We start from the raw sequence: 72,089 nt of genomic DNA on the forward strand, positions 1-72,089 counted from the left end.
AATCATGGTACTGTTGTTGAATGGAATCTCAAATCGAAACTTGGTGTGCCCGGTAATATTTTTGATTTTGTGTTTTGGGCATTCAAACCATGCATTGATGGTTTTGCTCATTGTTGGCCTGTAATATCAATTGATGGAACACATGTGTACGGGAAGTATGACATAAAGCTACTAATAGCAGTTGGAATGGATGCAAATAGAGTTATATTCCCTCTAGCTTTTGCAATTGCAGCTAATGAGAGCATTAGTACGTGGGGTATGTTTTCGGACTACTTAAGGCAACACGTTATTAAGGATCGCATGGGAATCTGTGTGATATCAGATAGAAATGCTGGCATATTGCACAATATGTTCAATTTGCAGGGGTGACAGCCACTGTTTGCCTACCATCGTTATTGTTTAAGGCATTTGAAGGCAAACTTCCAAAAGGCATATCGAATCCCAGCACTTTGCAATTGGATGTGGGCGGCTGGAACAGAGCATCAGGAGAAGAAGTTTAACCTGCAGATGGACATTAGTAGGCGGGTGAATGAGGAAGCCTTCCACTGGTTGAATGCAATTGTTAAAGACAATGGACATTACACCAGGATGAAGGTAGGCGATGGGGTATGCTGACAACAAATAGCTCTGAGTCATTCAATGGCTTGTTGAAATCTGCACGCGGACTACCCGTCACCGCAATGGTGAGAATGACATTTAAGCAGGTTGTGGAGCGGTTCGTCACTAGATCAAAAGAGGCCAAAGCATATGCAGCAGAAGGTCTAAGGTGGATGCCAAAACCGTCAAAACTGTTCGAGTACCACAAATATAAGGCTCATAAACATGACCGGATGGAGTACAACCCTGCAGAGCGCATAATTGAACTCACAACAAGTGTGCACCAAGGTAAAGGAGGTAACGTCCACACAATTTGTGAGATTCCAAGAACATGCACATGCGGCAAGTGGCAATCATATCACATGTCATGTTCTCATGCCTTCAAGTGTTTTATCACAATGGGAAAAAACGCCTCCTCGTACATGGCTGAGGAATATACAGTTGAAAATTATACAAGAACGTATGCTGGAAGGTTCTACCCACTTGGCAGTGAGAGTTATTGGCCACCGGATCCATTTTCAATGGTTGCAAATAACGCATTTATCCGTAAATTCAGAAAGAATGCATACTCGCGCATTCGTTAAGTGCTTTAGCGCAGTAATTTACTGCGCTAAAGGCATTTTGATAACTTTTTTTTAATTGGGGTATTTTGGCTCAAAATGTTTTTTTGGGAGGCATTTTGGTTCCGGACTCGTTTTTACTTTGGGGTTGCATTTATATTTGACTAATTCCAGTCCTATTGTGGGGTTTTAGTTGTGTTCAATTATTTTCTCTCGTGTGCTTGTTATTCTCACGAAGTCCTAGAAAGAAAAAAGGTAAAAACATGAAGAACAAACAAAGGATATATAGGTAATAAAGGAAAAAAAAACAAATATAACTTTTTAAAAATTGCAAGCTTAATTGGCATCCCACTTGTGGAAACATACCGGGCATGTTGTTGTAAGCTTAATTAGCTGTTAAGAGCAGCTACACCCAAATATTTTATCACATATTGGGTGATAAAATACTAATTTTGGGTGATTTTAACCTATTTACTCTTTTTTATTTGATTTTTTTAATTAAACCAAATATCTATACTAAAACTAGTAGCAGTGAAGGATATACTCTCTCCGTCTCAATTAAGTGTCTTACTTTTTTTTTATCTGTTCCAAAAAGAGTGTCTTCTTCTATATTTAGTAAGTTGACAAATCAAACATCCTACGTGACAAGTTTATAATCACTAGATTCTCAAGACATTTTAGTACATTACACATCTTTAATTTAGAACCATAAGATTCAAAATTTTCTTTTTATTTTTTAACCTCTATGCCTAGTCAAATTAAAACACTTAAATTGGGACAGAGGGAGTAGCATATAGTCAACTAATTCATACTGATCCTGACATTTTTAGTAGTATCTTATAAGTAAATGGAGAAATTTCTAATTTTTGGAGTGGCAAAGAGACGAAACGGAGTAGCTAATTTGCATTCCATGTATCCACTAATAGAATCTATGGTTTTCAGACCAGGTAAATGTGTGGTTCAAGAGAAATAATAAGAATTCTCCATATATAAGAACTCTATCCTCAAGGGTCATTGGCAAACGGTTCAAAACACGATGGATAATAAACTTGTCTCTCTACCCTTCTCAATTTAAAAACAAAGTTTTTGTTTGCTGCGTGGTTCAAGCTTGTGACACGCATCTAATGTTTCATGTTGCGTTCACTACTAGCAGGAACTCTATTTCTTTTCCTTTTTCCTGGTTTGATTACAACAGGCAAGAATCCAAAAGGCTACCATAATTTAATTACTATTCATGGATTAGAGGATATTTTCAAAACAGAAAGTACAACACATCATACAGCTGAAAGTAGTTTTTTTTTTTTTCGGATTTAACAAAATGTAGTAGATCCAAAAACATTACATCCACTGGCTTCAGTGCTACCCATCACCAACTGCTTCATATTATCTTGTGATAGTTTCAAAATACCTACATTTTTTTGAAAAGCAAAACATACCTCAGTTATGAATCTATATTTTGGAGACTGAATTATATAAAGCACTATATAATCGTCCCATCACCAATAGTTGTGGTAGGATGCATAGGATCCTTCCATGCACCTTAACCAGAAGTCTCGAGTTCGAATGCACCTTAACCAGAAGTTTCGAGTTCGAATTCTCGAGTTCCAATATGGATACTAGACACCAGGTGAGTAACCTCCGAAAAGAAGACTAATCAAAATATTATAGACACAAAATCAAATGAGAAAGTCGTTGTGTCCCTTTAATCACTCTCTCACCAGTGAGGGTCAGCTCATACAGGCAAGTAAATTTTGATCAATTCAAAAATTTAACTAACAACGAGATTTTCCCCAACTTCTAAAGTTACAAACATTTTCAAAATTCTCAGTGAAAATTTTCTTTTGGTTCCAAAACGTCTCCCGCATTCTTACTGCCTAAGGGACAAAGAAGAAAAACGACATACATTAACACAGGATGGTCATGAAACAAAGGGAAACAAAGAAATACTCACAATGGAAAAATGCTATAGGTATCTGGCCGTTGTGGATGAGTTCAAACATGTAAGTATCTCCTACTTGGAAACCATTTGCTTTTCTGAACTTTGTCCATCCCCTTCTAATTCCAAATTGCTTATTTGCCATTTGCCCTAGACACATTGACCATGATCTATGTTCTTCATCAATGAGAATCATCTCACGACGTCCATTCATCAGGCCAGTTGATTTTGCAAAAGCCAAAGGGAAATACTGCTCAAATTATATTTCAATACAGAGATCAAAAAGGGAACTAGTAGTTAATATCTTAACTGCTATTTATTTAAATCACTTACCAAAGAAGAAATGGTCATGGAATAAGATTTAATAGTAGATATAAAATAAGGGTTGGCATCAGCAGATGTTGAAGCAGGTACTTGTAATTTCGGAGCATTCACGTCCAAGGTCTTAATCCCACGGCCTGTGGTTGCAAGTAGAAGAAAGAAGAAACATTACAATCAAGACTGTATAGAGAATACAAGGGTTATAAACACAAGTAAAAGGGTTTGCTCTTGAAAAGCGGGTAAAGGTCGACTTTCAAACTTTAACACCCTAGAGAGAAGCGTTTTATTTGGATTCACTTTTCACGTGAATATATCCACGTGTTTCTTTCACATCCAAAATGGTAAAAGAAGATACATATTGAGAATATCATTCAAACTATAGTTAACTGCCCACTACCAAAATGGTCGTAAGGAAAATGTAGACGAAGCATGCACAAGATGACTACACAGTGAGGAACTGTATGTGTTGGAGTTTAAAAAAGATTTAGTATGAAGAGGATGGAAGGTTGGAGTTCAATGATAATTATGAGTAGCAAAGGATAAAAACGAATAATATGTTGACCGAAGCAAGTAATATGAAATACAAATAGAGACAGTACTTTACGCGCCACACCTTCTTGTTTCTATTAGGTGAAAAATGTATGTATTACACACTTTAGAAAAAAGTCCATGCAAGTTCTCTCAATCAGTTACTGCGAATCAGCTTAGTAGTATATCTTAGCACAATATTTTTCATCACGTAACACCTGTAGCGTATTAGATATATGGAAAAACTCAAACAAGTCCCTATTAGCTCTGCTCTACTATCACAAATTCAGTAGAAGTGAACTCTATTTACCATGAGACCATTAACCTTGATATTAGAAATGAAAAGGAAAAAAATTATTCGATTCAACAAGGAATTTCTCTTGAAATTCGGACCTTGAGTGGAAACTCTTTCAGTATCCAAATTAGTCTTCTTTCCTTTGGGCTGGAGTGACGCCTCTCCTCTTAGATCTAGTTTTTAAGTCGACATAAACAATCAAGAATGTTAGAATCAAAAGCAAAGATGAATCTAAAACCAATAAAGTAGAAAATAACTGTTATTGTCACAATATAGAAAGAAAATAAAAATTGAGGGGAAAAGGAGAGATGAAAAGTATTTCGGAAGGGCTAATTCAACCCTCAGAAACATAGAACTTTTTTTTCAGGCTATTGTATCTCACAGTGTACTACACAGTAAAGTGCCTGAATAAGCCTAATATTAAACTAGAGAAAGAACTTTCTGATGAGCTAGCTCGAGAAGGCCTTGGACAAACTCAAAAGCGTTTCTCAGTAACAGTTACTCTCAAAAAATGGGAAAAGCTTTCGTAAAGACTCTTTCAAATTTACTAAATTTAAGACTCTTTATAAATAAAACCTCCACGTGATAAGCTCTAGATTTTGGTGTTTGATTGGACAGTATCAGTTTTTATGATGGAGCAGTTATCCAAGATAAATCAGTTCCGTTTCAATTTGTTTGTCTGGTTTTGACTTGGCACGGAATTTCTTATTTAAGAAAGTAAAGAAGACTTTTGAATCTTGAAGTCTTAAATTAAAGATATGTAGAATGTACCAAAATGTCTTTTAATCTTTTGGTCTTAACATACCATGTGGAAAGTTGGAATAAAAGAGTTGCCAAAATAGGAAAGAGACATTCTTTTTTAAACAGACTAAAAAGGAAAGTAAGACAAACAAATTAATATAACAACAGTTACAAAGAGAAGCTTTAATACCTAGAAAGGATCCTTATAAATAAACAGAATGTCATTTCATTGTAATCATGATTTGTAAGAAAGAAGTAGATAAATAACGGATAAGTGGATGAACTATAAGAAAAGGGCTAAGATGCAAAACTTGCCGTAGAATTTCAATATAGGTGTCTCTCCCTTGGAAAATATCTCAAACATTATGCGATCTCCTTCCTTTAAAGAATTAGCAGCGCAAAATTCACGCCATCCACCTCCAATGAAAGTTCCGCTTGCACTGTAATATAGCTTAAACTCCCATGACCTTTGCTCATCTCTTATCATTATCCTACATCTCCTGTTGATGAGGCCACTTTCGCGTGCAAATAGTTTTGGAACATGCTGAAACAATTTTTAACCAGCTAATCATAAATAGCTAATATTGTACTTCACACTTTCAAAATATTTAAGAAAAAGTATTTCTCGCAACAAAATGAGTTCATTTTTTTTCCTTTATTAAAGTAGAATTTAGCTTTGCACTTACCATCACAAACTTTGAAATCCAATGGGATTTGACGGTAGAAAATAAATGGGGGCGATCCAAAAGAATGTCCTTAGCTGCTTCTATATCGGGGAGAGCCTTGTGTGATGACATGATGTTGGGCTTTGGTTTTTCTGTAGCATTTGTTAGTTACATAAAAGGTCACATCAAAAATTTGAAAAAAGTACCTCATGAACAAGAGGACATATCAATAGCTCAACGTGATACAATCTGGCCGAAGGGCTAACTTGCCTACTATATGCACATTTTTTGAATAGTAAAACTACTTTCAAGTCTACAAAGTTTAATAATCTACTAATTTCAAATTCTCTTGTACTATCAGTAGGTCTTAACTAAAATTAATTTGAACTTCTTACCAAAACAGAGCCGCTAATAGAATAAGGTTAGTAAAAGTAGAAAAGATGTGAGGGTTACCATTAGGAGATGTTAAGGCCTTAACTATTAAGTTCTTAATCCTAATGCCTGTTATTACAAAAGGTGATAGAAAAGAAAATAAAGAAGAATCATTAGAATCGAAGAAATAAACAGAAAAGACACAGATACATCAACAAGGATTTGCTCTTGAAATTCAGACCTTCAAGGGAAACTCTTTTAGCATGAATTCACTTGGGATTGAGGTTTAGTTGTTTGTATCTTCAAAATTAAATATGACAACTTACACTTAAAAAAATAGGAACAACATTTATGTGTCCTAACGGAAAATGGAAAAATAAACAATTCATACAGTATGTAATTGTTTATTTTCCGTTAGGACATATAAACTACTGTACTATACATATGCTTCAATATTTTATACTGTACTAGTTATAAGTTTTGTTCTGTCATGATTATTGTATAATAATGTTCAAATTAATAACTGTCCACTAAATTAAGTACTATAAATTGTTTATTTATGATAACTTCCAGATTAATATTTTTTGCACAACTCAGTACTGTACTCAACATTTTTCAACTTTGTTTCCTTCGTATTAATTTACTTTATAGTATCATAATTTATCATGATATTCAAATTATCTTGTTATATGCTCATAAGCCTTATAATGTCAAATTATGTTTATGTAGTCACTATATATACACTTTTGCTACAAGAAACTCATTAAACCAATTAAATTATGTTTTCTTCATTTATTTTAGTCTTTAATGTTATTTTATCTTTCTATGCTACATTTTCTTATAATATAAGCATCATTCTGTCTAAGCATCCAGTAGATGTTAAAGAAATATAGTACATCACAAATGTGCCCTGAAGAACTTCACCTTTGAATTCACGTTTCTTTGAAGTTTCTTCAGGAGTATGCTCTTTTTCTTCAGCTCCGTATTCTCTGTCCAAGTGACTGGAATCAAAGATGGAAACCTCAAACTCCATGTCTCCTTCATGTCTGAAAATCAACAAATCTCCCAATTGCAAATTAAGCTCCTCAACAAACTTTTTCCAACCATCTTCTAGTTGTCGCCCGTTCAGCTTCACCAGCCACTTCTTACCATCACTTTTTAGTACTGCACGTTTAATATGCTCGTGTCCCTTCAGATACTTCAAGAAACCTGTGGGAATTTTCTGCAGTATAACAAATATGTATAATTAGAATAGCCTTGTCCCAAACTGACTGGCATCTTCTCTCAAAACATGACAATCAGAGGCGGTTTCGACACAACCAGAGGCGGAGCCAGAATTTCAACTTTATGGGTTGTGGATGTTAGGACGACTTTAAGTGCTAATAATTGAATTCTAAATTTAAAATGGGTACATATTTAATGAATTTTTCCCAAGCTACTGGATTTGACCAAACCCGTGGAGTACAAGGCTTTCTCTGGTTCGGTATGTAGGCTGGTCCTGCAGCTTGTGAAGGTAGCTCCGCGATTTCTTATGGGCACACGCATCCCACGTAATTCAGTCTCAGGGTTTTTCATTATCTGCATATGGCTTTTTTTTCCTAGGTGCTCATTTTGTCTAGGCTTTTAGTTTAATGTTTCTATTCAGCAGATGTGGTTATTGGCAGGGCTTCTACCTCCGCCACTGGACACAATAAACAGATATGCATGTGAAAATTACTAAATATTACTAACAAAAATTAAACCTGAACTCATAATTTCAAGAGTTTAATGGGCTCAGTCAAGCAGTGGCGGATGGGGCATGCATTTAATGGGTTTGAATTTAACCTATCATTTTTGACAGAGTGCAAACCATGCATGTGAAATTTCCTAAAATGTTGATAAATATTAGATTCTGGACCCATAATTTCAAAAGTGTAGTGCGCTCAGCAGTAAAAATCTCCAAGGTTGACCCTAGGGGTGTCAAATGGGCGGGTTGGACTGAAATTGACCCAATTAAAATCGGCTGAGGTGATAAATGAGTTAGGCTAATATTGACCCAAAAATTACTTGGGCTGAAATGGGTTGGGTCGGGTTGAAATGGGCTAAAAATGGGTTGGGTCGGGTTGAAATGGGCTAAAAATGGGTTGGGTCATGACCCGCTCAACTTGACCCAGTTTTTTTGATGGGTCTATTTTCTAGAAAAACATTTTTCGCCAAAAATATTTTCGTCGATTTTTCAAAAATATTTTTGAGGAAAACTTTTTCAGTGGTAAATATGTTCGAGCAAAACTTTTTTCGTGAAAAATATTTCCCTTCATATCAAACACATTACAAACTTATAAGATACATGATACAAGAAAAGTGTATGCATAAAAAAAAACTAAAGTAAACTCAAGCAATAAACTCAAATTTAAGTAAATCTTAAAAAAGGGCTAGAATTGGGTAATATTGGGCTAAGTTGGAGATCACATTAAAATGAGTTATGTTGGGTTGGGCTAAAATCAGCCCAATGTGAAATTATCTTAAGCCCAACCCATAAAATTTTGGGGCGGGTTGGGCGGGCAATCACCTTTTGAGCTAAATTTGACACCCCTAGTTGACCCCATCAAAATTAAACCCTGAATCCTTCTACTATGACAATACAATTTTCAACCTAAATAATCAATAAAAAGGAGATTCATTAATTATTTTATGCTTTTGATCTCAGCTTTTCTCTAATAAACTCCCTTACCACTATAGTTATGGGTTTAGCCGAACCTAGTAGCTTTGGTCCAAGTCCAAACCTTGTAGTATTAGTATTTAAAAAAAACATTGAATATGTATAAATTATTACTTTAGAACCCTGTAACTTTAGCAGATTAGAATCCCGAATCCATAAACTTCAAATTCTAGCTCCGTCTCTGCCCTCCTCAACCTCTATACCAAACATGCAACAAACAAATTGAAGGAAATATGAAAGAATTGAAAACATTACTTACAAGTCCATTTTTGAAGCCTGGAAGAATTGGTTTAAAAAAACGAGGTTTCTTTGGAGGGACTTTCATGGAGGCTCAAGAAATGTAATTACTAATTTTTACTGTAGACAAATAATGGTTCACCGTTTGTTTCCCAGTACATGCAAAATGAAAGAACTGAGGGGAAATTATAGAGTTGTATCAAAATTTGGAAGTTACAAATGGCATGAAAAACAAGGGGCTTTTCATGTCAGTGGACTCTGTGCAGGGGCGTATCTATCATCTACGTGGAGGAGCATGCATGGATTTACGTGATCTTAGTCTCAATTCAAGTGATACAATTTTCTTTTTTAATCTGTCTAAAAATATGGTACTTCCTCCTTTTCAAGTTATGTTAATCTATTTCTTTTTTAGTCCGTGCCAAAAAGAATGAACCCTTTCTATATCTGAAACTATTTATTTTTATGCAATGATTTATAGCCACACAAAATATGTGTGCTCATTTTACCTCCCAAGTTCAAAAGTCTTTTGTTTTTTTTTAAACTCTGTGCCCAGTCAGATGGGTTCACATAAAATTGAAACGGCAGGATTACATTTTTATATTTAGAAATAATTTAACTTAAAACTTTCCCTTACACCCTTGATTTACAATCATGTAAATATTTATGACTTGTTTTAGACCATAAATTTCAAAAGTATTTCCTTTTTTGGTTAAACTCTGTGCCGACGGAGGGAGTACCTGTGAAAGAGGGTGAGCCAAAAGAATTTGGCTACATGTATCATATAGTCAACGTGTGCAATTTATTCCGATTTTACACAAAGTATAGGTATATATGTAAAAAGTCACTAAAATTATTTTATAAAAAATTGACATAACGTGAAAAGGATAAAAAGTTTACAGTAAGAACCTAAAGGTTGCCTTCAAATATAATCTTGAATCCACCTCTTTGTCATAGGTCTTTCCTAAAGTATGACATGATTTAGCTTTATTTACATGTACTAGCTTTAATCCATTGTATATGACATTATTTTTTATTGATCCGTTAAAAAAACACGTCTATATTTAAATATACTTTAAGTTTCTCATTTTATCCTTAATAAAAAACTTTAATAACCACATAAATGTTATAGCATGTATATATAATCACAAATTTCAAAAGTCTTTTTTCTCTTTTTCTTAAACTTCGTACATGTCAAACTACTTCGCATAAATTAATAGGCAAGGAGAACAAAATGTTTACCAAATAAAGTCATTTAGAAGTCAACAACAAATCTACAATAAGCTTGAGTTGGTTAATTTACCACCACGATCATTGAATACAACTAAAATTTGAAACTAACATGTACATGTCATGTAATCAAATGAAGGGTAATTGAATACAGATCTAGAATACAACATATAAAAGCAGGTTTGGCTTTTGAAGAATAAAAAATCTAAGGTACATCTTATCCCGCACTTTGGTCTAGTTGTAAGAGTGCAACACCTGATATGTGGATTTGGCGCACGCTCCGACTTCGAACCCTGTTGCAAACAAAAGCCTGGTAGTTAAGTGGAGAAGGGAAGAGGGACGGATCCATTATCCACCGAGTTTTGAACCGTGCGTCATTGGCCCTCAAGAATTTCTCACTTAGTAAAGAAGGAAAAATCTAAAGTACATCTTCTGTTGAGATTAGGCAACATGTAGTATATCCAAAGCAACACTTGCCCATCACCAACTGCTTCACTACCTTGTCAAGGGCTTTGCTTGGCATCCTTCCCAGAATATTTACCTGAAAAACTTCTTTTATCATAACGTAGACTCTTCGCAATGAATCTAAATTTTGGAGACTTGATTCCATAAGATCACTATATAATAATAGAAGTCTAAGCTAGATTTTCTTTTAGGGGGTTGCAGTTTGTAGGGGAGTTTGCACAAATGGCCTTTTTTGAGGCCAATATAATAACGTGGACATAATATGAAGAGTGACCTCAAAAATGTTTATACAGTGCAAATAATCTGATTTTTGCAAAGCAGTACATCCAGACTATTTAAAACCTTTCGCAGACGATTAACATCAAAAGTAAAGTTGTTTAACATTCAAAAATTCATCTCTTTCAAAGAGTGGCATAATAGTTTCATATCACTACCATAGAAAAAATTTGCTTATGATTCCATGCTCTCCAACATTTAAATACTGAGGAGAAAGAAGTTTAAAAGCATGTATTGCACAGAGGAAGATCATGAAAATAGGTAGATACTTACCCGCACCTGGCGTTTACACTAAATCAAGATATTTTAGCACTTAAGAGTTAAAGAGTAAGAATGCATATCACCAAACCATGGTTAAGTGATAAATATGTGTATGAACAACATTTGTCATGCATTTATTGGTTTGGTGTAAACACTAAACAGTAGGTGCGGGTAAATTAAGATCATGAAAAGTACAGGGCAGTAAAGAAATACTCACGATGAAAATAAGCTACAGGTATTTCTTCGTTTTTGATGAGTTCAAACCTATAAATATCTCCTACTTGGACATCATTTGCTTCTTTGAACTTTTGCCATCCCCTGTGAATTCCGATTTGCTGATCTGAGACTGGCCCTAGTCGAACTGACCATGATCTCCCTTGTTCATCCATGAGAATCATCTTACAACGTCTATTCATCCAGCCATTTGATTTTGCAAAAGCCAATGGAATATACTGCTCAAGTTTTATCCCATTGTAAAGACCAATATCGTGTTATCACGAAAAAGAACTCTTACTGAAGATCTTAACTATTGAGGCCTCAACTATAATTGATTCAAAATAACTTACCAGAAAATTATTGCTGATGGAATAAGGTTTAATAATAGAAATAAAATGAGGGTTAGTCTCATTAGCAGATGTTGAAGCAGGTATTTGTGCTTTAGGAGCAGTCACGTCCGAGGTCTTAATATTAAGGCCTGTTGTTCCTTTTAAGATACATGAAAGAAAGATAGAATCAGAGAAATGAAAGAAAAAAATGTATTAGATACAGCAAGAAGGGTTTACTTTTGAAATCCAGACCTTGAGTGGAAACACTTTTAGCATCCAATTTGATCTTCTTTCTTGTAGGCTGAAGTGATGCATTTCCTCTCAAATCTATTTTTTAAATTGACACAATAATGTTAGAACTGAAACAGAATATGAATTTAAAACCAAACAATAAACATTAAGTTGAAGAAACAAAAAGAATTGTTATTTGTCACAATTAGGAAAGAAAAGAATTTTTTGAGGGGAAAAGAATCTCATAAGGGCTAATTCAACTCTCAGTAACATAGAGCTTATATATACTCGGTAAAGTGCTTAACGGCTATTGTAAGTAGCTCAAAAAGATCTTCTACAAAACTCGAAAGCTTTTCTCACTAACTGTTACTCTCAAGAAATGGAAAAGGCTTGCATAAATAATTTTACTTAAAACATTCACTAAAAAGAATGTAAGTAAGACACTTTATAAATAAGAACCTTCCAATAAGAGCTCAGGATGTTGTTCAGTTGATTGAAGACTTCATCAGTACTTGAGAAAACATAAAAGAAATAATAATAAATGAATAAACATGGTTGGTTTCACCAAGACACTATAATATTTCACTAACAAAATTCATGTCCAGTATATTAAAATTCAAGATATAGAAACTATGAGGTCACAACAAATAGAAAGAGAAGCTTTAATCACTAGTAAGGACCCTTATAAAAAAAGTAAAGTTTGGTGTTATGTATTTATGATTTGAAGAAAGAAATAGGTAAACATAAAGAGAGGAAAACAGGATAAAATTTAAAAGGGCTCAGATGAGAAATTTGCCGTGAAACTTCAATATTGGCTTCTCCCCTTTGGCGAGTATCTCAAACACTAAGTAATCTCCTTCCTTTAAGCAATTCACAATGCAGAACTTGCGCCATTCGCCTCCAATATAGGTGTTTACTCCACCGTCATATAGACTAAATGTCCATGACCATTGCTTGTCTCTTATCATTATCGTACATTTCCGGTTTCTGAGACCGTGTAACCGTGCAAATGAGACTGGAACTCGCTGAAACAGCTAATAATCAGTTTCACAAAAACAGGTCATAGGTAGGGCTAATTACATTTTTCGACCGGTTAAAAGAATAATAGCAAGAAAATGTATAGATTTTGTATATTAAGTATAAATATACATATTGTATACACGAAATATACACGAAATATACATATAATATATGTAATCCGTGTATAGGTTTTGGATATTTTGGCTAGCCCCCATAATTAATTTCATCCAACGGGCCAAAAATGAAAAAGCCCTCATACGTATGCTTCACACTTCCAAAAATAATTCTCATAACGGAATAAGTTCATCTATTTTTTCCTTTTAACTATTTATAACAATGGAAGTACAATTTAGTTTCGATAACTTACCAGAGAACACTTCAAAAGGTAATATGGTTTCATGGTACAAATGAAATGAGGGTGAGAGAGAGGCATGTCCTTAGCAGCTTCTACATTGGGCAAAGCCTCGTATGATGACATGAATTTGTGTTCTGGTTTTTCTCTTCCATTTGCTAATTACACATAAAGTCATGTAAGATATACTTATAGAACGGATACTTAGAATATACAAAGAAAAGAACATCTAAATAGTTAATAGTAAACTACTACATGACAAGAGATTAAATATGACAAATAGATAACAACTAAAGTATGAATAGCATGTAAACAGGCACCTCATTTTTTGGTTAATTGTTTATCTAAAAATAAATTGAAACTTCTTTTAAGGTTAACAGAATCAACTTGCAAATGATCAAGTATAAACTAATTGTACTATAATACGTAGCAATTGATTAATACCATTTCGTTTCAGTGATTAAAGTATGTAGGGGAATACTGTTTTAAAGTTCTAATTTCCTTTAGGAGATCATAAACTACTGGGTTATACTCATGTCATCAATATATCTCCGGAAAGGTTGAGGACTAAACTGCATCTCTATTGCGACTCTAAAAACCTTAACCACTGAAATCAAATTCCCAACTGTTTGGTTGGGTAAATTTTTAAAACTGCAGTTGTTATGAAGAACAAATTTTACAGTTTGGACAACCAAACACTAAATAATTTGATCAAAGATGTAATGTAGTCTTTTGGTATGGTGTATATAACAAACTAAAAAGATTGCTCAAAAAATAAGAGGTTGCTTAAACGAGAAAACTTACCATGGAATTTCCATATTGGTCTTTTTCCATTAGAACAAACCACGAACGCTATATGATCTCCCTCCTTTATGTCATTTGCATCACGGAATTCAGCCCATTTACCTCCAATATAGACTTGAGAAGAGGAGGTATAGAGCTTTAAATTCCATGACCTTCGTTTTTCATCTCTAAGAATCAGGCGACATTTCTTGTTGATGAGACCGTTTGCCCTTGAAAATTCTCCAGGAAGGCGCTGAAATCGTGTAGAAAAATTTGCACATTTCATCAAACACATCATATGCTTCATATTTTCGCGGAAACGCCAGTAAACAAAGAAGAAAAAAAAATGGTGCACATGTCTCCTTTAGCCCGAAGATTGTTGAAGGGTATTTTGAGACTTACAAAGTAACTTTTTGAGAGGCAATAGGATCGAACTATGCATACAACATGAGATTGGCCAATAGGGTCGTCAGTAGCAGCTTCTGCACGGGGAAAAAGCCTCGCATTTTTAATTGTACACAAATCCAAATCAAAAAATCAAATGTGAGAAAGAGATTACAATCAGCACACATCGTGCGGGTTCGCAGGAACCAATAACTTTTTTACATACATATACAACAACATACCTACTGTAATCCCACCTACAAGTGCGGTTTGGGGAGGGTGTACGCAGACCTTACCCCTACCTTTGTGGGGTAGAGAGGTTGTTTCCGATAGACCCTTGACTCAAAAAGTGCAATCAAAGTAGGATAACAAGGAAAATAACAACAGCAAAATAGCAAGATAAACAAAGCAATCGAAATGACAAGTAGTAGTAAATATGAAGAACAAATACGATGTGACTACTAGGTAGACTACTAAATAAGGAGAAGATGAGAGGAAACAAGCTCCCTGCTTCTCCCTCTTAAAAGTACTACACCACACGGCTACCTACTATTTTTCTACTCTAATCTTCGACCTCCAAACCTTCCTATCTAAGTTCATGTCCTCAGTAAGCTAAAGATGTGTCATGTCCTATCTGATCACCTCCTCCAGTTTTTCTTTGGCCTACCTCTACCTCTCCTTCAACTTGCTATCGCCAAACTCTCACACCTCCTTATTGGTGCCTCCGCGCACCTCCTCTTCACATGCCCGAAGCATCTCAGCCTTACTTCCCTCATCTTAATGAATTAACTAAATATCTACAAATTATTTGATTGCGAACTCAATTAGGAGTATTATTGTATATATATTAATTTGAGATCATTGTAGTAACTCATAAACTTCAAATCCTAGACCCGCCTCTGCATCCACCCCACCTTTTTGCTAATATTTAATCTAAACATGTTGAAACTTAAGCTAAGATTAAGGGAATTAACTTGAAAAATCATCGAGTATAAACTATTGGACTATAAAAATCTCACCTTTGAATTCAAATTTCTTCAAAATTTCCTCAGCTACTCCTCCTCCTCCTCCTCCCCCCTGCAGATACTCTACATATTCTCTGTCACAATGACTTGAATCAAAGATGGTAACCTCAAATTCCATATTTCCTTCATGTCTGAACACCAACAGATCTCCCAATTGCAATTCATTTTGCTTAGCAAATTTTCTCCAACCCGCTTTCAATAGCTGGTCATTCACTTTCACCAGCCACTTTTTACCAGCCCTTTTCAGAACTGCACGTTTAATATGCTCATATCCCTTCAGATACTTCAAGAAACCTATAGGAATTTTCTACAGAACAACGAATAACGTATAATTAGGGTAGTCTTGTTCCAAAAATGGCAGCTAACTTTTTCAAGAATGTAAAGGTACTACTTTTTTCTAATTTATCAATAAGAGAATACACATAGAAGACATATTAAAGGAATCTTGAAACAATTGGAAGTATTACTACTTACAAGTTCATTCTTGAACCCTATAGGAATTTTCTAACAGAACAACAAATGATGTATTACTAGAGTAGTCTTCTACAGTATGTCCCACAAATGGCAGCTAATATTTTCAAAAATGTAAAGGTACTATATTTTTCTAAATTTTTCAATAAGATAATACATATAGAAGACAAATTAAAGGAATGTTGAAACAACTGGAAGTATTAGTACTACTTACAAGTCCATTCTTGAAACCTACAGGAATTTTCTACAGAACAACAAATAATGTATAATTAGGCTAGTCTTGTCCCAAAAATGACAGCTAATTTTTTTCAAGAATGTAAAGGAACTATTTTTTTTCTAAATTTATCAGTAAGAGAATACATATAAAAGATACATTAAAGGTACATTCTTGAAACCTATAGGAATTTTCTACAAAACAATAAATAATGTACATATAATTAGAGTAGCCTTGTCCCAAAAATGGCAGCTAATTTTTTCAAGAATGTAAAGGTACTATTTTTTTCTAAATTTAACAATAAGAGAATACATATAGAAGACAGGTTAAAGGAATCTTGAAACAATTGGAAGTTTTACTTACTACTTACAAAAGTCCATTCTTGAAACCTATAGGAATTTTCTATAGAACAACAAATAATGTATAATTAGCCTAGTCTTGTCCCAAAAATGACAGTTAATTTTTTCAAGAATGTAAAGGTACTATTTTTTTTTCTTCTAAATTTATCAATAAGAGGAGACAAATTAAAGGAATCTTGAAACTATTAGTAATTACAAAAGTCCATTCTTGAAACCTATAGGAATTTTCTAACAGAACAACAAATAATGTATAATTAGGGTACCCCAAATGGGCAGCTAATTTTTTCCAGAATGTTACATTATACATATAGCTGAGAAATTAAAGGAAAGATGAAATAATTGGAATTATTATTATTAATACTTACAAGTCCATTTTTGAAGCCTGGTAGAATTGGTTTGAAAAAGTGAGGTTTTTTTGGAGCAACTTTCATGGAGGCTAAGCAAATTGTTGTTACTATACAAAAAAAAAAAGGTCTTCTCTTTCCTTTTTACTCATAAAGGTGTGTTTGGTAGTACGGGAAATGTTTCTCGGATAATTTTTTCTGAAAAATGAGTATATTTCCTTTTTAGAGCCCGTTTGGATTAGCGGAAAAAAAGTGACTTTTAAGCGTGAGTGCTTAAAGTACTTTTTAAGTGCTGAAAATTATTTTATAAATAAGCAGTTACGTGTTTGGATAAAAGTGCTTAAATGATTTTTAGAAGTAAGGGTAGGATTGGAATTAATAGAAAATACAAGGGATAGAAAGGTAAAGTTGTTGGTCAAACCAAAATGGCTTTTAAGTCAAAAAAAAAAAAGTTGGGGTTGAACAACTTCTTCGTTTTGGCTTATTTTAAGCGCTTTTTAACTTAATTTAAGTTATTTTTTATTTTACCAAACACTCAAATAAGTCTAAAAATAGCTTATAAGCGAATTCAAACGGGCTCTTAATCTAGTTACTGCTCTTTTTTTCGGATCGCTCTATCATGTTTTTTATTATAGTATTTTGTCTTAGCTTAATGCTTCCGTTGTTTCTTTTGTGCTGCTTTGATTTGCTTGTCTTTGTGCCAAGGGTATACTGGAAACAGGCTACCTATCTCCTAAGATAGGAGTAAGGTCTGCGTACACTCTACCTCCTCAGACCTACTTCGGGGATTTCATTGGGTATGTTATTGTTGTTGTAATCTATTTTAAAAGAAATAATTTATGTCTAAATTACCTTTAGCGCAGTAATTTACTGCGTTAAAGCAGTTCACGGAGACGGAGCCGTTAACTGCTTTAGCGCAGTAAAATACTGCGTTATAGAAATAGTACCAAAAAAAAAAAATTGGCCAACTTTATTTTTTGCAACACTTGGTGTTTTTTTCCATACTTTGACCAATGATTAGTCGTGTGTCAAGACTCCAAAACGTCAATATTTTATATAGAACCTGATATTTTTTTCTGCGTACAATAATGTAGGCCCAATACATCAAGGATACGTAGACGTTCGGATCGTCATTTTAGGGGTTGAAAAGGTGCCCGAAGTAAGTTTTGTTTGAAAAAACTTAGTGTTTTTTTCATACTTTGACCAACGATTAGTCGTGTGTCAAGACTCCGAAACGTCAATATTTTATATAGATCCTGATATTTTTTCTACGTACAATAATGTAGGCTCAATACATCAAGGATACGTAAACGTTCGGATCGTCATTTTAGGGGTTGAAAAGGTGCCCGAAGTAAGTTTTGTTTGAAAAAACTTAGTGTTTTTTCCATACTTTGACCAACGATTAGTCGTGTGTCAAGACTCCGAAACGTAAATATTTTATATAGAACCTGATATTTTTTTCTGGGTGCAATAATGTAGGCCCAATACATCAAGGATACGTAAACGTTCGGATCGCCATTTTAGGGGTTGAAAAGGTGCCCGAAGTAAGTTTTGTTTGAAAAAACTTAGTGTTTTTTCCATACTTTGACCAACGATTAGTCGTGTGTCAAGACTCCGAAACGTAAATATTTTATATAGAACCTGATATTTTTTTCTGGGTGCAATAATGTAGGCCCAATACATCAAGGATACGTAAACGTTCGGATCGCCATTTTAGGGGTTGAAAAGGTGCCCGAAGTAAGTTTTGTTTGAAAAAACTTAGTGTTTTTTTCATGCTTTCACCAACGATTAGTCGTGTGTCAAGACTCCGAAACGTCAATATTTTATATAGAACCTGATATTTTTTCTGCGTACAATAATGTAGGCTCAATACATCAAGGATACGTAAACGTTCGGATCATCATTTTAAGGGTTGAAAAGGTGCCCGAAGTAAGTTTTGTTTGAAAAAACTTAGTGTTTTTTTCATACTTTCACCAACGATTAGTCGTGTGTCAAGACTCCAAAACGTCAATATTTTATATAGAACCTGATATTTTTTCTGCGTACAATAATGTAGGCTCAATACATCAAGGATACGTAAACGTTCGGATCATCATTTTAAGGGTTGAAAAGGTGCCCGAAGTAAGTTTTGTTTGAAAAAACTTAGTGTTTTTTTCATACTTTGACCAACGATTAGTCGTGTGTCAAAACTCTGAAACGTCAATATTTTATATAGAACCTGATATTTTTTCTGCGTACAATAATGTAGGTTCAATACATCAAGGATATGTAGACGTTCGGATAGTCATTTTACGGGTTGAAAAGGTACCCGAAGTAAGTTTTGTTTGGAAACTTTATGATGTTTTATTTTTTAAGATTTTGATTTAAGCGTGTTATTTTTTAATCAAGACATAACTTTATTTTGAATATAAATATAATTCTAAAAAATATAGGGAGAAAAACTAGTTGTAAAGTCGTCAAACTTTAGATGGTCATAACTTTGCGCTCGGACGTCCGTTTTACTGCGTTATAGAAAATAAATTTGGTACTATTTCTATAACGCAGTATTTTACTGCGCTAAAGTAGTTAACGGCTCCGTCTTCGTGAACTGTTTTAACGCAGTAAATTACTGCGCTAAAGGTAATTTTGTAATTGTTTTTTTTGTTGAGGTATTTTGATTCAAAGTGATTTTTTTGGAAGCATTTTGGTTCCGGACTCGAGAAAAGGGAAGCTGTTGATCTTTTTACATTTCATAAATACAATGTTTTTGTAATTAAAAAAATGATAAATTGTGCAGATTAAATCACACTTCAAATCATATGATTAACTCTGTCTGTATGTCTTTCACAGGAATTGTATGTCTTTAATGTGTGAGAGAAAAGAGAGGAGTCACCATCCTAATGTTTATAGATACTCATAAAGCACGTCTACAGAGAACACATAAGTAGGCCTAATTTAGTAGACTATTAAAGAGTTTTTGTAGGCATCATTCACGCACGAATTTGGGCAATTCGCAGAATTACCCTTCTTTTGGGGTGGTCTTTAAATTTTGCCCCTCATATTTAAAATCTTTAAGTTTTGCCCTTCGGCTAAACCCTATGGGTTCCAGGGTCGGACCCCCATACAGTCAAAATCTTAAAAAAAAATCGCAAGGCAGAGTTTAAATTCGCTATGCCCCACCGGCATACACTTGTGAAGGAATTACCAAAGTTATGCTGGACCCGACATACTTATGCCTTATGGGCAGACTTGGCATAAGTATGCCGGGTCCGGCATAACTTTGATAATTCCTTCACAAGTTTATGCCGGATCCGGCATAAAAGTTTGCCCATTAAAAGTATGCCCCCAACGGCATAAACTTGTTAAGGAATTACCAAACTTATGCCGGTTTCGTCATACTTATGCCTTATGGGCAGACTTGGCATAAGTATGCCGGGTCCGGCATAACTTTGGTAATTCCTTCACAAGTTTATGCCTGATCCGGCATAAAAGTTTGCCCATTGAAAGTATGCCCCCACCGGATGAGGGTACCTAGGAAGAATTTCATTGTCCTCCTTCCAATATTATTACAGAACTAAAAGGCTTCATGGTAAATGTTACGTCCCGTATTTTTATACATTGGGACAACCCGGATTAACTATGACAATTAAGGGCCAAGACTATTTCGGGATTTGAAGTCGGGACTTTTGACCATTTTTTATTTTGAGACATAATTTGAATATGAAATTGAGGGCATTGGACACTTAGGAAAAATTGGGACCACAATTCATAAAATTGGAATTTAAAAATCTTGCACCAAAAGCCATGGTGGCCGTGTGGACTTGAAATGGTCCCACACATTGTGTGGCCAATTTTAATTGGTCCAACACATGTGTGGGCCATAAACAAAGGGAGATATTTGTGGATACTTAAAAAAAAGAAGACTAAGTCATCTTTCTCATTTCCACTTCTACACTTAAAGAAAAATAACAAGACTTGGAGAGCCTCCACTCCCCCATGGTTCTCGGCCACAACCAAGAAAAATCAAGTCCCATTTTTGCCTCTCTAAAATTATTTCTTTGGTATAAACCCACTATTTGGAGGTCCCTAAGTAGCGTGGAAGTATTGTTTGGGTCATTCAACCACTCATTTTGCCCATTTGCAAACCCTAGCCTATTGGTGGATTGGAGAATAAAGGTGAGTTCTAATCTTGTTTTTGGAGTTATAAATGTTGTATGCATATTGTAGTATGCTAAAATGGATAAAAATCATGAAATATGAAATGTTGAAGTTGGGTCTTGTGTTGGGTGTGTTGACCGTGTGAAGTATATGTGTGTGGTGTGGTATTGGGTTGATGAATTAATTGTTTGTAGCATATTGATTGTCGTAGAGTGGAGAAGAGAATAAAAATCATCGATACATGTATATATGTAGTGTAGCCGTGTATATAGCCTCCAAATGGTAGCAAAGAATGAATTAATATCGCTTAGCGTCGTAATGGTTGTTGTGATGATTTGTATGTTGGAAATGAGAGTTAAATGTCCCGAATTGATATAGTAAGCGTTGCGGACTGATTTGGAGAACTTTGTGCATTTAATGCAATCCTTATATATGAGAACCATTAACATATAAATATGTGTAGTGTGAACGAATGTGAGTCATAGATTATGCCGAATATCGCATTATTATCGCTTAAGCGCTTTCGTGTCGTCGTTACGAATTCTAGTTTGGAATTGAGCATTTAATGACTTAAGATTGATGTTGAGATTGTACGGGCTGATTTGAGGGTTATTGTGCGTTGATGTAATTTGTATATTTTATGAAAATGGTATCGTTATATTGTGAATTGTGATACAAAACATGAATTGAAAGTCGGAAGTGTGCCCAGTGGGCTGCTCACGGGTAGGGGCTGTTTTCGGCCAAAAATTTGGAGAAATTGTGGATTGTTGGAAAAATTATGTGAATTGTTTAGAATGTTCTCGAATGTTGTTAGTATGAGTTTGGGTTAATAATCGAATGTACGAACGATATTGTGGCTTGAAAGTAAGCCATTGAATTAAATAATTGGAAAGTTGTCGAATGGTGTAAAAGAGAGCTACTATTATTATTTTGCCTTTCGAATTGATTATCGATGTTGCTAGGTTGGTTATTGTGGTTGTTGTTGTTGATTTTGAGCGAGTTAAATTCTCGGGATGGCCTATTTACAGGGGAAATGCTGCCGAATTTTCTGTAGAATTTAATGTTAGTTGGAATAAATGGCTTAAGTGTCTATGTTTAATATTGGATATTCGTTGGCATATTTGTAGACCTTGGGGAGCCCGAGGCGTAGATTGAAATTTACTTTAGATTGGCCATCTTGGAGTGCGTACGAGGTATGTAAAGCAACCTCCCTTCTTGTTGGCATGTCTTAGTTTTACATAGGCTAGATTAGAGCCTTAAGGAAATTCCAAATCCGAAATCCGAGCATGATATGATCTATATATGTTCCTTGGCACTCTTATGTATGATTTGATGAAATATGAACCTTTATGTATTTGAAATAATCGCTTTCCGAACTTTGCGCAAAAAAGTTTCACTTTAAAGAACTTCGAAATTTCTGAATGCCATACATTTCACATAAATGCTCGGATTGCTCCAATATTTTTATAAAAGTTTGCATTATGTATGATACGTATGTTTTCCATAGGCGGGCCCGACTTGGGTAAATACCCGTCCGTGGGTCCCGCGACTTTCCTTTATGTAATTCAGAGAATCTTTGAAAGAATTTGGTATGATTATTATTCCGATTTCAAATATGATCATTTTACTTATGTTTGAATTTATGATAATGATTTTATGCATATGACTACTCACGACTCTACTCGTGCATTCTGTTATTCCTTTCGCCGAGTCCCGGGCCGGTTCTGTTGTCGTGCGCATTTTGATATACTCCAGAGTTATGCTGTGTTTATGGTTCACCGAGCTACTCGCAAAAGAGGGTCGGGTTCCACCTATATTTGGTGTTATGCTGTGTATGGCGTTATGTTGTGATGTGATATGTGACAGGGATACGGAGATTTGAAACTTTCTGGTGTTATGCTGTGTTATGGCGCCATCGACGGGTGGGCGACCATATTCTTCTGTACCCTATGCATTACTTACATATTTTTGAAAGTAAGCAAATTTTGATATGTTGGATTTGCACTTATGTTTGGTACTTCCATTTCGTTTATGTCTCAGATTTGCTTTCTGTATATTCTGCTTTGCATACTCAGTACATATTTCGTACTGACCCCCTTTCTTCGGGGGCTGCGTTTTATGCCCGCAGGTACAGACGCACAGTTTGGTGATCTACCCATTCAGGACACCCTCTTCTGTTGTTTGGAGTGCTCTTCTCATTTTAGAGCACACATTTTGGTATATATTCGTTCGCTATGTATATATGTATTTGTTCAGGGGCACGGCGGGGCCCTGTCCCGCCATATGATTCGGTTTGTCTGTTTAAAGGTCTGTAGACGTATTTGTGGGTGTGTGTGCCTACTTCTGTACGGATGTGTTTGCATGACTCTATTCGTTATGGCAGCCTCGTCGGCGTGCATTTTGTATATGTTTGTGGCAGCCTTGTCGGCGTGCATTTGTATATGCGTTTTGGGCCGTTGTGCCATTTGATAGCCTTGTCGGCTTTTGACATATTTGATAGCCTTGCCGGCTTTTTGATATATGTGCATATGTTCGGCGATGTATATTCCGCTGCCTCTTCTGATTCTGATATAATGTTTTGTACGCGCAATCGCGCAAGATAATATTCGTTCTCAACTCTGTTTAAAAATGATGATTTAGTTTGTATGTCCGTTTGGGTGCCCAAGTAGGGCACCAGTCGCGGCCCACGGGGCTGGGTCGTGACAGTAAAAACTTTGTGCGTGGCCTCTTCCACTCATCGTCATGCAAATGTTGTCAACAATTATCATAGTGTTAATACTCATGAAAAACTAGGCTTAGATATAATGGAACAAAATCACGACAACTACTCTTTTCTAACACTACCCCATAATATATTAACAAGAGCAGTTATAATATATCCAATACAGGAAATGTAGCAAAGAAAGTCTTTAGGCCACATTGACACAAAAACCACTTGAATTTTAATAGAACATTTTGATGTCACTAAAAATCTGTAAAAAGTTGACATGAGATCTCAAAGTTATGCCGAACCCGGCATAAACTTATGTAGGAATTACCAAAGTTATGCCGGACCCGGCATACTTATGCCAAGTCTGCCCATAAGGCATGAGTATGCCGGGTCCGGCATACACGCGACCCAAACCTTGCCTTGCGGTTTTCTTTTTTAATTTATGCTTGAGTGGGGGTTCAAACTCAGAACTTCATAATTTCTGCGTGAACGCTCAGTGTTGCAATGCGAAGGGCAAAAATTAAAGACCAGCAATATGAGGGGCATAATTTAAAGACCACACATATGAGGGGCAAAATTTAAAGACCACCCCAAAAGAAGGGCAATCCGCGCAAAAAAATGCACGAATTTCGTGCGTGAAACGTATTAATGTTTTTTTTTTTTGGTACTAGTTTGATTTAACTTTTTTTTTTAGTACTACTTAAGTCGCGGATTCGGTGAAACAAGGAGAAAAAAGAACTTGTGTGAAGTATTAGCAGCATCCTTGTGCTTTTCATTATTATTTTTTTGGATTGTTTTAGGGTATGCATTAGATTCTTTTAATAAAATGCCATCAAATTGGACCGTCCAAACCAAAACAAATTTGATTTGGTTCGGTTCAATTTTCTCTTTTTGATTCAATTTTTCCGATTTGATGTTTCAATTATTCAGTTGTGTCATGTAAGATAATATGGATCTAATACATAATAACATATTTGAATGACAAAAACATTAACTACTATATAAAATGAGGGTTATAATGTCAAATCTCTTAAAAACCAACTATCCATATCCACCCACACATGGAGCGGATACACCATAATCATCTCTATTTTCCAGTGTCATGATATTAAACCAAAAGGTGACTTATCTTGAGAGTTAGTAATGCTAACAGCATACAAAAACAGGTTTGTCTTTTAAAGAACAAAATCTCAAAGTACATCTTCTTTTTTAATTTAGCCAACATCTAGTAAATCCAAAAAGCATCATATTCCTCAGTGCTCCTTGTCAAGGGCTTCTCTCATGCTTGACATCCTTCCCAGAATATTTACCTGCAATTTTTTTTTAGCATAACATAGACTCTTCTTTGTTATGAATCTAAAATTTGCAGACTTGATTTCATTAAACTTACATACTAATTGAAGTCTAAGCTAGATATCAGATAAAACTTTTCGAGATTCGTTTAATATCATAAGTAACAAATTTTCAAGAATCTCATAACTCTTTCGCAGTGTGGCATAATATTCTCATATCACCACCACAGATAATTTCCAGTCTCTCCAATATTTTTATAGTCGTATGGACAAAGAACAAAAAACAAAAGCAAGTATAACGCGGAGGAAGATCATGAAAACAAAGGGAAGTAAAGAAATACTCACAATGGAAATTCGCTACAGGTATTGTTCCGTTGTTGATGAGTTCAAACTTGTAAGTATCTCCTAATTGGACATCATTTGCTTTCCTGAATGCTGTCCATCCCCTGCTAATTATAAATTTAAGTCCCCTTGGTTGTAGCTGCACCGACCATGATCTCTGTTTCTCATCTTTGAGAATCATCTCACAACGTCGATTCAACAAGCCATTTGATTTTGCAAAAGCGATTGGAAGATACTGCTCAAGTTTATCCCAATATGTAGATCAACATCGCGTTATCACAAAAAATGATAAACTCCCCTCTATTTCAATTTATGTGTCTTAACTTTTTTAGCCTGTTTCACGAAGAATGTCACTCCACATGACATGTTTAAAACCACAAGATTCAAGGGCATTTTGATACATTATACACATCTTTAATTTAAGACCATATGATTTAATAGTCATTCATTACTTTCTTAAACTACGTGTCACGTCAAACTAAGACACTTAAACTGAAACGGAGGGAGTAGTTAAGATCCTAACTATTAAGGGCTTAACTAAAACAAGTTCAAATCACTCACCAAAAAGGGTCTGCGGATGGCGTAATGCTTAATAGTAGAAATAAAATGAGGGTTAGCATTAGCAGATGTTGAAGTAGACACTTGTGCTTTTGGAGCAGTCATATCTGAGGTCTCAATCCTGAGGCCTGTTCTTCATTCAAAAAAGATACATTAGAAAAAGAAAAAAAAATAGGACTTCTTTGTGGCGACTAAAGTCATCACAGAAACTACTAAAAGTCGTCAGGTTAATTAAGGGTATGTTCCTGCGATACAGACTTTGAGAGGAAACCCTTTTGGCATCCAAATTTGGCTCCTTTGCTTCCGGCTGAAGTGATGCATTTGCTCTCAAATCTAGTTTTCAAATTGAAAAACGTCATAACTCAAACTGAAGATGAGTAATATTAAGTAAACTTAGAAACTATAAGGATGCAAAAGTTACAAAGAGAATCTTTAATAACTAGAGAGGATCCTTAAAAAGAAAAAAAGAAAAAAAATGTCATTTCACTATAATTATGATTTATAAGAAAGATAGATAAATAGCGGAAAAGGTGGATGAAATATAAGAGAAAAGGGCTAAGATGAGAAACTTGCCGTGAAATTTCAGTACAGGTTTCTCTCCCTTGGAAAACAACTCAAACATTATGGGATCTCCTTCCTTTACGAAATTAGCAGTGCAAAATTTATTCCATCTACCTCCAATGAAAGTGCTGCCTGCACTGTCATACAGCTTAAACGCCCATGACCTTTGCTCATCTCTTATCGTTATCCTACATTTCCTGTCTCTGAGGCCATTTTCCAGTGCAAATAGTTTTGGAACATGCTGAAACAGTTCATAACCAGTTGCACATAAATAGCTCATACTTATGCTTCACAGTCTTGAATTATTAAAGAAAAAATAGTTCTCACAACGGAATGAGTTCATCTTTGTTTTAGTAATAACAAGGAAAGTAGAATTTAGTTTTCAACTTACAAACAAATACTTTGAAAAGCAACTGGGCTTGATGGTAGAAATAAAATGAGGGCGACCCAGAGGCATGTCCTTAGCTGCTTCTACATCGGGGAAATCATTGTGTGATGACATGACATGAGGCTTTGGCTTTTCTGTAGCATTTGCTAATTACACAAAAAAGTCATGTCAAATATTTTTAAAATGTACTTCATGAACAAAAGAACATATCAACAGTTCCACAAGATAGAACCTGTCTAAAGGGATAACTTTCCACTATATGCACATTTTTTGCACAGTGAACTACTTTAAGTCTAAGAAGTTGAATAATCCACTAATTTCAAATTCTCTTCTACTATCAGTTGGGTCTTACTATAACAAATGAAGGTAATGCAATTGCAGAGTTAATTCTCAGTCGCAAGTTATCATAGTATGAAGCTGTATATATAGATTTACAGTATATGCATGTGGATGTGTTAGAAACGATTGATCAAGTTAAAAGTGATAAAGCCAGAGCTAGCTAGAGATAAAATATTATGTCAATATATAAATATCAATCTGGCCTAATAATCCCCTTGCAAAATGAAGCGCGGCTGCCACATTCAGTTTGTCGCGTAAAATTGGAAACGGAATGAAGCAAATGGCGTTGTTAGGATGTCTGCAATGATGCCTTCGGGCTACTTGTTGTATGTAAGTGTTTTTGGATAGTTGTGTTACAACTTACAATGTCCCTTAGTATACTCTTTAAAACCAAGGGCACTCAGAAGAGCAATGAAAGGAAGGCATGGTAGCAGAAGGAAATGACAAGAAGCAGAACAGAGAAAGTAAAGATACAAAGCAAAATGCTATGCTAAATAAGCAGAGAAACCAGGGCAAAAAAATAGGAAAGTCCAACAGTAGCAGAATCCCAGACCTCAAAAAAGTCAAAAGCGGAACATTTTGTGGCCCTGGTTCATTTAACAAAACATGCAGACTTAAAAAAATTTGGAGGAGCAGTGACAAAGGCCAAGTAAATGTAGATAAGCAAACCACACAAGATAAGACTACTCAGGAAGAGGATGGAAGGTTGGAGGTCAATGATAATTATGAGTACCAAAGGATAAAATGACTAGTATGTCACTATGTTGATCAAAGAAAGTGATATGAAACACAAATAGAGATAGTGGTTTACGCCACAATTATGTATTACACACTTTGGACTACAAAGCAAAAAGAAAAAACATCCTATCCAATACAAATATTCATAAAAACCACAGAAAAAAGTAGTGCATATGACAATAGAAAAGATCACCAAAGAAATAAGAGGCTGGTTAGATGAGAAACTGTACCCTGAAATTTCCTTATTGGAGTTTCTGCATCAGTGACTATATGAAATTTCCATACAGGCGCCTCTCCATCAGTAACAACCTTAAACATAACACGATCACCCTCCTTTAAGCAATTGTCAGCAATGAAGTTATGCCATCCATCCCCAATAAAGACTTGAGCTCTACAAGAACTTAACTTTAAATTCCACGACCTTTGCCTTTCATCTCTTATACACAAATCATACTTCTTGTTGATGAGACAGTTTGCACTTGCAAAATGTTGAGGAACACACTGACATGGTCCATAACCATTTACACACATCATTAAACAGTTCATATCCTTCATAGTTTCACTTAACAAAAATAGAAATAAGAAAAATGGTGAAATTAATGAGCTTTGAGACTTACCAAATAGCCATATTTAAGGCAATATGGTCTAATAGTGCATACAAAACGAGAAAGACCAAAAGGCTTGTGAATGGTAGCTTCTGAATAGGAAGAAGACGTGTCTGATGACTCGGTGCTGGGGCTCGTTTTTTCTGTTACATCGTCAATAAATAAAAATTTCTTAAAGGGCTTAAATGGCACAATATGGATTCATATAGCCAATTCTAACTTACTCGCGATTGAGGCGTAGTTGTTTGCATCTTCAAGAAATTAAATATGACAAACTATAATTAGAAAACGTGTCAGCATTTAAATATCCAACACCCCTTTTGGATAATTACTGAAGTACTATCAATTATTGCGTACACTCTACCCTCCCCAGACCCCAGGGTATGTTGTCGTTGTTGTAATTTCCAGATTAACAACTTTTTGCCCAACTTCATTACTTTTATTCGATACTGTATTCAGTATTTTTCAACTTTCTTTCTTTCATATTAATTTACTTTATAGTAACTGTACATAACATGATAGTCGAATTATCTCTGATATGATGAAACTATCAAAGGGTACGTGCTCTTGTAATTCAGACCTTGAGTGGAAGCTCTTTTAGCATCCAAATTAGGCTTCTTTTCTTCAGGCTGAAGTGATGTATTTGCTCTCAAATCTGGTTTTCAAATTGAAAAATGTAATTAATTGAAACTGAAGATGAATTTAAATCCAAAAATAGAACATCAAGTTGAAGTAGAAACTATAAGGATGCTAGAGTTATAAAGAGAAGCTTTAGTGACTAGAGAGGATCCTTTTAAAGAAAAAATAATGATGCCTTCGGGCTAACTGTTGATTAGATGCTTATATTTTTGAATTATAAATTGCTACATGATAGTATTGCGACGTCTTAATTTCCATTGTGTTTTCTTACTTTTATTATATCGGTCAGGGTTTACTGGTTTGCTCGGCCGGGTTAGGTCATCAGATGCCAGTCCCACGATATCCGGAAAGAAGATTAGAGGACAAAGAAATCGAGAAAAGATGTCCAAGTAAGATGGTCGAAATTGTTACTAACCGCCTTCGCTAGCAAAGTTGCCCATAAACCGAACAAACCCAAGGTCCGCTGGGCGAATTTACGGGACTTGAGGGTTTGGTTAATACAAGCATAACAATCGGCAGAGCAGTGTACTTGGATTTGAATTTGGATTCATCAATGCATGGACAAGAAAACGGGAATCCAACTTGGATCTGGAAGAAATATGAAGACAAGGAATGCCCTTTTTTTCTAGATATGAAAAAAAACATATGATATGAAAGCCAAAAAATGAATCATTTCATCCAAAATGTAGTATTTGTTTTTAAAGTTCAAAAGAGAAGTGGTGAAGATGAAGCTCTCTTCTTAAAACAAGGAGAAGTCGCTAATCAGTACCTGAAGATTTTTGAAGAGCTCGCGCGAAATTAATTAGTTTTGCAACTCAAGGCAATATGGTCTAATGGTGCATAGAAAATAAGAATGACCAAAAAGGTTTGCGAGTAGCAGCTTCTGCATGGGAAGAAGCCTTGTGTGACGACTCAATACTGGATCTAAGTTTTCCTATTCCATCGTCAATAAATTAAATTTCTGATACTATTCATTGAAGTGATTAAGAACAGCCTTCTAAAAGTTTAGCAAGATACTTTCTCAGAAGCTACCTAAAGCAGCTCAAAAGGCTTCTACCACACTCAAAAGTTTTTCACAGCAACTGTAATTGCAACATTGTTTTTTAGCAGAAGTCTTCCTTCATAGACTCTTTAAAACCAAGGGCACTCAGAAGAACAATGAAAGGAAGGCATGGTAGCAGAAGGAAATGAACAGAAGCAAAACAGAGAAAGTAAAGATACAAAGCAAAAAATGTTATGCCAAATAAGCAGAGGAACCAGGGCAAAAAAGTCGAGAAGTCCAGCAGTAGAAGAATCCCAGACCTAAAAAAAAAAAGAAGTTAAAAGCGGAACATTTTGTGGCCCTGGTTCTGTTAACAAAACATGCATAGACTTAAAACAATCGGAGGAGCAGCCACAAAGGTCAAGTAAATGTAGATGAAGCACATCGCACAAGATAAGACTACAAAATAAAATGACTAGTATGTTGATCGAAGAAAGTGATATGAAATACAAATAGAGATAGTTGTTTACGCCACATTAATGTATTACACACTTTGGACAACAAAGCAAAAAGAAAAAAGATCCTATCCAATACAAATATTCATAAATACCACACAGAGTGGTAGTGCATATGACAATAGAAAAGATCATCAAAGAAATAAGAAGCTGGTTAGATGAGAAATCGTACCCTGAAATTTCCTTATTGGAGTTTCTGCATCAGTAACTACATGAAATTTCCATACAAGCACCTCTCCATCAGCAACAACCTCAAACATAATACGATCTCCCTCCTTTAAGCAATTGTCAGCAATGAAGTTACGCCATCCATCTCCAATAAAGACTTGAGCGCTACATGAATTTAGCTTTAATTTCCACGACCTTTGCCTTTCATCTCTTATAGACAAATACTTCTTGTTGACGAGACAATTTGCTAGTGCAAAATGTTTAGGAACATGCTGACATGGTGCATAACCATTTACACACATCATTAAACAGTTCATAACCTTCATAATTTCACTTAACAAAAAATAGAAATAAGAAAAATGGTGAAATTAATGAGTTTTGAGACTTACCAAGTAGCCATATTTAAGGCAATATGGTCTAATAGTGCATACAAAATGAGAATGACCAAAAGGCTTGTGAATGGTAGCTTCCGAGTAGGAAGAAGACGTGTCTGACGACTCGGCGCTGGGGCTCGGTTTTTCTGTTACATCATCAATAAATTAAAATTTCTTAAAGGGCTTAAATGGCACAACATGGATTCATATCGGCAATCCCAACTTACTTGGGATTGAGGTGTAGTTATTTTGTATCTTCAAGAAATTAAATATGAAAAACTGCACTTAGAAAACGTATCAGCATTTAATTATCCAACACACCTTTTGGCTATTTACTGAAGTATTATAAATTGTTTATTTATGATAATTTCCATATTGATAACTTTTTGTACAACTTCATTACTTCTATTCAATACTGTAGTCAGGATTTTTAACTTTCTATCCTTCATATTAATCTACTTTATAGTAACTGAATATATCATGATATTCAAATTATCTATGTTATATGTAAGCCTTTCGATATCAAATTATGTTATTGTAGTCACTATTTTTTATTAAGAAACTAATTAGACCAATTAAATTATGTTTTCAAGATTTAATTTGGTATTTAATCTTATTTTCTCTTTATGTTCTAGTTTTTTCTTATTAAAAAGAAGTTCACCTTTGAATTCAAAATTCTTGGAAGTCATTTCAACAGTATGGGCTGCCTAAAGCAGCTCAAAAGTTTTCTACCACATTCAAAAGCTTTTCACAGTAACTGTAATTGCAACATTGTTTTTTAGCAAAAGTCTTCCTTCATAGACTCTTTGAAACCCAGGGCACTCAGAAGAACAATGAACTTATGAAAGGAAGCATGGTAGCAGAAGGAAATGAACAGAAGAAAAACAGAGAAAGTAAAGATACAAAGCAAAAATGCTATGCCAAATAAGCAGAGGAACCAGGGAAAAAAATTCGAGAAGTCCAGCAGTAGCAGAATCCCAGACCTAAAAAAAGTCAAAAGCGGAACATTTTGTGGCCCTGGTTCTGTTAACAAAACATGCATAGATTTAAAAATATTCAGTGACAAAGGCCTAGTAAATGTAGATGAAACACCACACAAGATAACACTACTCAGGGAGAGGATGGAAGGTTGGAATTCAATGATAGTTATGAGCAGCAAAGGATAAAATGACTAATATGTTGATCGAAGAAAGTGATATGAAATACAAACAGAGATAGTGGTTTACGCCACAATTATGTATTACACACTTTGGACAACAAAGGAAAAAAAGAATAGATCCTATCAAGTACAGATATTCATAAATACCACACAGAATAGTAGTACATATGACAATAGAAAAGATCATCAAAAAGAAATAAGAGGCTGGTTAGATGAGAAACTTTACCCTGAAATTTCGTTACAGGATTTTCTGCATCAGTAACTACATGAAATTTCCATACAGGAGCCGCTCCATCAGTAACAACCTCAAACCTAATACTGTCTCCCTTCTTTAAGCAATTGTCAGCAATGAAGTTACACCATCCATCTCCAATAAAGACTTGAGCGCTAGAAGAAGTTAGCTTTAAATTCCACGACTTTTGCCTTTCATCTCTTATAGACAAATCATACTTCTTGTTGATAAGACAATTTGCAAGTGCAAAAAGTTTAGGAACGCGCTGGCATGGTGCATAACCATTTACACACATCATTAAACGCTTCATATCCTTCATAGTTTCACTTAACAAAGATAAAAATAAGAAAAATGGTGAAATTAATGAGTTTTGAGACTTACCAAGTAACCATATGTAAAGCAATATGGTCTAAGTGTGCACACAAAATGAGAATGACCTATATGCTTGTGGGCAGCAGCTTCTGAATCAGAAGAAGATGTATCTGATGACTCGATGCTGGAGCTCGATTTTTCTGTTACATCATCAGTATATTAAATTTCTTGAAGGACTTAAATGGCACGACATGGATTATGAAGATTCATATAGTCAATCCCAATTTACTTGAGATTGAGGCGTAGTTGTTTGTCTCTTCAAGAAATTAAATATGACAAATTACACTCAAAACAAGGAAGTAAAAAAATTCGGAGGAGCAGCCACAAAGGCCAAGTAAATGTAGATGAAGCACACCACACAAGATAAGACTACTCAGGAAGAGGATGGAAGATTGGAGTTCAATGATAATTATGAGTAGCAAAGGATAAAATGACTAGTGTGTTGATCGGAAGAAAGTGATATGAAATACAAATAGAGATAGTTGTTTACGCCACAGTTGTCTATTACACACTTTGGACAAGAAAAGCAAAAAGAAAAAATATCCTATCCAATACAAATATTCATAAATACCACACAGAAAAGTAGTGCATATGACAATAGGAAAGATCATCAAAGAAATAAGAAGCTGGTTAGATGAGAAAACTTACCCTGAAACTTCCTCATTGGAGTTTCTGCATCAGTAAGAACATGAAATTCCCATATAGGTGTCTCTCCATTAGTAACAACCTCAAACATAATACGATCTCCCTCCTTCAAGCAATTATCAGCACTGAATTTACGCCATCCCTCTCCAATATAGAATCGGTTTTTGCAAGAATTTAACCTTAGATTCCACGACTTAATTTTCATTTGATCTCTTATAATCAAACCGCACTTTTTGTTGGTGATGAGACCGTTTGCAAATGCAAAACGTCTAGGGACACACTGTATACACATCATTAAACAGTTCATATGCTTCATAGTTTCACTTAACAAAGATAAAAATAAGAACGATGGTGCACATGCTTCATTTAGCCTAAAGATTCTTCAAGAGTTTACGTGAAATTAATGAGTTCTGAGACTTACCAAGTAACCATATGCAAAGCAATATGGTCTAATAGTATATACAAAATGAGAATGACCAAAAGGCTTGTGGGCAGCAGCTTCCGCATCGGAGGAAGTCGTGTCTGATGACTCGATGCTGGGGCTCGATTTTTCTGTTACATCGTGAGTATATTAAATTTTTGAAGGGCTTAAATGGCACGATATGGATTATGAAGATTCATATAGTCAATCCCAATTTACTTGAGATTGAGACGTAGTTGTTTGTTTATTCAAGAAATTAAATATGACAAATTACACTCAAAACAAGCAGCAGCATTTAAATATCCGTCACACAACAACATAACCAATGTGATCCCACAAATGGGGTCTAGGGAAGGTAGGATGCACGCAAACTTTACCCATGCCACACCTTTTGGCTAACTTCTAAAGTATTATAAATTGTTTATTTATGATAATTTCCATATTAATAACTTTTTGCACAAATCGTTACTTCTAGTCAATACCATATTCAGCATTATAGTAGTTACTCTTCTTTTCTCTTTCTATTCTAGTTTGTCTTATTAAAAAGAACTTCACCTTTGAATTCAAAATTCTTGGAAGTCTCTTCGAGAATATGGGCTGCTGCAGCTGCTGCTTCTTCTTCCTTCTCCTCCTCTTTTTCCTCTTCCTTCTCGTCCTCGTTCTCTTCTTCTTCTTCCTCCACCTCATTTTCTTCCTCTTCTTGTATTTGTATATACTCTGCATATTCTCTGTCAGAGTGACTTGAATCAAATATTGTAACCTCAAACTCCATGTTTCCTTCATGTCTGAAAATCAACAAATATCCTAACTGCAACTCCTGCTCCTTTGCAAACTTTTTCCAGCCCTCTTCCAGTCGTCGGCCGTTCACTTTCACCAGCCATTTCTTGCCCTCTATTTTTAGTATTGCGTGTTCAATATGCTCGTATCCCTTGAGATACTTCAAGAAACCTTTAGGAATATTCTGCAGAACAACAATATGTATAACCAGAATAACCTTGTCCAATGATATCTTCATTTTTAATTAGCCAGAAATTCTAAAAGGAATGCAGAAAACACTACAATAGGGACTTTCGAGGGGATTCAACAAGTGTTATATATATATATATATACACACACACATAAAACAATAATAACGAGTCTCAGTCCCAAACAAGTTGAGATCAGCTATATCATCATCATCATCGTACAAAATAATATAAAAGTGAAAAATAAGTTTAATACATATACATTTAAAAAAAAATGCTTTACCTATATACACAATATAATTTTCATGGCATACATAGATTCTGTCATTAAGAACACTAAAAAATTACTCCTGTCCCAATTTATGTGATACACTTTCTTTTTTAGTCTGTCCCAAAAAAAATGATACATTTCCTTATTTGACAACAATTTAACTTTAAACTTTATATTTTACGCTTTACGACATATTCTATAACCACACAAATATCTTTGGTTTATTTTAGACCACAAAATTCAAAAGTCTTCCTTTATTTCTTAAACTCTATACTCAGTCAAACTATATCACATAAATTGCGACGGTGGGAGTAACTATTTTGTACCCAATAAAACAATATTCATTTAGATTATGCTTTTGATCTTTAGGAGTACTATGTTTTTGTTCCAAGATTCAGCTGAAACCTGGAACAAATTACAACAAAGATTACATTATAAACTCATAATATTAAACTGCAACGAGTAAGAACTTGAAGATCGAAGCCATTGAAATTTATACATAATAAAGGAGACATTTATAAAAGTGAAAAAAAAATGAAAGTATTACTACTTACAATTCCATTCTTGAAACCAGGCATAATAGGTTTGAAAAAATGAGGTTTCTTTGGAGGAATTTTCATTGCAGCCAAGGAACTGATAAAATTTTACAGTAGAGAAAATATGTTTTTTTTTTCTGTTTCCCATTAGATATAATTTTAAAAAGATTCAGAGAAATTTGAGGGGAAAGCTACAAATGGAATGAAAAACAGGCGGCTTTTCGTGTCAGGTAACTTGTAAACAAATACTAGTACTGCATTATGATTTTGTGAAAGTAAAAGCATTAATCAACTGCATGTATACAAAAAGCAACAAAGAAATACTTTTTGTTTATATGTTGAAAAGATGTTAGCTGAATAAGGAAAGAAAAAATTTCTCATAAAGCTGTTCGAAATCAGTTCATTTAATGAAAGGGACAGAATGAAATGTTCGGGGTTATCAAAAATGTGTTACACATACGAAGAACTTTAGTCATAATATTTGGAGCTACCTACTTGTGTGAGATTAAAAAAAGCCTTACGCAATTATTAATACTATTAATTACTCCCTCCGTATCAATTTAAGTGTATTAATTTGACTGAGCCCGGAGCTTAAAAAAGTAAGGATTTAGTAGCTCAGTTGATTGGCTAACTGAACTTTCACTTTATTGGTGAGCGTTCGAATTCCCACATTGTAATCTCCTTCCCCACCCCCATATAATAAAAAAAAAGTTTTAAAAAAAAGAGCCTGAAGCTTAAAAAATAAAGGATCATTTGCACGATTGCCCTTCAAAGGCACTGGTCTTTAATTTTTGTCCTTCACCCAAAGCCTCGAGGTCCTGGGTTCAAACCCCGACTCAAAAAAAAAATGACAAGGCAAAGTTCCGTAGCAAAATTAGGCCTATTCAGACAAAAGTTGAGCCTTAAGGCGGAATTTTACAAAATTTCAATTGAATAAAAAAAAAAAATTAACTTAATGCAAAACTCTACTTGCCTTCAGGTATAAGACAAAACTCTGTCCTTAAGATAGAGTTTTGTCATGCCTGAACGTAGGAAAACTCTGCTTGATCAGGTAGAGTTTGCAGTCAAACTCTGCCTGATCAGGCAAAGTTTCAAACTTTACCTTAAGATAGAGTTTGCCTCAATTTTTGCCCGAACGTACCAAAACTTTATCTTGCGAATTCAAATTCTACCTTGCAAATTATTTTTCAAAGTTGAAAGATGGAATGAGAAACAGGGGATTTTTTTATGTCAGGGGACTGTGTGAGAGACAATACTAGCATGATTCTGTGAAGTAAAGCATTAAGAGCCCATTTGGCTAAGCTTATAAGCTGCTGAAAACAGCTTATAAGCTGTTTTTAGTTTTTTTGTGTGTTTGACTGACCAGCTTATAAGTCATTTTGTGCTTCAAATAAGCCCAAAAAATTATTTGGACCCGTTTGGCTTAGCTTAAAAAAAGCAGCTTATAAACTGTTTTCAGCTTATCAGCTTCCAAATAGGCTCAAACAGTTTATAAACTACTTTTTTTAAGTTCACTCTAAAGTATTGACTTTGATGATTACAAAAAGCAACAAAGTAATATGTTTTGTTATAGTATAGAAAAAATGTTAGCTGAAGAAGGAAGGAAAGAAAATTTCTCATAAAGCTGGTCAAAATTTAATTTGCTTTAATTTTTCTGTAGAGAAAAGTTTTTTTTTTTTTTTTTTGCTTTCCATTGGACATAAATGAAAGAAATTAGGGGAAACTTGAATAGAGTTGTACGGAAATTTGATGAAAGCTACAAATGGAATGTAAAACAGGGGATTTTTTTTATGTCAGGGGACTGTGGGAGCCAATACTATGAAATAAAACATTAATGTGTTATTCAGTACTAAGGCTATTTTTCTTTGTCAGCAAATGGAACATTTTTATGGTTCACTTAGATGATAGTTAATAATACCCCGGCGTCTTCAAACTTCACACTTATGTCCCTATTTGGATGGAAATTCCCAAATCTTCTCAAATTACCCAATTTCAAAAAAAATTACCCACTTTTTTTGTTGACTTGCCCCGCCCAACCCGCCTATCATCATCATTAAGCTCTAGCTTCATCTTCTTCCATGTAAAAAAAAAAAAAAGCAAGAACACACCCAAATGATAAAATCTCAAAACTCACCTCAAATTTAATCTTTAAATCCAACTCCAAATCTTGGTGCACAAAACTCACCTCAAATTTAATCTTTATATCCAACTCCAAATGAGATGAGTAATGAATAATGAGTTGATTCAAATAGAAACACTTAAGATTTCAAATATTAGTCTCAAATTCAAGTTGATTCTATTTTAACACTTTATCAAACAAAGATCATCAAATGAATTTCAATCATGGTCCTTGCAAATTGAATCATTTATTCATATAATATATTTAACAAGAAAATACTCCAAATATTTCAAATCTTTATTTTTTAGCGACAGCTCCAATAGCTGATTCTTACAAGAAATTTTTGTTACCCTTTTTTTCCCCATTCTTTGATCCTCCCCGCCACCTCAAAAGAAGAGATCGAATCTCAGTTAATCTTCCAAGTAATAAGCTTCTAATACTGGAATTAATCTTTCCCTCTTCTTCTTCGAGCCTCACACGTCTCAAAAGGAAAAAAAAATAGGAGTTTTGCATTTCAATTAATATTATATTTTATAAGCTTCTATTTACATATTGATGGCCAGAGAATAACCTCGTACATATATTATATTAGTAAAAGATAATAAATATTAATAAAATAATTGAGGTGCGCATAAAATTTATCCAAACATTACCAATGTTAAAAAAAGTTAGCTATGAAAGAAACTGATTAAACTTGATTGTGGGATCAAATTTAACTAGCTTACAGAAAATGAAGGTTCCATAGCTGAAGTGAAAAAGCAAAATAGAAAAAAGTGAGTTTTGGAATTTTATCATTTGGGTGTGTTCTTGCTTTTTTTTTTTTTTTTCCATGGAAGAAGATGAAGCTAGAGCTTGATGATGATAGGCGGGTCGAGCGGGGCGGATTAACAAAAAAAGTGGGTATTTTTTTTTAAATTGGGTAATTTGAGAAGATTTGCGAATTTCCATCCAAATAGGAGCATAAGCATGAAGTTTGAAGACGCCAGGGGTATTTTTATTAACTTTCACTAACGGAGTGTATATTTAACTAATAAAATAAAATAGAGAGGTATATTTGATTCTTTTCCCTTTATTAAAGCAAGGAAAGATGTTAGCTGGATTGGGAAAGAAAAATTTCTCATAAAGCTCATTGATGAAGTGACAGGATGAAATCTTCTCATTTTTTGAAAATGCTAGACTGACTGCACTACTTCCCAAATCCAAAAACAAATGATACGGAATTTATTTTGGAAATCTTGAAGGTAGCGTGGGTGTGTTTGGTATATGACCGAAAAACATTGGTTTTGTTTTGAATATGTATATACCAACTTATGTACCAAACAAAAGAAAATGAATAGGAATATCACTTATTTCTTGAGAAAATATTTTCTTGAAAAACATTTTTCGTGGAAGACATTTTTCGTCATACCAAACACACCCTTAATATGAGTTTTTAATTCTTACTATTTCTTATTTATTTTCAATGATATTCTCTCCATCCCATTTTAACTGTCCCGTTTAAAAGAAGAAAAAAAAAAGGTTACTCTTTTCGGTCCATTAGTTGTCGTGCTTATTAAAAATCGTTGGTGCAAAATATTGTCATTTTAAAAAATCAAGATATAATTAATTATTTGATCCGCTTTTACCCTTACACAATAAATGTGGAGAGAAATCAACGGTGAAAAAAAGAGTAGTATTAAATTGAGATCAAAGAACAAATAAGAATAATTTAATCAATATACTCTTTTAATTAACATTTTCTAAAATGGCATGCAAAGAAAAACAGGACAAGCAACATGAACCGGTAGGAGCATGGGAACAACACCTGGAATGGTTGATTACACAAGCCAAGTGTAAATCGCAAAATTCTCAAATTCTCAAGATGATTTATGCAGAATATGTTGATGTAGTGTGGTTGGAGCAAAATCAGCTGACTTTTGAAGATAAAGCTAAACAGTGACTGATGATTGCAAGGGAAATTGCCTATATTAGTAATGTGCGAGCCCCTAGTGGCATTAGGACTAAGAGCCTGTTTGGATGGGCTTAAAAAAAGTCGCTTATAAGCTGTTTTCAGCTTATAAGCTGCTTTAGATAAGTTAAGCCAAACAAACCCAATTAATTTTTTGGGCTTATTTTAAGCACAAAATGACTTTAAGCTGGCCAGCCAAACACGTAAAAAAACTGAAAACAACTTATAAGCCAATCCAAACGGGCTCTAAGATACAACAGTTTTTGTTGTAGCTTTACTAAATAGGTGTTGTTGTTTCTTTAGAGTTTTCTTTATGATGAGATAGCTCTACTGTGATGATAAGCTACGGGTTTGTAAATATGCACTTGGTGATCAGTTAAAAAGGTTAGTTACCAAAAAAAAAAACCGGTGGGAGTAGTATATTGTACTCCCTCCATCCTAGTTTAATTAAGTTGCCCCTTTATTAGATTTTTTTTTTTTTTAAAAATGAGCAGTATTAAAAGTATAATTGGAAACAATTGCTAACTTTAGTCTTGAATTTTTATAATAATAATTATTTTAGGGAAAAGAATTATAATTAAAATGGTTGTTAATTTGGGACGGAGGGAATACCACTTTACAAATCAGTCACTATGCAAATGATGCCCAATTGTTTTTGAAAAAAATTAAAGGTCCCTCACTATGTAAAATTTTACGAGGCAGTCTATTTTGATCCTGCCATTTTAATTTGTATGTTTTTAATTTTTTCCATGGAAATTGTGAAATTTGAAAGAAGTAGTTTTCATTTTCAAAGTGAAAAATGGTATTTGAAAATTGGAGTTCTATTTGACCATGAATACATATTGAAATTATTTTTGAATTTTTGTGGGTAATCTGGAGTGAAATAGTGAAAACAACTTTTTTGTTTTCCAAATTTTGAAAAATTTGAAAATTCAACTTGAAGTTGAATTTCAAATTTCCTCGTAACTAATTTCTCTAAAAATTGTTGTTGTTACTAAGCTCTCAAACATCATTGTTCATCAGTTCTTAGTCAGATCGATCAAATAAATAACAATTCTTTCTTTTACTCTTGCTTTATTACTCGTTATTTACATTAAGTTGCATTTTTATCATTATTTCGTTAAAGGATTATACGGTCTTGGATTAAATCTATCGCTAGTGTCCTAAATTAAACAAATTAAATTGGTTCACCTATTAGTTAAATTTGAGAGTAAACAACCATTTTTTATTTTTCTCAATTAAGTCATAAAGACCTTCGATCTTATGCATCTTTCTGTTTGTTGATAATTTAAATTCCTTTACCTTCGAAACAACGAGACATTATTAATCTTCTCATTTTTCACCTAAAATGCACATTCCTTATTATCAAGTGATTGGTTTCAGTCTTCCCAGTTGGGGATAGCCTTTTCCTAGAGAAATTACTCTATGTGGTTCTTAGTGAAACCCAGGGGTGTCAATGATTTTCAAAAAATTGATTTAACCGATCGAACCGTACCGTACCGAACTGATTTTTAGGTTTCTTTTAATAAAACTGACAGTTTTTGTATAAACTTAAAACCGTACCGAATATTAGGTAGGTTTTTGGTTTTATAAAAATAAACCGAAAAAATACCGAACCGAACCGAATAAGTTTATATATGCAAAATATACTTTACATATTAAATTTAAATACAATAAAATATTAAAATGTTCGACTTGGATTTGGGATGATGAAAATGACCACAAGCCGGCAACGTAATTAACACCTAAAGTTCCAACTCTGAAACCTATTATATGACTCCTATTGAAAATAAAGTAGTTCTAGCATCAAGAGTAGTAACTAGTAAGCTACAAGGTATTACAACGATCTTAGATAGAAAGCTACAAAGTATTAGATATTTTTCCTCTCGTATGATTTTAACTTCTCTTGTTGCTTGGTAGGCTTAGTTCTTGAGTCTCATCTCGATTGATTTTTCCACCCTCTGCGATCTAAAATATATTTTTTGTTTTTGCTTAACATTGTTTTACGCAACCATAGAATAGTAAGATCAATCTCTATTCTTGTCGTCTTTCATGTTTTCTTGATTCATCACCTTTTAATCAGTAAAAATATCTAGAGAGTGTTTGTCAAAGTCCTATAGAAGTATGTATGGTATTGTATCTTTAACTTTTACTAGTGACTATAATATGATGTTCTTTATTTAAAAACAAAAAACCGAAAATTAACTAAACTATACTGATACCGAAGAGAAACCGACATGATGGGATGGTTTCGAAAAGACTAATTTTGATTCTACAAAATGAAATAATCGAAAAATTGGTACGGTATAAATTTTATAAAATAACGGCCCGAACTGTACCGTTGACACCCCTAGTGAAACCTATTAGAGTATGCAATTAATTAAAATTCACTTTTCAAGTTCAGATTACCCTTATTAAATTGACGTAACGTTGTTACTCCCTCCGTTTTATTGTTAGTGGTGTTCTACTAGAATGTACTCTCTCCATTCCAAAGTACTAAATTTCTAGCATTTTTTCTTTGTCCAAAATATATGAATTTTTCAAAGCCTAAAAACGGTATTAATTAAATTTTTTTGCAAGTTACCGTTCTCTCAAACAAAAGATCCTTTAGTTAATGTAATTAATCAACTTTCTTAAGGGACTGACGCCCCAAGAATCCATTTATTTTGGACCGGAGGGAGTAAAAAGTATTTTTACTAATTTACCCTTAATTAAATGCCTCTAAAAAGAAATAGTTCTTTAATGGTGTCTGTGAAACTTATTTTTTTAAATAAGCATAAACTTGGAAGAAAAAAATTAGTCCCCTTTTCATTTTGTGAAACAATACTTATTTTGAAATAATATGAAATAAAACACCATTTATGATGAAAAGGAGGGAGTATGTTACTTCTTGCAATATAAAAGTTCGTCACTTCTATGGTTTGTTAATTATTTTATGAAGGACGACACTAGAATAAATTCTTTGCAAATTCAGAAGCGTGGTATTTAGGATAGTTCTTTTATAAAAGGACAGTTTCAGAGGTGTATAAGGATGAAGGCTAATAAGGTTGGCTCGAACCGATTTCAAATACCTATATTTGAGATTATCGGAGAAAGAAATTCATCTATACTTCCGAAAGCTAATTGTAGTCTAATATTTTTCATATATTAGCAAGTGATCGCAACTTTGGAGTAATAGTAAACGTAGAATCAAATAAAAATACAGATTAACTTGTTTTACATAAGCAAGAAAAGAAAATTACTCAAACCGGAGGCTAGTAAAGCATTTGCTTCAGGGCCCCAAAAATTTGACGCCCCAATTTTTTTTAATTAAAAGTGAATTTTATGATTTTATTTTCGCCAATCTAAAGTTGGAAATAAAAAGTGTCACGCTCCGAACCATGGCCTAGACGTAACACGGCACTCGGTGCCTAACTGCATGTGACCGAGCGAACCCATAGGCTGGCTTAATCAACATGTGATATCAAAACATGCAATAATAAGGAAATAAGACTAACACATGCTAATCTATTAAAAGTCTGACTGAATATATATATATATATATATATATATATATATATATGGAAATACTGGTTTAAGTCTGAACATCTGACTAAATAGCTAACAAGGCTAAAACATAAAAGTCTGCTAATATCTGACTAACCAGACTATATCTATGAAGCCTCTAAAGATAACTGTCTAACTGTTGGGAAGACTGATGTAGGGTAACACCCCGGAGGAACTAGGGCTCACCAATAGCTGATACGAGCAGGTCCTAGCTAGCTGGATCGTCAATCTGTATATCGTTGCCTGCATCGCGAGATGCAGGCCCCCAAGCAATAAAAGGGACATCAACACATTTGAATTGTACTGGTATGTAAAACAACTGAAAGAAAGAATATAATTACTGAAACTGAACTAAACAGGAAAGCAAGAGTTTGAAATACTCCCTGTTCAGAATGAAGAATCACCTGTAAAATTGTAAATATAACTGTGACCTTGGGCCCAAATAATGTGCACAAAACTGTGGCCCCAGGCCCAAGCAATACGTATTCATAAACTATGGTCTAAGGCCCAAAAATACAGATACAAGTGTTTAACATTAAACAATTTACAAGACTGAGACTGGCTATAGTTGATAGCATGATAACTGTTTCTGATTATGGGACTTAAGCAAATAACTGATTATATACTGACTGATACTCATGTGATGTCAATACACAAGTCTATAATGATTACGTACTGAGTTCATCAAAATGATCACCATGAACGAATTTTGAAACTATAACCTTAAAAGATAGCAGTTCTACAACTATTCAAGAAACTAGGACTAAACAGTATTCTGAGTCAAATTATTGATAAGCATGCAGAATGAGGCGTAGAGAGAATCATGAACGTTCCCTAACGTAGACAGTTAGCCTCACATACCTCTATATGCTCCAAGTCTTGTAACTACTGTTCTGAATTTGAGAAGAATCCTAAAAGTCTAAGTCTTGAACACTTAGGTGGGTTTTCTTGAAAACCCTAGGTTAAGAACAATGATTCTCTAATTAGGTTAGATGAACCCATGGTTTAATCCATTTGGAATAGGCTAGGATAGCTTACCTTAGTGTTCTTGATGGTGGAGGAGAAGAGCAGGTCGTTCTACGGTTTAGGGACTTGTAAAAATAAAAAGTAGGACTGAACCAGGTATTTATAGGTTCTGGTGCGGGTTGGGAAATACGGTCCGTATTCTGGACTGTAATTAATCATGTTCTAAGAAAAGAGAAACACTACCTTACTTCCCTTCTCAAAGACGGTCTGAATTACAGGCCGTAAACCAAATTACGATCCGTAATTAACAATATAATTCCCTAAGCAAAATTTTAGAATGTACAGTGATTTAGGTGCCAAATACGACCCTGAGATACGGGCCGTAAACTGAAATACGGTTTGTATTACGGGGCATAAATCTTCATCTGATAGCTGTAGAGAATATTCCAATTCTAACATTCTCTATATGATTTTCTAAGTCTAAAATCATGGTCAAGGCTTAAGTTAAAGGTTTGAGGTGTTACAGTATCTCCCCCTTGGGATCATTCGTCCTCGAATGAAGGATTCGGGTAACGAGTGACTGCTAAGGCATGTGCACACTAACTGACATGAACACATGAATGCTGAAATAAGAAGGGCTGAACTGAATTATTTGCTGAACTGAATAACTATTGAACAGGCTGGCTGCTAAGCTGGTTGATTATTGGGAGCAGGGAAACCATGAAAGGAAATCTGAATGAGAAGATAAATTACCTTCAATGCTTTCTGCTGACTCTTCAAAGAGATGGGGATATCTCGACTTCATGTCCTCTTCTGCTTCCCACGTAGCTTCTTCAACTTTCTAACTCCTCCAAAGGACTTTCACTGAAGCAATTTCTTTCATTCTCAACTTGCGAACCTGACGATCAAGGATTTTCACTGGGACTTCTTCATAAGTCAAACTATCATTAACTGATATTCTATCAGTCGGGACAACCAACGAGGGGTCTCCCACACACTTTCTCAACATAGACACATGAACACTGGGTGCACCGCAACCAAGTCTTGCAGTAACTCAAGCTCATAAGCCACTTGACCAACCTTTCGCAGAATTCTATATGGTCCAATATAGCTGGGACTAAGCTTCCCCTTCTTACCAAATCTCATGACGCCCTTCATAGGTGAAACTTTAAGAAATACCCAGTCATTAACTTGAAACTCTAAATCCCGTCGTCTCACATCTGTGTAAGACTTCTGGCGACTCTGAGCTGTTTTCAATCGCTCCTGAATTAACTTGACTTTCTCCATAGCCTGATAAACCAAGTCTGGTCCTAACAATTCAGCTTCACCGGAATAATGCTAACTTGTTTCATTCGGAATTTGACGTCATAAAATGTATCAAAGTCTCTTTCAATATTTCAAGAAATTCAGCAAGAGAAACTCCCTTGCAAGTAGAATCTCGTCTGTGAAACCAACGAGCTAAAATCAACATATTTCCATATACTGCATGGAGATTTGTACAGTGTTTTTCTTCTTCTCTAACTCTTCACTCTCCCCCACAAGCCTAGAAGTAGCCATCAGGTTAGCTAATGTTACAACCCAATATTTTTTCAAGTGCTCAGAATTACTTCCTTATTTATAGTTTATTTAATTTTAGCTTGTTTCTTATAGGGTGGAATAATTATAGAATATGTTTACATTACATATATTTACACACCTACATATATAGAGATATATATTTTTAGGAAATTGTGTGTATATGTATACGTGTGTAATACGGTAATTAAATTAATGACAAAATATGTTAGTGGGAAAAGAAGTGGGGCAGGCCCACCCTCCTTTTTGCTGCCACGTTTTAGGTGACTTAGGGAGTTAAAAAAAAAAAAAAACTTTCAAATCTCTTTCTTGGTTTTGGGTACAGAGAGGAAACAAAAACAATATACATAGGAGCACATGAGTTTGGCGGCGGCAGTGAACAATAAAAGATGTAGGAGATATTTAAATTCCTTTTCTGCTAATTATTCTTTAAGAGTATTGTTGGAATAAAGTATTGGTTTGCACTGGTTTTCTCGTGTAACTAAGAAACCAGTCTGCTATATATCATCGGGTTCCCGACGGTAACAAGTTATAGAGTATTGCGATTGAGGCTATTGGAGATTGGTTGAAGAGCATTTGGCATTTTAAGAGAGTTTGCATTCCGATTACCAGGCAAGTGAGATTTAAACTCTTAGTTTACTTGCTTTTCATAAAAAGCATATGAATTGTATTGTATGTATACATTTAAACCATTTAGTTCGTGTGAGTGGGCAAACATGATCTAAATTGGATAATTTCCAAGAGTTTAAAGTAACGACCATATGAGTCCTTTAGCGTAAATTCTCTTAAATAGAAATTTGCTATAAATATATATAGTCTTGACTTGGTATTGATAGGATGTTTATTCTGATGTACCATATCTTCAGAGGAGCATACTCCGGCAAACCCTATTGGGTTCAGTCGGAGGTAGATGCCAGGTTTATAAGTGATCCGGGTAAGATGTGGGTAATAATCCCCACTCCGGAAGACGGGGTAAGACATGGACAAATACGTACCGTGTCTTGTGAGAATAGATCCGGATTCAATATATTTCATATAAGCGACCCGGTAAGATGGGGGTAAATAATGCCCTCTCCGGAAGACGGGCTAAGACATAGACAAAATACGTACTATGTCCCGTAAGAATAGATTCAAATTCAGTGTAGTGCATCTAATGCTTGTCCGGGTAAAATGGGGGTAAATAATGCCCTCTCCGGAAGACGGGGTAAGACATAGATAAATACGTACTATGTCCCGTGAGCATAGATTCAGATTCAGTGTAGTGCATTTATTGCTTGTCCGGGTAAGATGGGGGTAAATAATGCCTTCTCCGGAAGACGGGGTAAGACATAGGCAAATACGTACTATGTCCTGTGAGCATAGATTCAGATTTAGAGTATTTCATGTTTTGCTTGTTTATGTTTCATGATTTCATCTTTAGCTTCAGTGTTTGTATATATTTTTGATATACTTGTACTGTGTAATTGCTTTTATGCATTATCAGGGATTTTCAAAGACTTGCCCCAGGGGTAAGCCAAGAATGTCGATGATCTTGCTGGGTCTTTTAGACTCACGATTGTTGATGTTATATGTGTGCAGGTGTGGTTAATGGTGACCAGGTAGCCGATACTTGATTCATTCCAGCTTCGTTCAGTCCAGTTCAGTCGAGGTGGGCCACCATTAGATCATGGCAACCTCTTATTCTTTAGTCGACTTAGTAGTATTCCGAGCTACGTCTCATACTTTTATATTCAGACTAGTAGTTCCATGACTTAGACATTTTATGGGGTTTATGGGCAAGACTCAGTATTTGTATTTTCGCTTCTGCACTTTTCTTTATATTATGAGACTTTGCGTATTATTCATTTTATTCGTTAATTTTCTCATGATTAGCCTAGAGGGTTCGCCTTATGGGTAGAAGCTCGTCAGGTGCCCGGTTAAGGCCTGAGTGTCAGATTTGGATCGTGACAGCTAATTCACTAGATTTCATCCTAAAACTTTTAAGCTTACCAAAATTTATGTCTTGTCCACAAAGAAGGCTAATTGAAGTGTTTGTTGCATAATTCATCAAAACATCAAAGTCGGATGGATTAATTTTCCATATGCATCCATTATTACCGGTAAAGTTGGGGAGATTGCAGGCGGCATCGACCAGTGTAACCCCAACTTGAATCAACTTTCGTTCATCCACATTTGATTTCATTAACTCATATCGGTTTTGGAAAACGGGGAACTAAATGTGGCTGCACATGAAATATGCATCTAGGAAATTCTGTATCAAGAGAGACATACAGATAATTATCATGTGCACTTTTGATCAAACGAAACTCATAATGTGCATTGATTGCCCAAACTTGACTGATTTTTGGTGGCACCAAAAGAGGTGGGGATGTGGGTGGCTGCCACTCCGACAGGGATAGGGAAGGAGCGGGAGAAGACATGTCTAATTAACCGAGACACTATATTTTTACTAAGGACCTGTTTAGCCATGGAAATTATTCACTTTTTTCGGAAAAAAAATTCACTTTTAAAAAAAAAAACAAAAACTAGTGTTTGGCCATGGAAATTTCAAATACTACAAATTTTGAAAATAACCAAAACCTTGTTTTCACTATTTTTACTTTTTGTTTTTGACCCTTGCTTTTGTTTTTCCTTTGTCAAATTTTACCCTAAATTTATTTTTATAAATTTAAACCCTTTTATTCTAGTATAGTATTAATAGTGTTTACTATTTGTTTTAGTTCTTGTTGGACTTTGTATGGGGTACAAGTGCAAGGTGGGGATAGTCTGCATAACAGTGTCACTCTTTCTAGCTTCACATATGCAAGAAATGTGCTCAAACCTTATGAATGACGATAAATTAGTGGTAATTTATTGCATCAGTTGATTTAAGAATTTGTTTTCTTTCTGTAAAAACTTGCCCCCATCGGGTGTTTACACCCAACAAGTAAATAAATGACACTTGTCATATTATTTAATTATAAATATTAATATTTAATCATAGTTAACCAAGTATTTTGCAGATGATCTTAATTAATAATATAAAGCTATTTCGGTTATCTTCTGAATAGTAAGTAGATTGATTGTAATTTCTTAATACTTCTATGCCGGTAATTAACCACATCCCAAAGGCCATAACTATTTTTATTTTCCATTAGCAGTATGATCATGAAAATATCAGTACATTCTTAGATTAGTTAGTTTTACAAATTTATCATCATATTCATTTATTATACTTTTATTTCACCTCCAGTATCTTAATTAACGTCACTTAGTTAAGGCTATGGATGTGATAGATGATACAATAATCAGAAATTTGCAATAACCAAAAATGATTTTGGTAATGAAAAACAGGACGTTGGTCTAGATATTTGCAATAACCAGAAATTTGCAATAGTAAATAAGATTTTGGTAACCAGAACTTTGTAATGACAAAGATCGTTGTGATGTTCTCTTATTAACTTTGCTTTCTTTTTTAATTTTTCTTTATTAAAAACATAATTCTAGACTTTTTTTTATTATCTATGGTCAATTTAACTGAGATGGGTGTAAACACCTGGTGCGGCTAAGTTTTTACCCTTCCTTCTTCCCAAAGGGGCTTTGGTTGTTTTTTTTTTCCTTCTTTTTTTGAGAGAAGGGTTGATGGGTCGGGGGAGGAATTGTGGTATGTGATTTTGAAGTTTCATTCTGCTGAAAATTATTTTCACTAATAGATTTGTTGTTTTGATGTAATTGTATAATCACTTGTTTTGATTCAACCAACTAGTTATGTTTATGAATTGTTTTGGCTATTTTTGCTAGTTTTTAGAAATTGGGGGTATAAATCATATTTCATGTTTTATAGAAAAAGTAAATTCAAACAACCAAATATTATTTGCAAACACTATAACCAAACACAACTCCAACTCTAAAAATTCAAATGAAGTGATTTTTTTTTTTGACCAAACGCCTACTAAAATATCTATGTCTAGTGTTTGAAAATTCAGGCCATACAAGGATAATAACTAGAGAAGATCATCTTAAATTAACATAATGTCATTCTATTTATTATGGTTTAAAGAAAAGGATAGACAAAAAAGTGGACACTGGATGAAATTTAAGAGAAGGGCTTAGATGAGAAATTTGCCTCGAAACTTCAATATAGGCTTCTGTTGGTGACTATATCCCAAACATTACTCGATCTCCTTCCTTTAAGCCACTAGAAATGCAGAAGTCATGCCATCCGCGTCCAATGTAGGTGTGTCTGCCACAGGAATATAGACAAAACTTCCATGACCTTTGCTTGTCTCTTATCATTATCATACATCTCCTGTTATTGAGACTGTTTAGCCGTGCAAATGGGCTTGGAACACTCTGAAACGGTTAATAACAAGTTTCACGTAAGCTGTTCATATGTTTTCCTCCTTCTTGTTGCAAATACTCTGCATATTCTTTGTCGCAGTGGCTTAAATCAAAGATTGTAGCCTCAAACTCCATGTTTCCTTCATGCCTGAAAATCAACAAATATCCTAACCGCAAATCATGCTCCTTTGTGAACTTTCTCCATCCCTCTTCGAATCGCCAGCCATTCACTTTCACCGGCCACTTTTTACCAGCACTTTTCAGTACTGCATGTTCAATATGTTCGTGTCCCTTCAAATACTTCATGAAACCTATAGGAATTTTCTGCAGTACAACAGTATGTATAATCAGAATAACCTTGTCCCAAAAATGATGTCCTTCTTTCTAATTAGCCAGAAATTCTAAAAGGGGTTTAAATGACAGTACACTAAAGATTTTCTTTATATAGAGGGATTCAACAAGTTATACATGTATATCAGTTGCAGAGACAGGATTTTCACTAAAAGGCTTCAAATCTGAAGAAGTAAACACGCGAAGAAGCTAATTAAGGGGATTCAACATCTGCAATATATAAACAGGGCAGCCCAGTGTACTAAGCTCCCGCTATGTGTGGGGTCCGGGAAAGGGCTGGACCACAACAGTCTTTTGTACGCTATGTGCGGGGTCCGTGGAATGATCTTCTTTTATCTACGATATATATATAAAAAATAATTTTAACCTTGTATATATATAAACTTTTCGCCCCCTTACCCCTACCTGGCTCCGCCCCTGATGTATATACAACAATAACTTTGTCTCCATCCCAAACAAGTTGGGACCGACTATATGAATCTTCACCTCTTCATTTAAGCTCTTTTCATATCAGCATCATACTAAAAAACATAAAATTGAAAAAATAAGTTTAAATATATATACATAAAAAAAAAATTACCCTATGTATCATATAATTTACTAACCCAAAAAAAAAAAAAAATTGTACCCAATAAAACAATAAAAGAAAATTCACGGTTTTAAAAAATGTTACACATACGAAAAACTTTAGTCATAATATTTGGAGCTACCAACTTGTTTGAGATTTTTTTAAAAAAAAAAGCCTTACGCAATTAATACTATTAATTACTCCCTCCGTACCAATTTAACTGTATTACTTTGTTCGCGCGGAGCTTAAAAAACAAAGGGGACTTTTAAGTCTTGAGCTCTTAAATTAAAAATGTGTTGTAATTTTAAATTTGTTACGTAGAATGTTGGAATTGGAAAAATTTCTAAATATAGAAAGAGACAGTCTTTTTGGGACATACCAAAAAGAAAAGTAAGACACTTAAATTGAGAAGGTGGGAGTAATATAATTCTGTCTTTCTATAATAATCATCTTCTTTAACAATATTTTACTACTACAACAATTGGTGTAGATTTCCCTTCACTTTATTAAGGTTAAAATTTAAATTTTAAATAAGAAAGTAAGTTATTATTTGGGACAAATCAAAAAGAAATACTCCATATAACACATAAATTGTGACAAAGAAAATAATAAATGGAAAACTTACGTAAATGTAGCCTTCGGTCAACTAGTTTACCAACATGGCTGAAGTATACACTATCTATACACTTTGACTGTATATGTTGTGTACAAGTATGTATATTATATGTTAGTGTATGTATATTATATGTAGAATATACGTATATTTAGTATGAAGTATACATTATCTATACATTGTGTACATATAAGGATTTTGATCTCCACTTCGAACCAATCCATTATTGTGATTGAAGATATTGATTGTAGTGTGGAAATGCCCGACCGAAACCATGGAAATCAACCCGCTGACACAAAGGTCTGATTTCATTTTCCCTGTCATCGAATTTCAGTATTTTCCTTTCGATCATAAATAGGGAGTACATCGTATTTGTTTTAATGGTTAGTGTTTTAGTTGTTAAATTTATGAGATGAATCAACATCTCAATGTTATTCTTGTGTTTCTCGTGCAGCAGATAACGTTATCGGGTTTGTTTCATTGATGGACTGTGGTCCAATTGTGGGGATGAAAGAATTATTGTATTCACAACCAACCATAAGGAGAAGTTGGATCCTGCACTGTTGAGACCTGGTCTAATGGATATGCACATTCATATGTCCTATTGTACTAATCAGAGTTTCAAGATTCTGGCTTTCATCTACTTGGGTGTCTCTGATCATAGACTATTCGCGGAAATTGAAGGCCTAATCAAGAATGTAGAGGTGACCCCTCCAGAATATGCTGAGGAACTAATGAGAAGTGAAGATGCTGATGTTGCCCTTGAGGGAGTGCTTAATTTGCTTAAGCGAAAAGCCGATGAAGCCAATGTAATCAAGGAGAAGTATTTATTTGTCAAATGGCGTCAATTGTCCTGCAATCTCTCTCTCCATTCCTACTCCTCATTTCTCCAATTCGGCTAAAAGAGAAAGAGCATGCACAACACTGTCTATCCTAGATGAAGTAGCTTTCCTTGCCCCTGTCATCCCCTTTTCATATCCACTCCCCATACATAATTTCAGCAAAATATATGCTCATTTCGCAAGTTTCTAAAAATTTATTTGGTTCATGAAATATAGCCTCACATTAAAATCTCTATCCATACTCCATTTCTTTTTCTTTTCTCAATATTTACATTTCAAAAAGGTCAAGAAATTTCTTGCTCAACATGTATAGGATACCCCATAATCATCTCTTCTCTCTATCTTCTGGTGTCATGATCATATAAACCAAAAGGGTGACTTAATCCTAGAGTTAGTAATGGTAACACCATACAAAAGCAGGTTTGGCTATTGAAGAACAAAAAGTTAAGGTACATCTTTTGTTGAGATTAGGCAACAATACTTGTATCCAAAAACATCATATTCACTGCTCCTTGTCAAGGGCTTCTCTCATGGTTGGCATCACAGAATATTTACCTGCAAAATTTCTATTAGCATAACAGACTCTCTTTGCTTTGAATCTAAAATTTGCAGACTTGATTTCATAAAATCACTAATAACAGTTCAAGTCTAAACTAGATATTCAGTTTCAGATAAAATCTTTCGAGATTCGTTTAATATCAGAAGTAATACATTTTCAAGAATCTCATAAGTCTTTCAGAGCGTGGCATAATATTTTCATTTCACTACCACAGAAAATTTGTTTATGAGTCCAGTCTCTCCAATATTTTAGTAGCAGGAGGGAACAAAGAAGAAAAACAAAAGCATGTATAACAACATGAAGGAAGATCATGAAAACAATGGGAATTAAAGAAGTACTCACAATGGAAATACGCTACAGGTATTATTCCGTTGATGAGTTCAAACTTGTAAGTATCTCCTACTTGGACATCATTTGCTTCCCTGAACTCTCGCCATCCTCTGGTAATTGCAAAGTGACTCCCCCTTGATCTTAGCTGCACTGACCATGATCTCTGTTTCTCATCTCTGAGAATCATCTCACGTCGATCCATCAAGCCATTTGATTTTGCAAAAGTGATTGGAAGACACTGCTCCAGTTTATCCCAATATGTAGATCGATGTCATATTATCACAAAAAAAAAAAAAAAAAAAAAGGAAGAGAAGCTACTACTGTAGATCTTAACCATTGCTTAATTAAAGTTATTTCAAGTTACTCACCACGTAGGATCTGTTGATGGAATAAGACTGAATAGTAGAAACAAAATGAGGGTTAACGTTAGCAGATGTTGGAGCAGGTACTTGTGCTTTTGGAGCAGTGATATCTGAGATCTCAATCCTGAGGCCTGTTCTTCATGCAAAAAAGATATATGAAAAGAAAAACACGACTTTTCTGTGGCGACTAAAGTCACCAAAGAAGCTATCAAAGGGTATATGCTCTTGTAATCCAGACCTTGAGTGGAAACTCTTTTAGCATCCAAATTAGGCTTCTTTTCTTCAGGCGGAAGTGATGCATTTGCTCTCAAATCTGGTTTTCAAAATGAAAAATGTTGTAACTGAATCTGAAATTGAATTTTAAATCCAAATATAGAACATTAAATTGGAGTAGAAACTATAAGGATGCAAGAGTTACAAGAGAAGCTTTAATAACCAGAGAGGATCCTTATAAAGAAAAAAATAATGTCATTTCACTGTATTATGATTTATAAGAAAGAAGAAGATAAATAGCGGAAAAAAGTGGATGAAATATAAAAGGGCTAAGATGAGAAACTTGCCATAAAATTTGAGTACAGGTTCCTCTCCCTTGGAAAACACCTCAAACATTACGGGATCTCCTTCCTTTAACAAATTAGCAGCGCAAAATTTACGCCATCCACCTCCAATGAATGTGCTGCCTGCACTGTCATATAGCTTAAACGCCCACGACCTTTGCTCATCTCTCATCGTTATCCTACATTTCCTGTACCTGAGGCCATTTTCCCGTGCAAATAGTTTTGGAATATGCTGAAACAGTTCATAACCAGTTGCGTCTAAATAGCTCATACTTATGCTTCACAGTTTTGAATTATTAAAGAAAAAATAGTTCTCATAACGGAATGAGTTCATCTTAGTTTTAGTAATAACAAGGAAAGTAGAATTTAGTTTTCAACTTACAAACAAATACTTTGAAAAGCAACTGGGCTTGATGGTAGAAATGAAATGAGGGCGACCCAGAGGCATGTCCTTAGCTGCTTCTACATCGGGGAAATCCTTGTGTGATGACATGACATTAGGCTTTGGCTTTTCTGTAGCATTTGCTAATTACACAAAAAGTCATGTCAAATATTTTTAAAATGTACTTCATGAACAAAAGAACAGATCAACAGTTCCACAAGGTAGAACCTGTCTAAAGGGATAACTTTCCACTATATGCACATTTTTTGCACAGTGAACTACTTTAAGTCTAAGAAGTTGATTAATCTACTAATTTCAAATTCTCTTGTACTATCAGTTGGGTCTTACTATAACAAATGAAGGCAATGCAATTGCAGAGTTAATTATCAGTCGCAAGTTACCATCATATGATGTTGTATATAGAGATTTACAGTACATGCATGTGGATGTGTTAGAGACGATTGATCAAGTTACAAGTGAAAAAGTCAAAGCTAGCTAGAGACAAAATATTAAGTATGTCAATATATAAATATCAATCTGGCCTAATAATCCCCTTGCAAACTGAAGCGGCGGCTGCCAAATTCAGTTTGTCGCGTAAAATTGGAAACGGAATGAAGCAAGTGGCATTGTTAGGATGTCTGCGATGATGCCTTCGGGCTACTTGTTGTATATAAGTGTTTTTGGATAGTTGTGTTACAACTTACATTTACTCATGTATGTGGATGTGTTAGTACGCACTGCTCCTCCTCCTTCTTCCTGCAAATACTCAGCATATTCTCTGTCACAATGACTTGAATCAAAGATAGAAACATCAAATTCCATGTTTCCTTCATGTCTGAAAATCAACAAAAATCCTAACTGCAGATCATAATCCTTTGCAAACTTTTTCCAGCCCTCTTCCAGTCGTCCGCCGTTCACTTTCACCAGCCACTTCTTCCCCACTATTTTCAGTACTGAGTGTTCAATATGCTCGTATCCCCTGAGATACTTCAAGAAACCTTTAGGAATTTTCTGCAGAACAACAATATGCATAATCAGAATAACCTTGTCCCGAAAATGATATCCTTCTTTTTAATTAGCCAGAAATTCTAAAAGGGATGCAGAAAATACTACAATAGGTATTTTCGAGGGGATTCAACAAGTTATATATATACACACACAAAATAATAATAAAGAGTCTCAGTCCCAAACAAGTTGGGGTCAGCTATATGAATCTTCACTTCTTCATTTAAGCTCATTTCGTAGTATCATCATCATTATCATCATACAAAATAATAGTGAAAAATAAGTTTAACATATATACATAAAAAAAAAAAAAAAAAATAGAACTTTACCTATATACAACAGTATAATTTTCATGGCATACATAGCTTCTGTCATTGAGAACACTAAAATACTAACTATTTTGTACCCAATAAAACAATATTCATTTAGATTATGCTTTTGATCTTTAGGAGTACTATGTTTTTTTCCCAGGATTCAGCTGAAACTAGTGTTTCTGACATGGAAAGTAAACATATGTGAAAAATTAACTAAAATTTCAAGAAAGATTACATTTTGAACTCAGAATTTGAAACTGCAACAGTAATGGCTTGAAGATTCTAAATTTTACATATAGCAAGCAAATTAAATGAAAGTATTACTTACAATTCCATTCTTGAAACCTGGCATAATAGGTTTGAAGAAATGAGGTTTCTTGGTAGGAATTTTCATGGCAGCCAAAGAATTAATATAATTTTAGTATAGAGAAAAGATGTCTTTGTTGTTTGTCTTCCATTAGATATAAATGAAAGAATTGAGGGGGAAACATCAATATAGCTGTACTGAAACTTGAAAGTTACAAATAGGAATGAAAAACAGGATACTTTTCATATCAGGTGACTATGTAAAACAATACTAGTATGATTCTGTGAAAGTAAAGCATTAAAGCATTAACTTTGATGATTACAAAAAGCAACAAAGTATATGTTTTGTTATAGTATTGAAAAAATGTTAGCTGAAGAAGGAAAGAAAATTTTCTCATAAAGCTGCTCAAAATCGACTTCATTTATGAATCTTGGCGATTTTGAAAAATGCACACAGTCTGTACTCTGTACTACTCACTACTCCCCGTGGTGTTTTCTTTTCCTTTTCAGTCACTTAAGGAAAATATTTATTAAAAAAATAGTTTGACTAAATTATTCTTGTTTATCCTGTGCATTCATTTTTATTGGTCATCTATTTACTTGACACACTCTTACCCCCGGTTTGGATGGTTGTTTCCCATGGTTCATTATTGTATTGTTTTCTATGAAATCATGTTTGTTTTCATTGTTCTTAAAATTATGTTATATGGTGTCGTAAACCCAGTAATTCTGCGACTATATAACCACAAATTTGATGATTTTGCATGGTAACGTATTTCATTTCCCCATTACATCCCCACCCCACCCACCCACGCCTCCACCACCCATCACACCCAAATCCAACCCCACCAAACCCCAGCCTCAGCCACCCGCCACACCCCTACCCCCCTCCATCACACCCAATCCACCCATCCCCACCCCCACGCATCAACCCCACCCTCTACCAACCCACACCCACCACCACCCACTACCCCTCACCACCACCCACCCCACCATCCCACTCCCCACCTCACAACCACCCACCCCTCCAACACCCCCACCACCCATCCAATGACCGTCCCCATCCACCACTAACTTATTTTTTAAAGTCCTATTTTATCCTTTACCTTAGTTTGATTAATATATATAAATTAATTTGTAATTAAGAGTTAAGGGTATTTTAGTAAATTTATATATTATTATACAGTACTATATGGTCAGACAAAACAATAAAAGTGTTATTAAACTACAACAAACGATAAAGTCTATCCAAACATTGTATTCATTAATACAGTAAAATACTATACCATACGACACTGTACATCATGAAATCATGGGTAACAACCATCCAAACAGAATAGAATGTCAATTTTGCTATATCACCCCTAATTATTATTAAGTCATGTAATGATTGAAATTAATCAAACATACTTTAAAGGTTGTGCAGCCACTAACAATTCCTTAAAGTTTCCAGTCCAATAATTAATAATAAGGATAAAATAGGTATGAAATGGTAAATTATCTAAATTAGATAGGTAAAAATGAATATCTATTTTTAGTATACTGAACAAGTAAAAATTAACAGAGGGAGTATTCTTTAATTTTACTGTAGAGAAAAGGTGTTTTTGTTGTTTGCTTTCCATTAGACATAAATGAAAGAGTTGAGGGGAAACTTGAATAGAGTTGTACGATACTTGATGAAAGCTACAAATGGAATGAAAAACAGGGGACATTTTATGTCAGGGGACTGTGTGAGACAATACTATGAAATAAAGCATTAATGTGCTCTTCAATACTAAGGCTATTTCCTTTGTCAGCAAATGGAACATTTTTATGGTTTAGCTGGATTTATAAAAGCATGGAAAGAACTTAGCTGGATTAGGAAAGAAAACTTTCTCATAAAGCTGTTCAAAATTGAGCTTATTTATGAAATGACAGAATGAAATCTTCGCATTTTTCGAAATTGCTAGACTGAATTGCACTGCTTCATAAATCCAAAAACAAATGACACGGAATTTATTTTGGAAATTTTGAAGGTAGCGTGGGTGTGTTTGGTATATGACGGAAAAACATTTGTTTTGTTTTGAATATATGTATATGCTTTTAAAATGACATTTTTCAACTTGTGTACCAAATAAAAAAAATGAGTAGAATATCAGATATTTTCTGAGAAAATATTTTCTCGGAAAACATTTTGCATGGAAGACATTTTTCGTCATGCCAAACACACCCTTAATATATTTTTATTTTCTTACTACTTCTCACTTGTTTCAATAATATTCTCTCCGTCCCATTTTAATTGTTCAGTTTTCGAAAAATATTACTCCCCCGGGTCAATTTTAGTTGTTGTGCTTATTAAAAATATAGTTGGTTCAAAATAGTTGTCATTTTAGAAAATTAAGATATAATTAATTATTTATTTTCACCTTTACCTTTAATAAATGTGAAGAAAGACTGATGTGGTGAAAAGGAGAGTAACATTAAATTAAGATCAAAGAATAAATAAGGATAATTTAGTCAAATTACCCTTTTAGTTAATATTTTTTTAAGTGGTGTCCAAAGTAAAACATGACAAGTAAAATGAACTAAAAGGAATAGTATATTGTACTCCCTCCGTCCAAACTTAATATTACTTATGCATAATTTAATACATGAATAACTTGTTTCCTTATTACCAAACAAGCCCTTAGAGTTTCTTTCACCTATATATAAATAGCGCTTTAATTCTTCACTGTAAACACATGATTTACTATACTATTACTCTGCCAAAATTGCTGTCGTTACAAGCTCTCAAACATCGTATAATGTTCATCAGTACTTCTCAGCCGAATCGATCAAATAAATAGTAATAATTATTTCTTTTACTCTTGCTTTATTGTTCGTTATTTACATTAAGTTGCATTCTTTATCATTATTTTGTTAAAGGATTACAAGGTAGTGGATTAATAGCCTATTTGGCCAAACTTCTAAAAACAGCTTATTTGAAAAAGTACTTTTTTCACTTTTGGCTAAAAACAGTTTGTGTTTGACTAATTAATTTAAAAAGTACTTTTGGGCAGCAATTAGTGTTTGACCAAGCTTTTAAAAAGTATTTCTATGTGTATTTTTCTCAAAATTACTTTTTAAAAAAGTGCTTTTGGGCAAAAACTATTTTTTTAACTTATGAAAAACTGCTTCTGCTACTGCCTAAAAGCAGTTGTTTTCTCTCAAAAGCTTGGCCAAACACCTCACTTTTTTTTTTAAAATAAGTACTTATTGAAAAAATAAGTACTTTTGGAGGAAAAATAAACTTGGCCAAACAGGCTATAAATTTATTGCTAGTGTCCTAAATTTAATTGGTTGACCTACTAGTTAAATTTTAGGGTAAACAATCATTTTTCTCAATTATGTCATAAAGACCTTTGATCTTATGCAAGGGCGGATTCACACCATTGGGTGTGGGTTCGCGAGAACTCACAATTTTTATCCGAACCTTGTATTTATAATGTGAAACCCTTCAAATATATAAGAAATTTGAGTTGAGAACCAAGTAACAACAGACGCTGCTAGCTGGGAACCCACAAGCTTCAAATCTTGAATCCGCCTCTGATCTTATGCATCTTTTTGTTTGTTGATAATTCTCTCTATTATGGAGGAATAAATTCCTTATCTGGGAACAACGAGACACTATTATCTTCTCATTTTTCACCTAAATGCACATTCCTTAATATCAAGTTATTGGTTTCATTGTGATGATTCCCAGTTGGGGATTGCTACTTCCTAGAGAAATTACTCTATATTGTTGTTAGTGAAACCTATTAGAGTATGCAATTAATTAGAATTCACTTTTCAACTTCAGATTACCCTCATTAAATTGACGTAACGTTGTTACACCCTTCATTTTATTATAAGTGGTGTTTTTAATTTGGGCAAAATCATTAAGAAAATTACTCACTTCTAGAAAGTACTCTCTCCATTCCAAAATAAATAAATTTCTAGCATTTTTCCTTTGTCCAAAATATATGAATTTTTCAAAGCCCAAAAAAGATATTAATTAATTTTTTGCAAGTTACCGTTCTCTCAAACAAAAGATCCTTTAGTTAATGTATTAATGAACTTTCTTAAGTGGCGTGTCACACACCCCAAAAATTCATTTATTTTGAACCGGAGGGAGTAAGAAGTACTTTTACTAACCTACCCTTAATTAAATGCTTCTAACAAGAAATAGTTCTTTAATGGTGTCTGTAAAACTTCATTTTTTTTTTTTAAATAAGCGTAAACTTGGAAGAAAAAAATTAATCCCCACCCCCCCCCCCCCCCCCCTTTTTTTTTTTTTTGTGAAACAATATTTATTTTGAAATAATATGAAAAGATAAAACACCATTTATGATGAAACGAAGGGAGTATGTTACTTCTTGCAATATAAAAGTTCGTCACTTGTATAGTTTGTTAATTATTTTTATGAAGAACGACACTAGAATAAATTCTTTGCAAATTCAGAAGCATGGTATTTAGGATAGATCTTTAATAAAAAAGGACAGTTTGAGGGGTACTTATAAGAATGAAGCCTAATAAGGTTGGCTCAAACCGATTTCAAATACCTATATTTGAGATTATCTGAGAAAGAAATTCGTCTATACTTCCGAAAGCTAATTGTAGTCTAATATTTTTCATATTTTAGCAAGTGATCGCAAATTTGGAGTAATAATAAACTTAGAATTAAATAAAAATACAGATTAACAACTTGCTTCACATAAGCAAGAAAAAATATACCCAAACACATGAGTGTGGCTCAAAGGGGAGACTAGTAAAGCATTTGCTTCAGGGCCTTAAAAATTTGACGCCCCAAATTTTAATTAAAAGTGAATTTTATGATTTTATTTTCGCCAATCTAAAGTTGAAAATAAAAAGTGAAAAATATTTATAAAAACAAAGAAAGAAAAACTATCTACTTTTTATAGTAAAATATATTAGAATTTTGAATTAAACTACTCCGATCTTCATATTAGTAAATAAAATTTTATACAACAACATCTAATGGATTATATTGCAAATACATGTCTAACATCTTCTTTAACATGAATTATATTTACTAATATAAATCCTTAAGGCCTCTTTTGAAATTTTGGATTCAGGCCACCTATTCTATTGATCCGGGATTGATCATGCATGCAACTTCATAAAGATTGGTACTAGTATTTATATAATAGAAGAACTAAAGAAGAAAAAGAATAAGAAAAATAAATGCTTAGTCACGGAAGGGAAAGTAGCACTGTTATAGGGAGTAGTACTTCTATTGAATATAACCAGCAAGAAACTTGAAAACACATGTCCAAGTCAAAAAACTATCTGACCCGGCATTACGACTTTATACAACTACCCTTCTCAATCACAATCACAGGCTTTACCCTATTCAAAACCCCAAAATGTCATTGTTTCATCCGGAATTTGACATCATCAAATATATCAAAGTCTCTTTCAATATTTCAATAAATTCAGCAAGAGAAAAATCCCTTGCAAGTAGAATCTCGTATGTTAAACCAACGCGCTGAAATCAATGTATTTCCATATACTGCATGCAGATTTGTATAGTGTTTTTCTTCTTCTCTAACTCTTCACTCTCCCCGACAAGCCCAGAAGTAACCATCAGGCTAGCTAATTCACTAGACTACATCCCAAAACTTTTAAGCTTCCCAAATTTTATGTCTTGTCCACAAAGAAGGCTAATTGAAGTGTTTGTCGAATAATCCCTCAAAACATCAAAGTCGGATGGATTACTTTTCCATATGCATCCATTATTACCGGTAAAATTGAGGTGTCGGCGGCATCGATCAGTGTAACCCAACTTGAATCAGCTTTCATTCATCCACATTTGATTTCATTAACTCATATCGGTTTTGGAAAATGGGGAACTAAATGTGGCTGCTGTGAGGACCCACAGCTGCACGTGAAATATGCATCTGGGAAATTTCGTATCAAGAGAGAAGTACAGATAATTATCAAGTGCACTTTTGATCAAACGAAACTCATAATGTGCATTGATTGTCCAAACTTGACTGATGTTTGGTGGCGGCAGAAGAGGTGGGGATGTGGGTGGCTGCCACTCCGACGGGGATGGGGAAGGAGCGGGAGAAGACATGTCTAATTAATCAAGACACCATACTTTTACAAAGGACCCGTGTGGCCATGGAAATTATTCACTTTTTTCCGGAAATTTCTTTCACTTTTTTTTTTTAAAACTAGTGTTTGGCCATGAAAATTTCAAATACAATTATTTGGAATTTTGAAAACAACCAAAACCTTGTTTTCACTATTTTTACTTTCTGTTTTTGACCCTTACTTTTGATAATTCTCTCTATTATGGAGGAATTTAAATCCTTACCTTGGAAAAAACGAGACATTATTATCTTCTCATTTTTCACCTAAAATGCACATTCCTTATTATCAAGTGATTGGTTTCATTCTGATGATTACCAGTTGGGGATAGCTATTTACTAGAGAAATTGCTCTATATGGTTCTTAGTGAAACCTATTTGAGTATGCAATTAATTAGAATTCACTTTTCAACTTCAGATTACCCTTATTAAATTGACGTAACATTGTTACTTCCTCCGTTTTATAATAAGTGGTATTAATTTTGGCAAAACCAGTAAGAAAAACACTCATTACTAGAACTCTCTCCATTCCAAAATAAATAAATTTCTAGCATTTTTTCTTTGTCGAAAATAAATGAATTTTTTACAGCCCAAAAAAGATGTTAATCAAGTTTGTTAATTTTTTTCTTATGAAGGATGACGCTACAATAAGATCTTTGCAAATTCAGAAGCGTGGTATTTATGATAGTTCTTTTAAAAAGGGACAGTTTGAGAGTTACTTAAAAGGATGAAGGCTAATAAGTAACAAGGTTGGTTTGAACAGATTTCAAATACTTATATTTGAGATTATCAGAGAGAGAAATCCATTGTTTTGGTGATAACAAGTTTTAAATTCATCCATACTTCCGAAAGCTAATTGTAGTCTAATAATTTTTCATATTTTAGCAAGTGATCGAGGTTTGGAGTAATAGTAAAATTAGAATAAAATAAAACTACAGATTAACTTGTTACGCATAAGCAAGAAAAAAATATTGTGGCACGGAGGGAAAGCTAGTAAAGTCTTTGCTTCAAGCCCCAAAAATTTGAGGCCCCAATTTTTTAAATTAATAGTGACTTTTATTATTTTATTTTCGCTTAAAAAATACTGAAATTTGTATGAAAAGTAAAAAGTAGAAATATGTATAAAGACAAAGAAAGATAAACTATCTATTTTTTATAGTAAACTAGTCTTATCTTCGTGTTAGTAAACAAAATTTTATACGACAACATCCAATGAATTGTATAGCAAATACATGTCTAACATCATTCTTAACTTGAATTAATCCTTACCAATATAAATAATATAGCAAAATTACTATATGAAGTTAAAGGCACAAAAGAACATAACCAAAACAATTTCCCATCACTAAATCTACCATCATCTATCAAACAATTCAGGTTGGACTCAATCTTTGTTTTCAATGTCATCCTGAAAGTACCTCTCCCTTCTTTTAAAAGCGTGGTATTTAAGATAGTTCTTTTAAAAAATGACAGTTTGAGAGGTGTGAGTTGCATGGTGGTGGGGGTGTGGGTGGTGTGGTTGGTGAAATGTCAATTGTGAGACTTGTTTTTTCTAATTTTATTAGGAAATTCATTTTCCTCATTTTTAACGAACCTATTTTTCTAAAGAAAATATTTTCCAAAATTTTTAAACAAACAAACATGAGAAAATTGACATACCGAACTCACCTTATATGTTGTGAGTTTTACCCATTTTACCCATATTTTAAGTGGATAATATGGGTTGACTCATATTGGATCCATTTTAAATGGGTTGGGTCGGGCGGATAACTATATTTTTTTACCCATTTTGCCACCCCTAGTTACAACTGTTTAAAAAAGTATTCAAATAGCCTTACATAGTTAACAAATTCTACGTAGTAGGAACCTAAACACAAGAATTACTTTTCCCATACAAACAAAGAGGCACTAACAAGAGATAATGCAGCGAGCAAATACAGGAACTTCAAAAAGAAATTACTCTAAAGAGGAATACAGACAAAGGAAAAGCTGAACTTACATCAACCACCAAGTCGGTTAGATTCTCTTTTTCAGCCATGACTGCACTAAGATCTAAACCAAATACGAATAACAAATTAGTGAACAGATATTTCTAGGGAAAATTTCACAAATGACTACCTTTTAAGGGTTAAATATTGGGCGTAGCTACATGTTTAGTATTTACGCGTTGTAGCAAACATCGTAACTTGTTTCATTTTTCGCTGTATACAACTGGTCTTCACTGTATTCGTTTTTTTTTCCGCTGTATACATTGTTTTCGCTGTATTCATGAATACAACGAATTCTTTTCTTCTTTTTTCATTGTATTCATGAAATGACTATCTGTATTCATAAACGGGCTCGTTGTATTCATAAATACAACGAGTAAAACTGAATACATAAAAACATATATACTCCAAAAATTAACAAATACACACTAAAAAAAATGAATACAATCTAAAAATTTAACCAAACGAACTCAAAAAAGTGAATACAATCGTCGTTTTCGTTAATACAACAACACCAACCACTAGTTCCGGCCAGATCTGCCAACGATTTTCGCCAGATCTGCCGGAAATTTCACAACAACAACAACAACAACCCTTAAAATACATCCAGATCTGAGATACAAAAAATAAAATATGCTTAGATCTGAGAAAATACACTCAGATCTTAAAAAATCTGATTTGACGACGGAGAGACGATGGTGGCGGTGGCCATGGATTCATTCCACCATGTCGAGTCTTTGATTGAAGAAAAAGTGAAGAAAAAAAAACACTTTCCTACAAGCTTTGATTGAAGAAAAAGTGATTTTAGCTTCAATTGCTCTACTCCAATGGCGAAGAAGGGAAAAGGAGAGAAAGTTGAGGGAGAAGAGAGATGGCGAGAGAGGAGTTTAGTTAGCTTGTGTGATTAAGATACAATATTTAGCTACCAGATGTAATTAAAACAAAGTGTAGTTACTAAAAGTAAATACCACCTAAATGTTCCCTACCCCAAGTAATTATCTCATATTTCTAAGCAGCTTAAACCTAAATCGTTATAACTGGCTAAGGCAAGGCCTTAGGCCCAAAAATATGAAGTACCATATTACTCCCTCTGGATAAAAAAAATAAAAAAAAAATTCCACTTAGTCACTTGCAAACCCTTAGAAAAGTACTCACCCTTAGATAAAAATAGATAATTTGACTAAACTAACTCTAATTAAATAGGTATTGAAATTTGATCATATAACACTTAATAGGGGCAAATCTGAAAAAAACAAAGTTAATTTTTTTTTTATTTGATAAGTGGACACTTCTTTTGACCCAAAAAAAAGACTAAATGAACACTTTTTTTTTTTTAATCCGAAGGCAGTATTATGTAATGAGAAGATAACGTAAATAAGCAGTGTTAAAATTGCCATTGCTGATTTTTAGCATAAAAATGATTATACTAATTATAGCCGAATAATAATAAATACCTTAATAGTAGAACCCTATATATTAAATGAACTGACCCAATCAATTTCTTCCACAATTTCCGCTCCAAGAATTCCTCTTTCCTTATTGTGTATTGCTCTTTATTATACTGTTTATTAAAGGAAAAAACGAAAAGTCACAAAATTCAAAAAAGGAGGACTAATTTGTTTGTTTAAATATATTTCATGTATATTCTGAATATATAAATGTATATATTTCATGAAAAAAATTAAGGTATACACACACACACACTATAAATCATATATATGTGTGGTATAATAAAAATATCTTAGATGTATTATACAATATAAATTATGTATACTTGATATTATTATATGATTAGCTATGGAATTTGTCAGTAATCCCTAGCTAATTTGTCGCTAATTAGATTTTCTTATAATTCGTCGTTAATCCGTAGCTAAATGAGATTAGCATGAAATTTTTGCTATTTAGCTATGAAATTTTGTCTGTCACTAATTCCTTATTTTTTTAGTAGTGTAATTTACATGTGTACTTATTATGTATTGCATGTTGGGGCGAGCTAGCTCATTGATCGCGGATTCGGTCGAATACAGTAGCTTTGGTCCAAATTCCGTATTTTTATTAAAAAAATCATTGAATATATACAAATTATTAATTTAGAATCCAGTAACTTTAAACGACCAGAATCCCGAACCCATAGACTCCAGATCCTGGCTTCGCCTCTGATTGCATGTATATTTTATCTATATATTTATATAGGACATATTATCCCACTTAACTTATATACTTATTTTTACACCATACACATCTCATATATTCTGACAATATAAAAATATACTTCACGGGAAACCTAAGGTATGCATATATGATTTACGTACATTGTAAATCATGTATATTTAAGAAAAAAACTGTATGCTTCTGATATGTAATAAATAAATCATAGAATTATATAACTAGTGGATTTACCCATTTTTACAAAGGGTGAAAATCCCAATTTGCTTTAAAAATCAAACTTCCCCCTCAATTATGAATAATAGACATTCTCTCCACTTTATCCTAATTAACTTTTTTAAATTTCTATTTTACCCTTACACTCTCAACTTGTCTTTTTTTCTTTTATTTCTTTAAAATCATCATATATTTTATCTTCTTAATCTATGTAACAAAATTTCTTATAAGAAGATAAATATCATTTTTGAGACGAAAAAAGAAAAATAAGAAATTCTAAGTGAGTATATAACTTAGTATCGTTCTATAATGAAATAATGAGAAGAATAAGATTAGTATCGTTCTATAATGAAATAATGAGAAGAATAAGATTTTATTTTATTAATAATAATCAAAACTCTAATATATGTATTTATACAAATAAAAAAAAGGTAATAATAACTTTATAAATATATTCAATGCAGGTAATTATACAAACTAATTAATAAAAACAATGGTATATTCTGTAACAAATCCTAAAAGATTATCTATTTATATTGTAAAAGGGCAGCCCGGTGCACTAAGCTCCCGCTATGCGCGAGGTCCGGGGAAGGGCCGGACCACAAGGGTCTATTGTATGCAGCTTTACCTTGCATTTCTGCAAGAGGTTGTTTCTACGGCTCGAACCCGTGACCTCCTGGTCACATGACAGCAACTTAAATAGACAATCTATTTATATTGTAAATGAATTTTAAATTATTATTTAAAAAATATTCCATTACTGACAACGAAAACTCGTTTATATGTTGACAATATAGAATAAGAAGAAAAGTGAAACTTAAATATACACATGCATATATATATGCAAAATAACAGATTATATGTGTGTGTGTACATGCATGTAATATTAAAATATCAATCATAAAAAGTGACATTAGATTTTGTGATAAATTCATAAAAGATTATTCTACTTATACTATGAATTTAAATAAAAATTTATAAATACCTAGGTTAAAAAAAATTATAATATATATTTTTTTTACATAGATGGAAGATTGAAAAAGTCAAGAGTAAAATTGACATTGCATCCAATAAAGGGGGAATAATGTCTATTGTTTATAATTGAGGGGAGAGTTTGATTTTTCAAGCAAAGTTGATGATTTTCACTAGAGGTGTCACTATGGATTGGCCCAGCCCAACCCAACCCAGCCCTAAAGGGCCAAAGAATTAAATGGGTTAGGACAGGCTGACCCTTTTAATTGAAGGGCCTGCAAAATGGTAGCCCAACCCAACCCTAAGCGGGCAAAGGGCTAGGACGGGCTAGCCCTTTAAGTTTTTTCGTCTTCCGAAATAACATTTTCTAAGTGATTTTTAGTACAATTTGAACATGAAACTTTTGCAATATGAAATAGAATCTTCTACAATCCATTCTTGCGCAAATTCATATCATAGAAGAAAAAAAAAATTAAGAGAACAAATATAAATTATTATTTTTGATTACTAATTCAAATCACATTCAAAAGAAATTAAACATAATATAAATTCTAAGACTAAAAAGTATTACTCTAGTTTCTAATTTACTACTTAGTAGTAAGTACATTTTTTTTTTCTCATTACTTTTTATCTTTTTGTTTAATTTACTTATATTTTTTAAAAAATTAATTAATTTATTATTTTTTTCTGGCCTCAAGGGCTGGCCTCAGCCCAACCCTTGAGGCCGGCGGGCTAAGAAAGGCTGGGCTTTTGAGTCTCACTTCTATATGGGCTAAAGAAATTCTAGCCCAACCCTACTTAAATAAAGGGTTGGACGGTTGGTGGACATAAATAAAATTGGTAGACATATATAAATTAAAAGGTTGCTAGACATAAATAAAATTTGATGGAAGTTAATGAAATTGGTAAAAGATTGATTGTTAAAAATATCTATCAACTTATGGGTCTTTTTTTTACAAAATATAAACTTATGAGTTAAATTTTATATTTAAAAAGTTGAAACCATGGTTTCAAACCCCAAATCATGTTTTTTTTGGATGATTTGGGATTTGAAACCATGATTTCAAACCATAAGTGATAACTCATGTCCAAACGCTGGTTTGAAACCATTATTTGAAAATCATGGTTTGAAAACGCATGGCCAAATGCCAACTAAGACATGCAAGGACGGAGAGTACATTTACTCACAATTTCTTTTTCCTAGACAACAAAAAGACACTATATGTCCGTAGATCAAACAGGAAAAACTACAACCAACACTGAATAAATCAAATGGAATAACTGTAATTATATAATTATCATCCAAATACACCACAAAGTATATATAGCTACAACCGGATCAATCAACTGCAGAATGAGAGAAAGCGTAGAAATGAAAAGATTGGCTTCAAAAATGAGACTGAACCCTCCATAACTTTCATTACCTCTTACAATTTCTAATCTGGAATTAACATGTAAATAAATTATCATTGAGAGTGGAGACTCTTCTTCCATAAATTCTAAAGCATGTCCCTGAATTGAATACTCTTGAAAAGAATGAGCAAGTCTCAGGAACAGATCTATATAACCCATGTCTCACTTGTAAAGTTTACAGGCTGACCGCCATAATCAACTAAATTTACTGACCACCCAAGGACATCCTATGTAGTAAAATTGAATTAACAGGAAGCAATGTTGCAGCTATAAGCTTTAGAAAGTAAAAGAGATAGATATTCAGTGGTTTTATAACTCGTACATGCAGAAAATAATTCTTCATAGAAATCACCTATATATAAATTCAACAAAATTGTTGGGAATATAAGAGCCAAGCTTGCACGATGAAAACGGGTCATCCATGTTGCATCAAAAGGAAAATGTATCATGATCTTTTCATTTATCAAATATTATGATCAAGCGCAGAAGAGATATCTGCAAAAGAAAATATTAAATATTTAAAGTTACAACTTTCAAGATTCAAGAGAAAATACAAAAGTATCAAACTTAAAATTTTCAACAGAACTACTCTCAGCTATATAATGTGAGTTGAGGCAAGATGTTGTCTCCCTAAATAACACAAAGCTTCCATTGTGATAAACGATAAGAACACCAATTCTTTTCACCAACTTATGTTAAAAATCCCAAAAAGCCTCTATGAAATATTTCGAGTATATCCCCATTCCTTATGGAACAAAACCAAAAAGACACATATATATGAACTTCCAACACAAAAATCACCTTGTTGTTTATTTTATTTATACATATGCATTTCGGTAAAGATTACTTTTATTTGAACTATTGAACATGCCTTTTTGTTTTAGGAACTTACTATTAAACTACCAAAATTAGGATATACAAAACAATCACTTTCCGGAAACTCGATCTCTAAGTTTGCAAAATGTGTAAATTGTAAAAAGATGTTGCCTTAAGTAATATACCTTAACTTGGTGTTAAATGAATAGCACGTAGTCAATGATCTCATAACTATCACATAGTACGTTTTCAACCACCTATTAATAAAAGAACAATGAACTTACCATATCACAATTGTATATATTTACTCTCATAATAATTAATAGAGCAAGTAAAGAAACATTATCACAAGTACGTAAGTGCAGGGTGGTGCCAACCAACCTAAAAAAAAGCAAGCAGGACCTATAAATATATATCCAATACAAGGATGTATGAAAAACCAACAAAACGTGAAGGAGAGTTTTTGTATTTTGTTAACCCAACTCACTATCACTTAGGAAACTTGATACTATAATTAAGTGTGGAGAATTTTTTTTTAATATTTTCTTAAGCCAATAATAGTTGCAAATAATTACAATATAAAGGATCTTCAATAAAGCGATATGTATATGAATATACGTGGAAGTGACTTGCATCTTCCACATGTTGGGCAATCTTTGCTTCAACTCTCTGTCAGTTGGCAATTTTCATCACTTTTTGCGAAATGGATACAAGTTGAATAATGGAGAATATTATTTACATCTCGATGTATATTAACTGTAGTATTAGTTCCTTCTCTCCTCGCCTGCTTCTGTTTTTTTTTTTTTCTTTTTCTTTTTTCTTTCTGTGCATTAGTTTTTCTCTAATTCCAAGCAAAACTTCAAATGACTACATAATAATGATGTAGCATGTTTATGAAAGATACAAAACATAACAAACAAACTGGAGCTTTTAATTAAAAGACAGGGAAAAAGAATAACAGGAAAAGAAAATTAACGTCCCAGACTACGGTAATATTAATTTCTCGATTTCCTCATACTTAGTCTCAGACTCCACCCGCACTACAGCCAAAATAAACTCAAAACACCTTATAATTCAACTATATGCTCGGCATGCATAATAGATTTTTAGTTTTATACTCACCTAGGCATGTGGTATCGGAGAATACACAAAAGAATTATTATTGGATCTTCCAAAGTATCATTCTTTTAAACCCAATTGAGTAAGTTGCTAACGTAAAATAAATAAATATTGAAGCGTAAAACAAATAGAAGAAGTGAAGAACAAAAGGATGGCTAAAGGTAAAGTATAAAACTAATCAAAAAAAGTAAAATAGCACCATTTTTTTGAGAAACTTCTTGGCAGCCTTCCGCTTCATCTCCTTCCTATTTTGATGACCCATAATCCGAAGGACAAGTAAAAGTATTTTTTGTTAAATCGTTATAAATGATCACAAAATTTTGTATAGAAATTATATTTCCTAATACCTCCAATGAGTCAAGCAACCCTACGGTAATATTCTGGAATCCTGTGTGAAATTTCAAAAGTAACTGACTGTGAAGAACCACCCAAAAGATAGAGAAGCGAAACGATGAGAGTTATAGGAAAAATTAGGGAAGAGAGGAAAGACTTTACTGGAGGCATTTAACTAACGTTTGAGCATGGGAAGGGACCAAGAAAGAGACAACCGGTGGTAAGCGAAAGGAAGCGACTGTTAGGTTTCATTTTTTTTTTTGCAAAGCACGTAATAAATGGAAAATTGGGTGAAAGATGGAAAATTGTCAAAAAAAAAGAAGAAGGAGAAATTGGATAAATATAATTTCTAGACACAGGAGGTGCCACGTCAGCGGGCTTAAGTCCTGCTTTTATATATATATATATATATATATATATATATATATATATAT

General features: G+C 33.8%; 5 protein-coding genes across 7 annotated transcripts; all 5 read right to left on the reverse strand.

Annotated features, from left to right (window-relative positions):
* Positions 1-2,220: 2,220 nt before the first annotated feature.
* Positions 2,221-9,143, reverse strand: LOC132609521 (B3 domain-containing protein REM10-like). 2 transcript variants are annotated; one of them, XM_060323551.1, is made up of 8 exons: positions 8,973-9,143; positions 6,940-7,237; positions 5,665-5,795; positions 5,294-5,522; positions 4,336-4,410; positions 3,427-3,551; positions 3,109-3,343; positions 2,221-2,565 (listed from the first exon to the last, which is right to left on the reverse strand). In XM_060323551.1, exons 1-8 carry the CDS (start codon positions 9,036-9,038, stop codon positions 2,468-2,470), a joined length of 1,257 nt encoding a protein of 418 aa, XP_060179534.1. In that variant the 5' UTR covers positions 9,039-9,143; the 3' UTR covers positions 2,221-2,467. The 2 variants fall into 2 exon arrangements, with proteins under 2 accessions (XP_060179534.1, XP_060179535.1); XM_060323552.1 differs by lacking the exon at positions 2,221-2,565 and adding an exon at positions 2,619-3,031.
* A 1,017-nt stretch (positions 9,144-10,160) lies between these two features.
* LOC132609526 (B3 domain-containing protein REM14-like) lies at positions 10,161-17,080 on the reverse strand. Of its 2 annotated transcripts, none has more exons than XM_060323558.1 (10): positions 16,929-17,080; positions 15,514-15,826; positions 14,513-14,592; positions 14,132-14,363; positions 13,343-13,485; positions 12,752-12,980; positions 11,977-12,051; positions 11,746-11,873; positions 11,397-11,631; positions 10,161-10,718 (listed from the first exon to the last, which is right to left on the reverse strand). In XM_060323558.1, exons 1-10 carry the CDS (start codon positions 16,992-16,994, stop codon positions 10,681-10,683), a joined length of 1,539 nt encoding a protein of 512 aa, XP_060179541.1. In that variant the 5' UTR covers positions 16,995-17,080; the 3' UTR covers positions 10,161-10,680. The 2 variants fall into 2 exon arrangements, with proteins under 2 accessions (XP_060179541.1, XP_060179540.1); XM_060323557.1 differs by having other exon boundaries at positions 11,746-11,882.
* Positions 17,081-24,805: 7,725 nt separating this feature from the next.
* Positions 24,806-31,183, reverse strand: LOC132612205 (B3 domain-containing protein REM17-like). Its single transcript, XM_060326524.1, has 10 exons — positions 30,886-31,183; positions 29,158-29,232; positions 28,590-28,720; positions 28,203-28,473; positions 26,899-27,041; positions 26,520-26,748; positions 26,205-26,279; positions 25,950-26,074; positions 25,392-25,623; positions 24,806-25,064 (listed from the first exon to the last, which is right to left on the reverse strand). The coding sequence occupies exons 1-10, from the start codon at positions 31,181-31,183 to the stop codon at positions 25,021-25,023; spliced, it is 1,623 nt and encodes a 540-aa protein (XP_060182507.1). The 3' UTR covers positions 24,806-25,020.
* Positions 31,184-32,551: 1,368 nt separating this feature from the next.
* LOC132612206 (B3 domain-containing protein REM8-like) lies at positions 32,552-35,958 on the reverse strand. The gene is made up of 6 exons (XM_060326525.1): positions 35,875-35,958; positions 34,640-35,045; positions 34,085-34,215; positions 33,667-33,943; positions 33,028-33,158; positions 32,552-32,959 (listed from the first exon to the last, which is right to left on the reverse strand). The coding sequence occupies exons 1-6, from the start codon at positions 35,938-35,940 to the stop codon at positions 32,552-32,554; spliced, it is 1,419 nt and encodes a 472-aa protein (XP_060182508.1). The 5' UTR covers positions 35,941-35,958.
* A 17,248-nt stretch (positions 35,959-53,206) lies between these two features.
* LOC132612207 (B3 domain-containing protein REM9-like) lies at positions 53,207-56,142 on the reverse strand. The gene is made up of 7 exons (XM_060326526.1): positions 55,599-56,142; positions 54,895-55,037; positions 54,516-54,744; positions 54,194-54,268; positions 53,962-54,086; positions 53,606-53,831; positions 53,207-53,259 (listed from the first exon to the last, which is right to left on the reverse strand). Exons 1-7 carry the CDS (start codon positions 55,924-55,926, stop codon positions 53,207-53,209), a joined length of 1,179 nt encoding a protein of 392 aa, XP_060182509.1. The 5' UTR covers positions 55,927-56,142.
* Positions 56,143-72,089: the final 15,947 nt, after the last annotated feature.

The sequence above is a fragment of the Lycium barbarum genome, chromosome 9 (assembly GCF_019175385.1).
Source record: "Lycium barbarum isolate Lr01 chromosome 9, ASM1917538v2, whole genome shotgun sequence".
NCBI classification, from domain to species: domain Eukaryota; kingdom Viridiplantae; phylum Streptophyta; class Magnoliopsida; order Solanales; family Solanaceae; genus Lycium; species Lycium barbarum.

Coding starts and splice junctions, on each gene's coding strand:
- LOC132609521 (XM_060323551.1), bottom strand. CDS start 9,038: ATGAAAGTCCCTCCAAAGAAACCTCGTTTTTTTAAACCAATTCTTCCA. Junction 5,523..5,664: donor GGATTTCAAAGTTTGTGATG/GTAAGTGCAAAG, acceptor AAATTGTTTCAG/CATGTTCCAAAACTATTTGC. Junction 4,411..5,293: donor ACCTATATTGAAATTCTACG/GCAAGTTTTGCA, acceptor CTTAAAAACTAG/ATCTAAGAGGAGAGGCGTCA.
- LOC132609526 (XM_060323557.1), bottom strand. CDS start 16,994: ATGAAAGTTGCTCCAAAAAAACCTCACTTTTTCAAACCAATTCTACCA. Junction 11,883..11,976: donor TAAAAGTGTTTCCACTCAAG/GTCTGGATTTCA, acceptor GTATCTTAAAAG/GAACAACAGGCCTTAATATT. Junction 11,632..11,745: donor CCATCAGCAATAATTTTCTG/GTAAGTTATTTT, acceptor AAACTTGAGCAG/TATATTCCATTGGCTTTTGC.
- LOC132612205 (XM_060326524.1), bottom strand. CDS start 31,183: ATGTGTGTAAATGGTTATGCACCATGTCAGCATGTTCCTAAACATTTT. Junction 29,233..30,885: donor TCCAATAAGGAAATTTCAGG/GTACGATTTCTC, acceptor TTTGAAAACCAG/ATTTGAGAGCAAATACATCA. Junction 27,042..28,202: donor TCCAATAAGGAAATTTCAGG/GTACAGTTTCTC, acceptor TTGTGTAATTAG/CAAATGCTACAGAAAAGCCA.
- LOC132612206 (XM_060326525.1), bottom strand. CDS start 35,940: ATGAAAATTCCTCCAAAGAAACCTCATTTTTTCAAACCTATTATGCCT. Junction 34,216..34,639: donor CAAGAATTTTGAATTCAAAG/GTGAAGTTCTTT, acceptor ACGATGTAACAG/AAAAATCGAGCCCCAGCATC. Junction 32,960..33,027: donor GCTTTACATATGGTTACTTG/GTAAGTCTCAAA, acceptor GAAACTATGAAG/GATATGAAGCGTTTAATGAT.
- LOC132612207 (XM_060326526.1), bottom strand. CDS start 55,926: ATGCATATTGTTGTTCTGCAGAAAATTCCTAAAGGTTTCTTGAAGTAT. Junction 54,269..54,515: donor ACCTGTACTCAAATTTTATG/GCAAGTTTCTCA, acceptor TTTGAAAACCAG/ATTTGAGAGCAAATGCATCA. Junction 53,260..53,605: donor ACCTGTAGCGTATTTCCATT/GTGAGTACTTCT, acceptor GAAATTTTGCAG/GTAAATATTCTGTGATGCCA.